The sequence below is a fragment of the Nuphar pumila genome, chromosome 15 (assembly GCF_984573655.1).
Source record: "Nuphar pumila chromosome 15, dmNupPumi1.hap1.1, whole genome shotgun sequence".
Classification (NCBI taxonomy): domain Eukaryota; kingdom Viridiplantae; phylum Streptophyta; class Magnoliopsida; order Nymphaeales; family Nymphaeaceae; genus Nuphar; species Nuphar pumila.
The window spans coordinates 28,683,836-28,755,924 of NC_143263.1; the positions used below are offsets into that span (position 1 = coordinate 28,683,836).

General features: G+C 36.8%; 3 protein-coding genes and 1 long non-coding RNA gene across 4 annotated transcripts in view; 3 read left to right on the plus strand and 1 right to left on the minus strand.

The window, feature by feature from the left end:
* The first annotated feature begins 989 nt into the window (after positions 1-989).
* Positions 990-11,618, plus strand: LOC149814954 (uncharacterized). The gene is made up of 10 exons (XM_089988700.1): positions 990-1,411; positions 2,242-2,304; positions 2,401-2,482; positions 2,643-2,717; positions 2,978-3,035; positions 3,233-3,290; positions 3,509-3,618; positions 3,867-3,936; positions 11,102-11,184; positions 11,291-11,618. The coding sequence occupies exons 1-10, from the start codon at positions 1,025-1,027 to the stop codon at positions 11,322-11,324; spliced, it is 1,020 nt and encodes a 339-aa protein (XP_089844826.1). The 5' UTR covers positions 990-1,024; the 3' UTR covers positions 11,325-11,618.
* A 2,861-nt stretch (positions 11,619-14,479) lies between these two features.
* SIGC (RNApolymerase sigma-subunit C) lies at positions 14,480-30,434 on the minus strand. The gene is made up of 7 exons (XM_089988699.1): positions 30,263-30,434; positions 17,464-17,627; positions 16,608-17,150; positions 16,045-16,275; positions 15,709-15,849; positions 15,405-15,605; positions 14,480-15,223 (listed from the first exon to the last, which is right to left on the minus strand). Exons 1-7 carry the CDS (start codon positions 30,357-30,359, stop codon positions 14,936-14,938), a joined length of 1,665 nt encoding a protein of 554 aa, XP_089844825.1. The 5' UTR covers positions 30,360-30,434; the 3' UTR covers positions 14,480-14,935.
* Positions 30,435-37,397: 6,963 nt separating this feature from the next.
* Positions 37,398-39,181, plus strand: LOC149814956 (uncharacterized). Its single transcript, XR_016427864.1, has 3 exons — positions 37,398-37,502; positions 38,080-38,985; positions 39,064-39,181. It is a non-coding gene; the product is annotated as an uncharacterized LOC149814956 (long non-coding RNA).
* Positions 39,182-68,488: 29,307 nt separating this feature from the next.
* LOC149814957 (putative inositol oxygenase) overlaps positions 68,489-72,089 on the plus strand; it is a 22,997-nt gene continuing 19,396 nt past the window's right edge. The window contains exon 1 of the mRNA XM_089988468.1: positions 68,489-68,728. Coding sequence (XP_089844594.1) covers positions 68,547-68,728 — 182 coding nt within the window. The 5' untranslated portion in view covers positions 68,489-68,546. The remainder of the gene's footprint in view (positions 68,729-72,089) is intronic.

Below are 72,089 nucleotides of genomic sequence, written 5' to 3' on the forward strand. Positions count from 1 at the left end.
CTATCCTCTTGTATGTCTCGCTGATACGCTCCTAGATTTGCTTATAGGCCTACTGCCGAGTCCATTTTATAATTTGGATAATCTTGGCTGCTTTGATCTAGATTACAATCTTGAGCCATATAATCAGTACATGTGGTGTCTTGAACTTGCCCTACATTACTTATAAAAACATAGTGTAATCCAATTAGTTGCTAGTTTGTTATGAAATCCACATAAACTTCACGCCTAATTAGACTTTTAAATTAAAGATTTCCAACGAATGTTAGTGTTGGTAGGTTGACAAAGGGGCTAGATCTATGAGAGAGAGAGAGTAGAAATTTGTGCACGAAAATGCAACTGCCATGCTTAAAAAGACGATGTAATTGTCACGAACCAATTTAGTAATTGAACATCCTTTCAATCACACGATTTAAATGTGCAAGATTTTTTCTTAAGAATATTAAGCAATTGTCAAGTTATCAACTTTATATTCTTTCGAAATTAATGTTGAACATTTTTTTTTTTGGATGAGAACAGGAGAAAACGACCATCGGAGTAAGAGACCTGACTGCACTGGTCAACCCTGCCAACCTACGGTCGCTTCTCCAGGGGTGTACCTCGAGGGAGTCGCCATGCTTTGGCAATATGCAAGGAAGGTGATGCCCATGAGAATGGAACTCTGACCACCCATCTGGTAGCCAAGGCCTGTGTAGTTGAATGGGTTTTAGACCGTTTGACGGGCAGTCTAAATTCAAATCCCATGAGCCTCACCTCCATGCGTAAGCCTAAGCTAACAACTTTCTGGGGTCGAGGGGTAAGCCCTTGTTTTTACACCGACTAAGTACGGAAGGCTGAACCACCGCGGCTGACTGAGAGGTTTGTCCGAGTAAAAAAAGAAATTATGTACTCCAATTCCCTAAACTCTAACCGGATCCCATGAGACCCGATCCTAGACGGTATCGGGTCAATCCGATACAATAACAGGTCTTGGAGAGTCGACGTTTAGGTAGCAGAGAGAGAGAGAGAGAGAGAGCTCCGTCCGGCGATGGATCCGAGCAGCGCACACGCGGTGGCGATGGCGGCGCTGGCGTCGCACCACCAGCTGAAGCCGTCTCCGGCGTTCCTCCACCCGAGCTCCCTGGGCCTGCCTCCCGTCGGGGGCCTCCCCCCTCCGGCGGTGGTGGATCCCATGTCGCCGGCGGTCCAGCAGGCGTGGCGTGGGCCCCTCGAGCAGCTCGACCCCCACCACCCTCACCACCTCGCCTACTACCCCAATCCCAACCCAAACGCTTACCCCTACCAGGACCCCATCAAGACCATCTTCATCTCTGGCCTCCCCGACGACGTCAAGCCCCGAGAGATCCACAACCTCTTCCGCCGCCGCTACGGCTTTGAGTCCTGCCAGCTCAAGTACACCGGACGCGGCGACCAGGTGCCCTTCCTCCTCCCCTCCCTTCCCCTTCCGCTGCTTCGTCGCTCTCCCCTGCCCGCGGCCGGAGATAGGGTTTATGCTTGCTTGGTTTGATTATGATTCTTAATAACATAATTTGGCTATCTTGATTTGGTGGTGTTCCAGAACTTTGATTAGGGTTTTTTCTGGGTTTAATTTCTGAGAGTAATTAGGGTCTCTTGGCATTATCGGAGCATGATTTGCTTGCACGTTTTCGTCGTTCGATTTGATGCTGGCTTTGTGAGGTTTTATAATTTAGATTATATTGTTCTTTTTAGGGATTTGCTTTTCGCATTTAATTTCCAAGTGAAATTAGGATTCCATAATGCTTTTGGAGTGCGATTTTGTACAAGCCCCCCCCCCCCCCCCCCCCCCCCCCTAGTTCAGTTAATGCTGAGTCGTCGTAGATTTGCGATATTAATGCCTCTCACAGATGTATTTAACTGTGAATTTTTTCCTGTTTAATTTATGAGTGAAATTAAGGTTTTGTGTTGTTGGTAAAAAATTTAAATATAATATGCCTATCTCAAGCACACAATGCAAATGCTTTCTCAAGTAATGAGGTACAGTGTTATTGTATCATGCTTCCTGAAGTAATGATCCCAATTTATCTGTATAAGTGGATGTATACAAAGACAACCCCGTGTATAGTAGTATGAATTCCTTTCTACTGTGGCATTTACTTTTAGTATGATGAAGTGAGACAACAAAAATTAAATATTTTCATACTTGTCTGAGTTCATTTGACAGAGGTCTATATTGTTCATGATCTCTCTTTTATTTTAAAAGTTAATGAATTTTGTTGTGCACAGATTGTTGCATTTGCGACTTTCTTTGACCACCAATCTGCAATGGCTGCAATGGAAGCACTGAATGTGAGAAGTTTGACAATTATATGTTCTTCTGCTAGTTTCATTTGTGTGAAACTGACCTAAGTGGGTAACCACAAACTATTGGTGGTCCTCTTCCAGGATACAACCTTCGATCCTCTGACTGGTGCAACATTACATATTGAGCTTGCAAGGTCAAATTCACGGACCAAACATCCAAGAGGTACTAGCTTGCAACCCATGCTTTTGAAGTTGCTGCAGCTTCATTCTGTTGGAAAAGGACTATCCAAGAGTCTGTTGTTGAGTGTGCATGCTGTGATTTGTGCTGGACATTGAGCTAATCATCAACAAAGTGATTGGAGGAGAATCTTGCTTATTTTCAGGTAGTGGTCCTTATACAGTAATTGATAAGAGAGCTAAGGAATCTAAGGATGGTCAGGAGAACTGGAGCAATGATGGTATGTGCTGGTCATGGGCTGTTTGAAATGTGCTGCTACAGTTTGATTGGTTCACTTTTTGTTGATGGGAATTTCATTAACGTGGTGAATTAACTTTTATGCTGGTTTATGGTCATACAATTTGTGCAGTAGCTTTCTGTGTCTATTGTTTTTATGCAGTTACTGGAAAATGCACTATCTAGACTTCACATAGAGAGACACTCACAACAACTTGCTACTATAGCTCACTTCACACATTTTTGGCACATTTTCACATTCAGGAGATGGCGGAACTGATGACCCATCGAGCAACAAGAGTGGTTTACCATCAGCACAGAGGTGTATTGCACTTTAAATCACACAAAGTTGTTTAGTTGCTTGAATTTTTTAATATCTAAAGTTGGTGGTTTTATGATCATTGTGCTGTGTAACTGTAATATATATATATATATATATATATATCTATACATATATCATGTTTTTTGCTTATAGTTACTGGTCTTCACTGATGTTAATTTCTTGCTGCTTATGTTCAGTGGAGAGGCAACTGGTGATCTCACTAGTTTTCAGGACAATAACTCAGCTACACTAATTGTAAGTGCTTTTTTCCTAGCATAGTAGTTCCATCATAATCCATAAAGGTGACAAAAGTATTGGTGTATGCATTTCATTGTCCTGAGTTCTGAAAATATTATCTGTTCAACACGTTCCTGTCTAAGTTTTTTTCTAAGCATGTGCATGTATGCATGTATCCATTCATTGCCTCGTATGCTCTCCACTAATGTTATCTTATATTTCTGGTGTATTTACAGGACCATCAGGAGAAGCCAGTATCAGGGGAAACTGCACCTTGTTCCACATTGTTTATTGCAAATCTTGGCCCAACTTGCACTGAGCAAGAACTTAATGCTGTTCTATCAAAGTAAGTTCTAGAAGTTTTTTCTCTTCTGGTATGTTTTCCTCGATACCGTACCTGCCTTATTTGGGCATTCCATTATCTCCAATGTATCTTGTCCCTTATATGCTAGTCCCCGGGGCTGTATCTAATATTCTATTGTATCTGGTGATATAGTTTGTAACCCTAATTTTCATTTCTGGCTATTACCAGCTACACTTTTCTTTTACTTTCCATCAGCTACTGAGTTGTGAGTATTGTTTTACTGCTGTAAGGTATCCGGGATTCCAGATGCTTAAGATGAGGACAAAAGGTGGAATGCCTGTGGCTTTTGCTGCTTTTCAGGTGCTGCTGTTGTTTATCTGAAAATGCGAAGTTTTGTTCTGTAGGCTTATTGTTTAAAGTATATGGATTTTTTTTAATTCATTGTGATCTTTTGCATTTGCTCTCTTTCTTTTTGTTGGCAATTGTCTTGGATGTGATTATAGGGTGGGTCTCGAGGGATTTTTAGGTAAAAGAATTGACGGTACCAAATATGGAACTTTTATTTTGGACTTAAAGAAAGCATGGAATTTTGAGTTGTTTGGTACACGTGCGAGTGTTAGGGAATCTGTATTTGGTCTAAAAGAAAGCATGGAATTTATGTTGATCACTTGCTAATGATATAAGGATAGAGCTAGAATTCAGTCTTGACATGTAACTGTGTGCATGCATGCTTGTCACATGGGGGTCATAGGTACCACCAGGATGTACCTGTCCATTCCTGTTCGGCCGATGGAAAAGGGGAAGATCTTACAATGGGATGTCTACTCATTGGTTTATTCTGAAACCATAGTGTATCTTCCATCTTCACTTGATTGTGTGCATGTTCATTAGCATGAATGTGCAGCAGTCTTTCTTTTTTCAAAATTTTAATTTTTCACAGTACTTGTTCATCATACTTTTTTTTAATGATTTTTCACCATAGTAATAATTGGTTGTGCTTTTCAATGCTTGTAAGAATTTGGTTTTTCCATTTCTTTGTAAAACCTTACTAGAATATTTTAAATCTTCATATGAATTGCTTGACATTAGGACATCAAGGGGCCAATAATTGTTCATACCTCATCTTTGTTTGCATTTTTTATTGAGCACAGCTTGTTCGCACTTACCTTTCAGTTTTTGTTTGTGTTGTTTGGTTAATTCTGGGGTCAGTTTAGATCTTTTATTCCACTGGCTGGAAAGAGGGCTAAGAAAGATGGTTAACTGGGTCAGATTGTTGATCATGTCAAAGATTTTGAAGAATTGTTGGATGCCGAGTAATTAGTAAATGACCTGATGTTCTTAATTCGGTCCAACAGGGAAGAACATTACATGGTTATTCTCATGATGTTAAGGCATGCAGAATTAGTTTCTGTCTAAATGGCACTTGTATGGGTGTTGGTGGTGCACACAGGTAGAAATGCCAAGCTTTGAAAAACTAGATATGCAGACACATCTACTGATATTTATCCAACGAAAGTAACTTTGGAATTTTATTTGTAAAAGTGGTTTAAACTGATCACACAATGCATAAGAGACTAGTACTTCGGAATTTTGGATAGCTTTACGGAATCTCCAACAAGCATATTGTGAAGGAAGTGATAAAACTGCTGATGAGTTGACGGGCTTTGTTGAAGAAATGAAGAAAGAGTAAGAAGAAAGAATAGAGCCTTCTTGGGAATCGGCAGTCTCTGTTTTTTTTTCTTAATGGCTGCGGTAATCCATCATTAGACTTATTAGGGTTACAATTCTTTTTACATGGATGAAAGTGCCCTGTATTAGTAATACATATTACGTTAGAATATAAAACATATAAAACACGTGAATGACTGTGGATGATATGGATCCTCTATTGGATCCATATCTGATCCATATTCTAATACCCTCCCTCAAGTTGTGCATGAGAGTGAGCCATGTGCAATTTGTTCTTCAGATACCAGAAACTGTTACTTGTGAGACCTTTTGTGAATATATCAACAACTTGGTCTTTTGAAGACACATAAACCGGTTCAATCTCTTTGTCTGCTATCTTTTGTCTGATGAAGTGTTGATCAATCTCAATATGCTTAGTCCGACTGTGATGAATAGGATTGAACACAATTTGTATAACACTTCTATTATCACACATAAGTGTCGAACTTGAGATATTCTCTCCCATCTCTGTAAGTAGATGCCTAACCTTCTGCTGTGGTAGCTGCCATAGATCTATTCTCTGCCTCTGTGCTAGATCTTGCCACAACCTTCTATTTTTTGTTACTCCATGAGACAAGATTTCTCCCAATAAAAAACAAGCTATATATAGAAAAAGCAAGTTTCAAATAAGTGAGTTCATATCAATATTCGATTTGAAAAAGCAAGTTTCAAATCAAGTCCAATAAAGTTAGGTAAAAACCTTGAAAAGATTTGTGCAATCATATGCACACAAGATATTAATTTATAATTTTTTATAAACCTTGTAAGTAAAGACAATTAAGGTTACATCAATAACAATGAAGAATGAGTATGGCCAATGTAAACAAGCTATATATAGAAAGAGTGGTCAATCTAGATTATAAGTCTATCATGAGATAACAATGGTATACAACATAAAAGGGGTCAAAACTTACAAAGGTTCTCAACGAACCATACACAAGACCAAGAGCATACCCAAGCACAATCAATCATGGATACTCTCAAATGATTAAAATTCATGCATATCCAATAATCTAATAACTTTAAGACCACATAAAATCTACTATAATATTCAACATTTTATAAATGACAAGAAACGTTAATCAAGAAAATTAGTGTTAATTAAAGATCCAAGTGGACAAGCACAAGTGTCCATTAGGGGCACACCAACAAATCCCATCAAGGGGCATCCGTAAAAGGCTCAGGATGACAATTTCATTTGTTCAACAAAAAGGAAGAGGCATAGAAAACATATAATTATAGTAAGCAGGGTCCTTAAGAAACCACATACTTAGAACATAATTTTTAATATATTATAGAAATATACACAAATAATCATAAAGACTTTAATATACCCAAAATATACTTTGAATTAATATGCAAGGAAATAAAAGTCTCCAAAGATGTTTACCAATGAAAGGAAACAAAGTCCTCCAAAAGATATTTACCACAACAACAGAGTGGACACTCAAAGAGTTCCACCAAAGTACCAAAAGAACATTCACAAGCCACCAAATGGGCTCACACTAAGTCACCAACAATGAACACTCAAAAGAGTTTCACTAAAATACCAAAAAGAATACTCAAAAAACCACAAAAAGATTCACTCACAAACACCCACTAAAGGGGTACACGAACAAGAACAAGAGATAAAAATATTGATTTTATTGATCATAACACATGCAAGAAGCATTAACTTATTTAAAAAAACTCTACATAGATTTCAAAGAACATGCCTTGACATATGCATGAAATTATCAATAATCATAAAAGTGTTCAAAATTTTTAAAAAATATATATACTTTGAGCGAACACGTACACAAATTTACTAATGGATATATACGAAAGCATAGAAAATATATATTTTTGTAGAAAAGTAAAAAATGGAGAATTTATCATAAAGAGCTCAACAATATACTACTTATGAGTTAATATCAAAAACAAACTCTAGTTCCAATTTAATTTTTAAAGAAAACACATTTTACATGATTAAAAAATAACCATAATATCTCAAACAGAATTTTCAAAAATATATAAACACCTTTTTAAAGATAGAAAACTAAAAATAGTCATATATATAAGGATTTTCGAATACATACCGAAGCCCACATCATATAGCTCTATTTAACTTGAAAGATTATAAGAGAGAGAGAGAAAGATGTAGACAACACAACCTCTTGGGCACCACAGGTACCACGATCACGTGATGATCACAATTCAAAGGTCCAAGAACACCCTCGCTTTGATACCATGTAATGAAACAAGGAGTCTTCACACACCTCGCTCAAGAGGCACATATCACACCCACAAATTGTTACAAACAACAACAACAACAACTACGCCTTCATCACAAAACAATTGGGGTCGGCGATATGAACCAACAAAGAAAATCATTCTGGGTCTTCCACATGAATCCTTCTCCTCCATTCCTTTCTATCCAATGCCATGTCCTCGGTGAGGTTCAAAGCATTCATATCCTTTCCTATCACCTCCATCCATGTCTTCCTAGGCCTACCCCGACCTCTTTTAACTAATATATTTTCCTATTTCTCCATCCTTCTAACTGGAGCATCATTAGGCCTTCGTCGAATATGTCCAAACCACCGTAAACGATTCTCTCTCATCTTATTTTCAATGGGTGCAACGCCTACCTTCTTACGTATCTCCTCGTTTCGAATCTTATCACACCCACAAATTGTTCAAAGCACAAAAACGACTATGGGCTTACGAAGAACGCAATCACAAAGTGCACATGCACAAGTCCGCTATGGGACAATCCAAAAAGCACTAAGGGTTACACAAGCACAAGAGTGCATACAATATTAAAAGAGAGACAACACTTAAAAATAATGAATTTATTCTTCAACGAGCTTCAAAGAAGCTTACAAATACAAGGGGGGCCTTAAGCCCTTATTTATAGATAAGAAGGGGCTAAGAGGGAGCCTCCAAATAGACGTTGGGAGGCTTCCAACGACTATAAGAAGGCATTTTACAAGAATGCCCTTACATAATGCGATAAAATACAAAAAATTAAAAGAAGAATAACGAAAAACTTATTTTCTAATATGTACAAAATGACCAAAATGCCCCTAATAAGCAACTTAAATTACATTATTAATTATAGTTATATATACATATATCGTGAATATATATAACTATTATGAAATTATACATATTAACTTAACATATGATACATAAGTCTCAACACTATTAAACCATTTTGAAGTGTTCAAAAACACTTTTGGGTGTCAGATGTGTGACTCGAAGTGTCCATGGTGTCCAACTATATAGAACACTTAGTGTTGAAAAATTGGAGCGCAAGCACCATTTCCTTACTGCTGAAGTGTTAGTGATTTTGTTTCTTCTCATCATGTGGGTTGAGTTTTACAATTTTTCATGTTGAGCTATCTTACCATTTCCTGGTCTGTATGATGGGTTGAAAGGCTTCTCTTGTTGGTTAGCTTCTTTGTTCCTTCAAGCAGGAAAAGTACCATAGATGGAAATGTAGAACCCCCTTTCTCTCTCTCTCTCTGGCTTGATCTGTCAACCTTTATCATTTACATAAATATTGTGTGTCATTAGTGCTGAACATTGTTTAACGTATAGACCTGCCAAACTGGATTAAATTTTTTTATGTTGATCAGGTTGACTTGAGTGAGTCTGTTATGGATCCGTTTCCTAAAACTGAATTCACAATGATTCCCCTAGTTGAAGGAAGGAGAGTGCCTCCAAGAATCAAGCTACCTAAGAACTTACACCCATAGACACAAGGTTATATCTCGGTGAGGCAAAATCTTGGGATGTTATAAGTTTTTCAATAAATCTTGGGAAAATCTTTGTATGTAAAAAATAAATGAAAAAATGGAAAAATAGGAGAAAAACAGAATTTTTGTACAAAACTCCCTTCTGTCTTCTCTTCTCCCTTCTTTACTTCCTCCTCCTTTCCTTCCTTCTTCTCTGTCTTTCCTTCCTTCTTTCCTTCTTTGCTTAGGGCTAGAAGAGGCAAGACCCCACCTATAATATTGTGATTTTATCACAAAATATATAAATTTTTGATATTTTCAAAATATCATGATATTTTCCCTTCAATAAAGGTTTTTTTATTTTACAGTGATAATATCGCAATATTTTGAAAATATCACCGATATTTGTGGCTATGCTTACACCACAAGCTATTATTGGACCCTTACAAAGAACCATATCCAACAACAATTTGGACTTGTTATGGACCCACTTATTTTCATACCACAGATCCAACCTGATACAAGTACAGCCTATAGAAATGCTCATGACCCTGCCAAAGTGAGGAGTGTAACATTCTCTATTCCTTCAAAACTTGCCTTGTCCCCATGGAGATAAACCTCAAAAGGCGTGTTTATACAATTTTTCATCATTCGGTTCATCATCCACATACTTAAGACTCTTCTTTCATCATTGTGCATCACATGTAGGCTGTCTCCGAAAAGGATGATTGCCAAACTTCATTTGGCACATTTTAGAATTTTTGGTGACGGAACAAGTGCTCAACCTTGGCCGCACCAACTGAAGTAAAGCAATGTCGTGTCTGCTAAAGAAAAATAGATGCCAATAACATGCAGATGGTAATTTGATGCTGGTTATTGGGCTTCGTATGACACCCTCTCCTAGCAATTTGGACAGTTTTAGAGTATTCTGTGATAGTGCATTCTGATTATAGTGTGCCATTAAACTGTCAACACCCATGAAACAATTATGTTTGAACCTGTCCATTCCCTAAGAACACAAGCACATATTTGCTTACCTGGCTTTTCCTTTTCAAAATAAGCACACGTTGACATGTCACTTCTAAGGGTGACTGCTTCATGCTGTAGGCCCAGATTTGTAAGAGTCAATGATAATGTTTGCATTGAAGGTTAAATTGGTAAAATCTAACACAACTGTTCCTTTTCAGATTGATTTGCCTTAGAGCCTGCTGGTAGAACTAATGCTGGACATGTTCATGAATCCACAAACTGTCAATTGTGATCTTATTATGCATGCTTTGTTAGGCATATATTCATCTGCATAACACATTTTCATAAGGAAATATTTTTCTTTGTGTTTATGAGTTTGTGATTTTAGGGCATCTATAGGTATGTTTTCCTGATATGCATACAACTGTAGGCACGGGCATGATTTTCAGATGGAAATCTGCTCGGACAATTCTTCTCTATCAATAACCTTAAGGCAGATATTTTTTCCTAAAGGAAAGTGTACATATTTGCTTTCTAGTAGCTCTGTCTATCCCTGTATTCTTTGTTATTGGAGCTTGCAAGTGCCTGGTAGCAAGCATCCTTGACAAATGCGTTCTTAGTTATCCTGTCTTTCTTAGCTTTGCTGTCATCATTCAACTTAATAATCATGCTTTATATGCAAATTCTGAAATGCCTCCAAAAAAATTTAGGAAACGCAAATCTTGCCTAGCACTAGTTGAGGCAGGACACTAACATAAGGAGTCTGCAAGTTTATATTAGTGGTTTCAGGGATTACAGAGATCTCAAGTCTGGTCTTTATATACTGCCTTGAGCTGAATAAATGCTGCTGAATAAATGCTTTTTCTTTCTGAGAAATCTGGTCTTGTATTTGAAAAACCAAGAGTCTAGTAAATTTTTATTTTATTAGTTAACCCATCTAGAACCCCTGGAGTTTTTAATGATTTTAACAACAAATCTTATCAATACAAGTCCCGTCATTTGATGTGTTTATCATGTACCGTGTGTCCAGGAGAAATTTCCAAATGCTTTTCAGCATGGTCCTTGTTTTTTTTTTTTGCTAACTGTTGGTATCTTGTGTGCTGCAGGATGTTGCGTGTTCCACTGAGGCCATAAGGTCTCTTCAAGGATGTCTGCTTGCCTCTTCGGATCGTGGTGGAATGCATTTGGAGTATCCTTCCTGCAACAATGGCTAACCTTTTTCTTAGTTGTGTATTTCATTCCTTTTTTTTTTCAGAAAGCATAAAACACTGTTATTTCTTAACCGAGTTCTCCAGATATGCCAAGTCAAAAATGAGGAAAACCAAATGAATAAGGGAAGCCATCCTAAGGAGATACGCCTGACTTTTACAAGAGCTGTTAGCGGCGAATTAAAGATTAGTTTCACCGACTTGTCGTATGAATGCAGCATTTGTCATCCCTGTTTATTTGACATGGATGAGTAGTGTATGAATAATGACTACTGCTGTTTCACTACTTTTAGCTGGTGAAGGAGGTGCGGTTTCATCGTAATTGTAGTTGCAATAGTCATGTCTACCAGTTATCCTAGCCAATCACTTGAATTATCTGTTGGTTTATGATCTGAGTTTTGGTTCTCATTGTTTATGATTTATATCTATAAGCTGTTATATGGTTGGCACAAATAATGCTCACGTCCAAAGTCAAACAATTGCCATTTTTTAGGGTATTCAATGAACCAAGTGAAGGAGATGAGGAAAAGTTTATCAAAATTTTACGTGGCATCAGAAAATTGTTCTGCCATTTTTCCAGCGTGAAATCTATAGTTTGAAGTTATTTTCAATGTGGGGGTGGGGGTGAGAAGATGATCAGGGATGTCAATGATTAAAAATTTATCCAATATCCCAGCAAATTCAATTTCATTTAGTTGCATTTGGTAAGCCAAAACCATATTCTATTATTACTGGATGTGGATATGGTTTTGATTTTCTGCTACAGAATCTGATAAATGTCTGAATTTAATGCTTATCTGAATCTGTTTGCATGTAAAAGATCAGATCTGGTATGTGCTTTTCATCATCTGAATCTGAATTCGAATCCGTTTAACCAACATCCGATTAGTCGAGTATGGTATTTGGCCACGACCGATCCGAATTGGAACCATTTCATCCTTAAAGATGATTCAGTTTGACTTGAGCTGACAAACATGCTCAAGTCTTACCCAGTGAGGGTGAGAGGTACTTGAAGACGACTCACTTTCCATATTGAGGTTTTGAGCTGAAAAAATTAGCCAAAGGTGATAGTTGCAGTAACACCCTGATCGATTTGCTGATATTCGGGTTTGTAAATGTGGTATTGTTGGCAAGGTTATAATCTTTATGTAAAAGCCTTGCAAGAGCCTGCTTGGTGATGGTGTTGGAGGGTGGTCCCTATTTGTGCAGGGCCATAGGCGGAGCTGTGTGTGTGTGTGTGTGTGGGGGGGGGGGGGGGGCAGAACTGGGCTGTAGCCCAGTCCTGCCTCCTGGTCCAGTTAATTTTTTTTTAAAAGCCCAGTCCTAGTCCAGCCCTGATTCCATATAAAATAGTTTTTTATCCATTTTTGTAGCCCAGCCCTGACTGCAGCAAATAGTTTGATTTGTCCATATGAAATAGATTTTTATTAATAATTGTAGCCATTTTTTATTTTATCTCAAATTTTTTTGGGGGGCGCTACCCCCAGACCCCCGATTATCACACCATTTTTTTTTGCTACATCCCCCCCTCACATGAATCCTAGCTACGCCACTGTGCAGGGCACCCTAGGATATCCTATAGTTTGTTCTATGTGCATTTAGGCTCTGTTTGGGAGTAGGGGATGAGAGGGGAACCTACCTGCAATGGGTGTGGGGAAACCCAAATTTGCAAGATGGGAATGCTGATGAGTGGAAAAAAATGTGGAGATGTGTCCTTTTCAAAAGATGCAGTTGACAATTATAGTCTCATCTCCTCTTCTCTACTCTCATTTCACCTCTCACCTTCCTCTCTAACGTCGGCTCCTAAACACAGCCTTAATACCCACATTGTTCAAATAGCAAAGGCTTGTCCTCTATCTCTTATAGGAGGTCATATTTTAGAATTTATAGTTCTACGTTGTCAGTTAACATGTTTCATCTTTAAATTAACTTCATGTTTTGATTTATTTTTTTATCTTATTAGATATTTGAAAGTCAAAATGAATTTATTATGTCGTTCAATTTCTATATCTCGAACATATGGACAGGTAGGGCTGGTAAACGAGCCTAACAAACTGAAAATGGCATGTTCGATTTCAGGTCTTTTACCAGTGGACTGAGCTTGTGATTCGGCTCTTGCTTGTGTTTAGCCGAGCTTAGCTCGAGCTCATCTAGTGCCTGAATGAGTCAAGCCCAATACGAGCTTGCATGTGTAAAATATTCCATGTTATTTATTACATAGAATATATATGTAATATTTATTTCGCCTCAAAATATATTCATAATGCTTATATGTTACACTTAAAATTATGCATATTTTATACATTACACTTAATAGTTCATATTATATATATTCCATGCATCTTTCTCATATATATATTCTATGCATTATTGTCTTTATATATTAACAATATATAACACAAAATATATACATATTTTATATGAGCTCATCCCAGCCAAGTTGAGTTGAACCCCACCCGACTCCTTTAAGCTAAACGAGCTGGGCTTGGCTCGGCTCACCAGTTATATGAATCGATAATGGAAGAGTTCATGACAAGTCAAACTGAGCCAAGCCAAGCCAAGCCACGAGCTGCTTAGTTCCTTTACCAGCTCCATATGCTCAGCTAAGTTTGCCTCATATAAGCTCAACCAGCTTTAACATACAGACTTTATTTTCTTTACAAAGGGCTTGTAAATCTATGAAATTTCATGTCGATTTTTTTTCCAGATAACACGGACACTTCTAAAAAGGAAACACACCCGTGTCACATCGGACGTGGATGTGAAACTTGAACACAGCTTCTGCAGTGTCAGGTGGGGTGAACTGCACCAGGATCCATTTTTGTCCAAAACTGGACTTGGTTAACCCAAACCAAGTCCAGTTTTATCTACATTATATACATAAATATGCATACACACGTTCAAGAAGAATCAACCATTTTTTTTAACCTGAACCAGGCATAGGCTTGACACGGTCAAAACGGACATAGGCTCGCATGGCCTGTGCCTTTCCTTTTCAAGACAGGATGGGTCTGCAGACGGCCTGTGGGCCAGGTCCATCTTGGAAGGATCTGGGGCCAGGGGGTTTTGGCCCCTAACCCAGCTTGTTTCGGTCTGACCTGTCTTAGAAACCGGCTTAGCCAATTTCCCACCCCTAAGGGAGCTGGCTTGGGACTTGGGTCTGTTCTGACTTGAATCTAAAAAGAAATGGCTAGTATGCTTAATTGCAGCTGGATTGGAACTTGGAACTGTCCTAACTTGAATTAAAAAATAAATAACACAAAAGGAAAAAAGAAATGGATGCTTAATAGATGTCTCTTATATTAGCATCATCTTACACCATCCATTTAGAAAAAATAAAAACCAAAAGAGAAAAAGGAACTTTGAAAAAACTAGCAAGCAAAAAATCTGGCAGAAAAAAAAAATTAACTATACAAATTGCAAACACATTATGAGCAAATTTACCTATGTCAGATCTTGTTATTCGCCAGGCACTTGTCGCTGTTATTTGTCTATGGTGTACCATAATAATCTCTTATTAGGAAAATCAAGGACATTCCTCTAGGGGCAACCGCGGCTTCCAGATGCACTGCAGATGATTCTCTGCCTCGTGGCTGCATGTTCTTCTCTCAAGCTATACGCATCACTAAGCCAAACAAAATTGTAAACTTTGTCGCAAATTCTGATGAAAAAATGAACCTGTTCTCTTGGTTGAGACATGATGCAAAAAAGCAATAGCAGAAATTCAATCCTTCAATGGTAAAATTCAACATAGTGGCTCAATCTATCTTGGATTTCCACCTTTTTCAGCTTTGTAAAAGCTGACTGTTCAATCCTTCTTATCCATTCTTTGGTTACGTTTAGAAGGCTTCCAATCTCCTGTAATGATTTGTACCTACCATCATTAAGACCAAATCTTAAGATAAGCACTTGTCTCTCTCTCTGATGCAGGGTGCCTAGAACTTCATGAATGTCTTCTATCATATGTTGCTTCGTGACCATCTCTTCTGGAGTCTTCACAAATGAATCAGCTGTAACTTCCTGAGAAAAAAGGTCAGGTACCAACTTTCGTGAACAGGTGGAGATATCCAATCCCTAAATAAATATATAAAAGAGAATCAACAGATCATATATATATAAACTGGTTGCTGAAGTGACTGGAATCATCTGTGTGTGTGTGTGTGTGTGTGTGTGTGAGAGAGAGAGAGAGAGAGAGAGAGACCATGAATTTTGCATGAAGATGTTCGCCAATTTTCTGATCTATGGAACCTGGAACTCTTGAACACTTTCTTGCCAGCATTACACTAGTTAATGGCATTCCAGTTAACTTTGCTATCTCACTATCACACGGATATCTCCCATGCTTGCGATTAAGAGTTCTTTGAGCTTTCTGTGTCTTTGTTATTAAAAGGTTCAGGGAAGCCTACACATGGACATACAAAGATAAGCATGAAGATGACGTATTGTCATACACCATCATACAGAAAAATAGAAACTCAACATGGTGCTGGAGGAAGACTACACACAGGCAGTTGGATCCCTCGTGAATTACGTGCTACAAATGTTGACAGGCACTTTCTAATCCAGTACTGTGCATAGGTTGAGAAGCGGTATCCTCTAGTCGGATCAAACCTCTCAGCACCTTGAAGGACACCAAACCTTCCGGCCTGCAGTGGAGAATAGAAACCGACTTGACCAAACAATGAAAGTTTCAATGATTATTAGAACCATGCAAGATGATGTTTTATCTATTAGTAATTCACTGGCACAAGCAGACATAAGAAACAACCGAGAAGGTTCCTGTGTGCAAGCAAGCAGCCTGTCATCATGCTTATGCCTATGGTATGGCTGTGTAAGTGTACCTGAACCAAGTCATCAAAGCTTATCCCTCTTCCTCGATATCCCCTAGCAAGGTATATCACCAGTGAACGAGTACTTCTCAGGAGCTTATCCCTACAATGCCAACCATAATGTAAACGCTGCTTCAAGGTTTTCTCATCGACCCCAACTGCTTCAGCCCAACCAGAAAAGCTTACTGCCCGTCGAAGTTTCTCTTCCAAATTCATCCGGACCTTTTCTAACTTAGACAACTCCTGTATTTCAAAAATCACACCACGTCAAACCTACCTTGAACAGAAATGTACAAATGAGACCAAAATAGGACTTGGTTACTCAATTTATGAGTAGGTAGTTTCACATGACACAGTCCAAGTCTGTGTTGAGCTGTGGGACTTGTAAATGCAGACCAACTCAGAGTGACAAGATCAATTCAGAAGATTTTCCTTCTTGCCCCCTGGGTTGGTTACCATTTGCTAACTATGATTTAGCTCTCACTCAGCCGAACCAAACTGGACTTGACTCTAGATTTGTATAAGTATAAAGACACTTAACCACATTAACACCATTGATGCAATTGTAAAGTTACCTGAACACCACTTGTCAAATCTGATTCATTCTTGGCAATCACCAGTCTTCTCTTCCATGATTTTAGTGAATCTGGTGACTTGGTAGAAAGAACAGATCTCCTAGTCTTGTCAATTCTTGTTGGTGACAACAATGAATTTGAAACGTCAGGTTTCACCATTCTTCTTCGCCTTTCTTTCCTCCCTTTCTTTTTACCCAAGTGAACAGCAACATAATCAATGTTGTGGCCTCTTACTTGTTCTGAGAAGTCTTCTGATTGAGAAATGGGTGTTGGGCCCATGTCTAGGGCATCTGTTGCAGAAATGGTCTTTGAAAGGCAAGCATGGAACAATTTCAGAGCTCCAAGTCTTTCTATTTGTACGAGAATCTCTTTTTCCAGCATAAGTGCATCAGAATCTACAAATAGGCCTTCTATTTTTTCAAGGTTTTCCATTAAGAACATAAAATTAGTTGTAGCGCCATTGAACTTATCCTCCACAATAGGTAGACCAATGTTGCTAATCATATGCCTCCTTGTCTGAGGTGCTTTTGTATCAATGTTCATCTGGTTAAACAGAAGGCATGAATACAGTTGAATATCACAACTGAAGATATTCTTCAACAATAAAACCACAAGTCTAGGAATTGGATCTAATGCATATAAACAACATTCAATAAACAAATTTTCAAATAACATGACTGGCTCAAACAATAAATTTGGAAGAACCCAGAATAACCTAATAAAAGCCCAAAAGTGCAGACAGTAGATTCTGTCTATTACCAAAAATCAGGTGACACTTTCATAGTAACAAATTTCCACAAAATCAATATTACAGCTAGAAAATAACATCTTGAACTAAGCAAAGGACAAAGCTAACCTTGGCCTCTTCAGTAAAAATAGAATCATTGTCAACACCTTGTACAGATCCAAGTGAACACGAATAAGCCTTTATAGCATCCCTGTGTAGAGTTGCACTCTCTTCTAATGCTATGTATATAGTCGAAAATCTAGTCAATTCAAATGAAGGTTTCCTGCTTTTCCCTGCATAGATTCCAATGAGAAGGTCACTATGCTAATTAATAGTAAGTCTAATAGCAAGACGCAAAATACTCCATAATTATAAGTTTTAGAATCTACAAAATAAATTTCATTTGAGTAAAGCATCATGGACCAACTAGTGAGACATAAAGTGATTAACAACTGTATGCACTGAGGGCATGTTTGGTTCGATCACATGAGAATCACTCTCTCATTTGAATGAGAGAGTTATTCTCATATGGCTCCAAATCTCATGCTCAACCAAACAAGATTTGGGGCTCACATGATTCAAAATCATGTCGATCCATGAGATGGGGTTGTGCCAAAAGAACAAAGGTGAACGTGGGGGTTCTCCCAACGTTCATCTCCCTCTTCTTCTCTCTCCTATATGAAGAAGAGCATGAAAGAGGGGGGGGGGGGGGGGGGGCAGAAGCAGCCAAGCTCGCCGGAGAAGGGGGAAGCTCACCGGAAAATTCAGGTAAGTTTTTTTTTTTTTGGCTGCTGAAGGGGGGTGGGGGGATCTCGCTGGAATTGATTACAATGAGCTTCCTTTTTCCACTTGGCTGCTGAGGGGGCGGAGGGGGAGGATCCCGCGGCGAGCTCCATTAGCCATTGAATAAGGGAAGGATGGCGTGGCAGCCTAGGGGGGGAGATCCAGCGAGCTCCATTAGCCACTTGTATTTTAGTTTATTTTTTTTGCTTTCAGTCCAAAGGAAGCACAGTGAAGGGAACATGGGCTCTTGGTCGCGAGGCCCCGTTTCAGTCTTGTTTTCTTTCAGTCCAAAAGAAGTACAGTGAAGGGGACAGCTCGCCGGAATCAATTTTGGTGAGCTCTGTTATATTATATATATATATATATATATATATATATATATATATATATATAAAAGAAATGGGTAGGTGGGAAATTGATACGTGCTAAATGGGTTTTTCTGCCCTTTCGGTGTTTTTTTTGTAGTTCTGACCCCATAAATGTGTTGGGCAAAGTTGATTTATGAGGAATCCACACCTGGATCACGTGTTTTCAATGAAAAAAAAGATATTTGGAGCCTCAAAAATTTTACAAAGATTTTGGACCGTTGAGTTTTTGAACCTTATAAAAACCCACCGACGTGTCGGAATGAAACACTTCAAGAGCTGATCCCTATAAAATCAAGTACATAGATCACATCTGTACGGTCAAAATTTAAAAATAAAATGAAAACCCCCTGAAAAACTCATTTAGCACCTATCTATTACTCTATACATATATAGTATATACATATAAATATATACATGATACATATGTTCATATCATTGCAATAGATAATACCCAATAGGGGTATTTTAGTCTTTTCACAGTATAGGTTGTGCCCATTAGGGGCACTAGTGTCTTTGTATAATTTTTATTTCCTTTATTTTTTTCTTTTCAGTTCTGTAAATTTCTGTTTTTGTAATGGGGCAATATTGTCATTGCCTGGCTCTCCTTTGTATATATATAGGGGTGCTTCCTCTTAGATGGGTATTGATTTCTCAAACACCCAATCTCTCAATAATATTCATTATTTTTACTTGTGATTCAAGCCCATAAGTGGCCATGTGTATGAGTTTTGTATAGACCCATAAGTGGTAATTGTTTTCTTGTAATCCCATAAGAGGCATTTATTTGTATTTTTTGCTCTTTCATTACAAGCTCCATCACCTTCCCTACAACTGAACATGGGCTCTTGTTCACGAGGCCTTGTTTCAGTCTTTTTTCTTTCCTCAAACCAACCAAACATGAGAAGTGGAATCTCATGAGAATTCATTTCACGTGATTTTGATTCTCATGAGATTTACTTTCATATTTATAAAGAACAACCAAACATAGCCTTAATGTACACTAATTTCTATTACATGGATAAAAGTTGAAGAAAACTTGAGAACACAATCCCCAAGATGCATAATTTCTGCTGTCAATGAAGTACTTAAATAGAAATTACAGTAATTATCTTCTTATCCAAATATGTGAGGAACATCCACCACAAATGGTAGAAAGAAGCATAAATAGAATAGGTTTAAACAAGATTGTACGTATCGCACGATACGGTACGATGCATATCGTTACTATACAAAAAATTGATATGATACACACTCGTATCACGATACGAGTGTGCATCGTATCTGTATCGTACGATACAAGCATGTATCATATGATACAGGATGTATCGTATGATACATACTAGACATACTTTAAAAAGGTCCGAATTATAATTTTTTAGTTTTGGGTTTTAAAGACATCTTGAGGGTCGACTCCCTCATTTGTGTAGAAGCCATTAGAGAGGTATCCACGCACCCTATAACTCATGAGAGTGATTTGAGGGTCGATCCGTGTGTAAGGGAGAGGACTTTTGCGGTTTGTTCAAGTAAGAGTGCATTTTCACCATTTTTTCATTCAAGAAAGTGGGTTAAGGTAAAAACAAATCTTATTTTTTGCTTCTTATTGAGCTTTTTGAGGGAAGATGACATCAAATGATTCGGCATGGCAATGCGACACTAGAGTAATTAGTGAAAATCGATTAAAAATCGAGTGCAAGTATTGTCATATTGTTATTTCAGGTGGTATCTCTCGGTTGAAACATCATTTAGTCAGGACACATCTAAATATTGTGGCTTGCATGTCAAGAAATTTGCTGAATGCCGTAAAATGACAATGCCAACAATTACTTACTAGTCTAAAAAAAAACAAGAAAGAGAGATGAGTAAGGTAAAAATGGAGTATTCGTAACACCTAAAGAACGAAGATGAGCTCCCTACTTATGATTCTACAATTCCTAGCATAATATCAGAACAGTGTTGTGAAAAGCGTTGAGGCGTAGCGAGGCGCACCACCAAAATCTGAGGTGAGGCGTAAAGCGTAAGCCTCAATTTTTTTTTGAAAACTTAAAAAAAACTATAAAAAATATCTAAAATTACAAATAAATAAAAAATGCTTTATTGATGAAGCAACAACCAACAAAAAATAAAAAATCTCAAATAAATACTGAAAAATATGAGATTAACATGTAAAAGTAACATTAATGCAACAATTCTATTTTCTACTATGTGACCTCAATACACAGATTTGAAATTCAATCTAATTCTGTTTTCTACTATATGACGTTAAAGCAATGGTCTTTGAGTAAAGAGGCATCAATACAATGGCTTGAAGATGAGTAACATTAAAGCCACAATTAAAATTATAAGAAAATAAGGTGTCAAGCATACTTAGCAAGATAAGAAAACAACAAAAATAATTTAGAAACAACATATAGTAAAAATCAACCACTAATGTTGTTCTTTACCAGTTTTAAGAATAAACATTATAACCAACATCAAGGCCAAACTAGCAACTCAGACATTCACAAATAATCATTATGTTATACCGAGTTTTTAACGCAATCAATAGCTGCCAATACAAACATGCACACACACACATAGACACACATACACATACATATAAATGCATATACAATGCATGTTGTACAACATAAATTCTATCTATTTCATGTTGTATACCAGCCCAAAATTTAACGCTAAAGGAGAGTACAACTCAATCGAACTGCAGACTGTTATTTCACATAAAAAAATAACAGAAAAGAAAAATATATACAAATTTCTTTCATATCTAAATGACAGAAAAATAACAGAAAAGAAATTTTGTAAATGAAGAGGGGAAGGAGCATTACCTAAATGAAGAAGCGTACGTGGCTGAGAGAGAGACCATGTGTGAGAGACGAGAGAGAGACTGCGTGTGTGTGTGTGTGTGTGTGTGTGAGAGAGAGAGAGAGAGAGAGAGAGAGAGAGAGAGAGAGAGACTTTGTGAGAAAAATATGAGAGATAGAGAGACTGCGTGAAAACAGATATAGGGTCGAGGGCCCTTTTTTAAACCCTAATTTTTGGTCAAATGAGGGGTCAACATTCGTACTGCTATGACTCCTCAACATTTAGTTGATCAGGCGAATGTTGCAATTCGAAGATGGTTCTATGATGCTTGCATTCCTTTCAATGCAACAAATTCTTTTCATTATCAAACTATGGCAAATGCCATAACCAGTATTGGGTCTGGATATGAAATGCCTTCATATAATGCTTTGAGAGGAAAAAATTTAGATACTAATGTGAATAAAGTGAAGGTTGTTAAATTGTATCCCATATATATATTTCATATATATGTATATATTATGTATCTATCTATTTATATATATACTTTTATTTTTGTAATACCCACTGGGTAAATCTGCCTTTTTCCTCTTCACACACCTTTCCTTTTGTAATTTCTTTTCTTTTTCTTTTCTTTCTTTTTTGTTATTTTTATTTTTTTTATTTTTTGTTCTTTTGGCTTTTAGCCATGGAGGGGGGGGGGGGGGGGGCTGTAATGAAAAAGGCGGAAACACCAATAGAGCAAGAGCACTCTTTAAGAGTGACCACAAGAGCCAAGAACACAAACACTAAAGGTGTACACACAAAACTCACAAAAGTAGAAAATGACTTAAAGTCATAAGTTGAATATTATTGAAGAAAGAAAGAGAAGGGTGAAAACCCCATACAATTACAAGTGAGAGCCTCCTCTATTTATAGAGGAGGAGAGCTAAAAAGGAGACCATAAAGGGGGGCTCCCTTCTAGTCGTTGGGAGCCCCAACGGTCATAAATATGATCGTTGGGGCCCCAACGACTAGATGGGTGGGGCCCCTTATGGTCTTACAAAAAGGAAAATAAGAATTAAAAAAGGAAAAGAAAAAAGGAAAAAAAGAAAGAAAAAGGAAAAATACAAAAAGTAAAAAATACATGGTAAATTACCAAAACACCCCTATCGGGTTTTTGGTTGTACAGAAAAAGAAAATAAATTATGTATATATACATATATGTATATATATACTTATATATATATATATATAAGTATATGTATATATATATATTAATATATACATAATTTAACACCCCCCCTCAAACTTTACGGGGAGAAGACCGAAAGTTTGCTAAGAAGAAACATAGAACGTGGAGTTGGGAGCGCCTTGGTGAAGAAGTCAGCCAGTTGATATTCTGAAGTAACATATGGCAATGTGATGGTTCCTTTGAGATATTCATCTCGAACATAATGGCAATGCATTTCGATATGCTTGGTCCGTTCATGAAAAGTATGATTGCTTGCAATGTATATCGCACTTTTGTTATTACAGCAGAGCTTGGTGGGAGTGAAAATGAGGACGCCCATGTCACCAAGGAGACTTCGGAGCCATACGATTTCCATAGTTGTCATTGTCATGGCCCGATATTCAGCTTTAGTGGATGATAGTGAGACCTTCTGCTGCTTCTTGCATCTCCACGAAATGAGAGATTCACCTAAAAAAATGCAAAGACCCGTAATTGAGATACAATCATTGGGATTTCCTCCCCAGTCAGCATCAGTAAAAGCAGTTAACTTAAGAGATGAGGAAGAGGATAAGAAGAGTCCCTTGGAGATGGTATTTTTGATGTATCGCACAATTCTCATTACGGCCGCCATATGAACCGAAGTAGGTGCATGCTGAAACTGGCTTGCTGCATGAACCGCATGAGCTATATCTGGAAGTGTGATGGATAGATAAGTGAGGGATCCAATTAATTGACGGAAGGGGGTTGGATCCTCAAGAAGAACACCATCCTCAAGTCTCAGTTTTGCATTGATAACTTCGGGAGTTTCAACTTTCTTTTCATCAGATATTCCTGATTTGGTACAAATTTCTGCAGCTAATTTCATTTGAGATAGGATGTATCATTGCGCGGAATAAGCCACTTCAATTCCTAAAAAATATCTCAAGTATCCAAGATCAGACATATCAAAAGTTTCTTTTAACATAGACTTTACATCATTTACCCCCTTTTTGTCATTCTCAGTGATGATCATATCATCAACATATAGCAGAAGCATAACAATGGAGTCACCTGTCTTCTTAACAAAAAGAGTAGTGTCAGTATAGCAAGAAGTAAATCCTAAATTGATTAATATACCAAGCTTTAGGAGCTTACTTAAGTCCATATAAGGCCTTTTTTAATTTTAAAAATTTTCCATTTAAATTCATACCTAAAGGAGGTTCCATATAAACTTCTTCATTTAAATTTTCATTCAAAAAGGCATTTTTGACATCAAGTTGAAAAATTGACCATTTTTTAACATAGGCTATAGCAATAAGAGCTCGAACACTAGTCATTCGAGCAACTGGGGCAAAAGTTTCATCATAATCTACCCCATACTCTTGGGCATATCCTTTGGCTACTAACCTAGCCTTATATCTTTCTAATGAACCATCACTCTTAGTTTTTACTTTAAAAACCCATCTACATCCAATGGGTTTCTTGCCATTGGGTGGATCAATGATTTCCCAAGTTTGTGCCCTTTTAAGAGCATTAAGTTCAAGTTCCATAGCTTCATTCCAATGAGCATATTGTTTAGCATCATTGTAATGAGATGGTTCATGAAAGGAGTGAAGAGCAAGTAGACATGCTCGAAAGTTTGGAGAAAAAGAATTATAAGATACAAATCTATTTGGTACTTTGGAAATACGACTTGATCTTCTTTGAGAGGTTTCTTCGATCGACTCCCTTTGAGAGAATTTTTCAAGGGCACAAGGTGGATTTTTTCATTCCTTCTAGAGTAGACTTGTATTTGTCTTGAAACATTTTCTTCTAAATTTTGATCATCATTTGGATGTTCAAAATGATCTTCAATGAGAGGTTCACTAGGATCAAAATGATCATCTATGATGTTTTCTTGAGGCAACAAGTCAAATAAAAAGGAATAATCAATATTTTCATTTGGTTGGTGCGAAAAACCATTTTCTTCTTCTAGGAATGTGACATCTTTTGAGATATAAAATTTGTTTTTGAGTATGTCAAAACACCGCTAACCTTTTTATTTTTCGCCATATCCTAAGAAAATACATTCAATAGCCCTAGGAGAAAGTTTATCATTTTTGTGAGTTAGAACAAAGCATTTACATCAAAAAATTCTTAGTCTTTTATAATCGGGAGACATATTGTAAAGTTTTTCAAATGGAGAAAGATTTTTCAAAGAAGATGAAGGGGTTCTGTTGATAAGGTACGTTGAGGTTAGAACCGCTTCGGCCCAAAAGGATTTTGGAATATTTTTTGAAATTAATAACGTTCTTGTGGTTTCTATTATGTGTCTACGCTTTCTTTCCGCAAGACCATTTTGTTGCAGAGTGTTGGGACAAGAACGTTGATGACAAATTCCATTTTCTTTTAAATAGCTTTGAAATTCATTGGACATGTATTCGCCTCCCGAATCGGACCTAAGAATTGATAGGTTTCCCAAAATTTGATTTTTAACCATCGCATGAAATTCTTTAAAGAAGGAGAAAACTTTGGATTTGCGACTTAGGAAGTAAATCCATGTAAATCGAGTGAAGTCATCAATAAATACCACATAGTACAAAAATCCTCCTTTAGACAAAATAGGGGAAGGTCCCCACACATCGGAATGAACCAGTTCAAAAGGCCGAGTGGTGAAATAACTTCTTTGAGGAAATGGAGTAACTTTAGATTTCCCAAAAATGCAATCTTTACAAGTCATGTGATTGTCTTTACAAGTATTGTTCAAAAAAGAAAAAAAGAGACATTTTTACAAAATTTGGATGACCAAGTCTCTCATGCCAAATTCCAATACTTTTGTCCTTTACAAGATTGCAAGATGACTTAGATGGAAGAGTCAAAAAATCCATAAAATAGAGATCACCCCTTCTATGGCTTTGCCCAATCAGCTTCCCTGACTGGAGATCCTGCACGGTGCAATCTTTAGGTGAGAAAGAGACTTGGCATCCATGATCGGTGATTTGGGAAACAGAAAAAAGACTTAGATTAATTTTTGGAACGATTCTTACTTTAGGAACGAAAAAGTTTTGAGAATTTTTAAAATCAAGTGTTCCAATACTTTCAATTTTTAAGGATGTTCCATCGGCCGTTGAAACATAAGAGGATATGGGTTCGGAAAAAACATTTGAAAGAGAGTTTTTGTGAGATGTCATATGAAAATAAGCACCGGAGTCTAGTATCCACATACCTGGAGGTGATGAAGAATAGGCGATGGCGGCTCCGGATGTTGAAGAAGAAGTCTTGAGAAGATGTTGGAGAACTTCGGAGATATGATTAAGAGTATCTTTGATATCTCCCTCTTTGACACTTTCTTCTTCCTTCTTTGGAAAATTTTCTCCAACTACGGCTACTTTTCCGTTAAGTTTGGGACAAACCGGTCTAATGTGACCCAGTTCATTACAATAATGGCATATCACTCCCTTTCTAGGCCCATTATTTTTGTTAAAGTGAGGAGGTCTATATGCTTTTACATTTGATCCGGGCCTAGTAACGACCAAAACTTCATCACTCTTAACGCTTAGGCTAAGTCGAGTTTCTTCTTGGCATATTTCAGCAAGGGTGTCTTCAATGGGTAAGCCTTTACTTCTATGGAGAAGGGATGCCCTAACTTGTTCGAATTCCGGTCGAAGACCATGAAGAAATTGGAAAAAGTGCTCATTTTCAATTTGTTTCCTTCTTAACTCAATATCTTCCGGAGCCACCCATTTAGGCTCAAGAAGAGCAAGTTCATCCCAAAGAGGGGTTAGAGAGCTAAAGTAGTCTCGGACACTCATATCCATTTGTTTGGTGGAACAGATTTTTTCTTGACAAAAAAAATGTCGAGCAAGATCCTTTTGGGTATACATACCCTTAAGGAAAAACCATGCCTCATTGGCCCTTCTAAATTTGGCAATATTAGCACAATTTTTAAGGTCAACATTGTTCATAAACCATGCCAAAATTTTGGCATGGTTACTCTCCCAATCCTCAACTTTGGATTGATGGTCATTGATAGCTTTGATGCGCTCATCGCCATCTAAAGCTTTTTCAACCTCATTTTTTATTTTAGTGAGAACAAGAGAGGGTTCGGGGGTAGTTCCCATAACAAAACCCCAAAGTTTCGTACCTCTTAGATGATTTTCCATAGCGGAGGCCCACATAAGATAGTTGGACCCATTGAGCTTAAAAGAAAGCTCAACTTTAGAATCACGCTCCATCGGCACCAAATATTCTTCCTTTCTTCAAAAGCTTGAGAGGCACACGTCCCAAGATAACAAAGAGAAGCCCAATCACCAACCGAGCGTACGCCTAAATATCAGATGGCCCGGACCCGAGTTCGACCCGGATCTGGGCCCGTATTCTCGAAAGATCGAGAACCTGTGTCTTTAAAAAGACACAGGCGCTTCGGGGCGAGGGAAAGCCCTCGCCCCTTCTCTCTCCACTCCGTCCCCTCTCGTCCCCCGCCACTGCTGTCGCCGGCCACCACTCGCCGCCGGCCACCACCCATCGCCGATCATCGCTTCTTCTTTCCTCTACTGAGAAGGCATCGGCGACCCGCCGCGCCAGCGACTCACAGCCACCGCCGTCCATTCCGGCGACCTCTGCATTTTCCGGTGACAGGTAAACGCAGTCCATTCTTTGCTTCTTCTTCTCAGTGATGGGTCGACCGACAGGGGGGCAGAGCCCCCCTGTCGCCCTCAATCTGCTTTTCTCTCTTGCCTCTCTTGGTCGACCGACAGGGGGCGGAGCCCCTGTCGTCGCCTTTGGTGGGTAAGAGCAGGCTTCCAATGTTTGATAGACTACAGCATTATGACATTCAACTGGCTAACCAGTGTCTGCTTTGTGGTTGTCATGAGGAGTCCAATCAGCATGTTTTTATTTTCTATCCAGTTAAAGAAGATTTGGAGGTTTATTTTGGACAGATTTGGCTGCAATAGTGATTTATCTCGTTTGTGATTCAAGAGTTGATCTGGTGGTTTGAAAAACCATTCAATGGGAAGCGTCTTCCCGTCATCAATCCTGCAACGGAGGAAACTATAGGTTGTTTTTTCACTTCTTTTTTGTCATTCAAGCCATTTGACCATATGCCCATTTGATTATTCTTCCTTTTTCTGTGATTTTATGCAATACCCAATTGCTGAATCAATGGTTTGGGAAAGTGGGTGTTCCCTGATTTTGCTTTTTATGGCGCCCACATATTGAAATTTTCCCGTGTTTGGTGGTTTTTGAGAGGTTTGCTTGGATTTAGTTCTTGTTGCTATGGTGGTAATTATGTTATGATAGGTGGGTGTTGTGGTGATATTCCATTTGGAGTTATGGTTTCTTGTTAATTTTCTCCTTTGTTGTATTTTTTGCTTATGGGAATTTGAACAAGGGAAGTCTTTGGTACTCATCCCTTTGTTTTCTGTGTCTGTGAATGGTCAGATGATGGTGAAACAGTAATGCGTTTTTTCTTCTTAGCACTTGAAGACTTTGAGAATGCTTACTGTTGTTCATTTGGTAGTTCCGTTTTTATGCAATTAGATATTTATATAGATCAAGTTGTTGCATTAATGTTACTTTTACATGTTAATATCATATTTTTTTTCGTATTTATTTGATATTTTTTATTTCGTGTTGGTTGGCGCTTCATCAATAAAGCATTTCTTATTTATTTATAATTTTAGATAATTTTTATAGTTTTTTTTAAGTTAATTTTTTTTTTGAGGCTTACGCTTTGCGCCTCGAGGCTTATGCCTCGCCTCAGATTTTGGTGGAGCGCCTCAACGCCTTTCACAACACTGGTGTAGTGCAAGTAGATGGGAGAAAAATTGGAGCGTCTTTGAGCAAATACATACAAAACGAAAAAATAGATTGGAGCACAAAAGACTCAATGACCTCGTTTACGTTTGCTACAACTTATGGATGAGGCAAAGGTATATAAATTTATAAAGTTTATTTTTCATTTTCATGTGTTTATTTAAATTTTTTTATATCATATAAAACCAAACTAATTTTAATTTTTCATGTCATCCTTTTAGGCAAATTAAAAAGTTTTCAACAATGAGGCACAACAAGCAATTTGTTCTCATTAGTTTGAAATTTTTTGATGTATTAGATACATGAGTTCAAGAAGAAGCAACTATTTTAAATGAAGAAGACATTCCGTGGATAAACGTGGAAGGAGCTCAAGACGTAGATGATGAAGAGCTCACGTACATTGAAGATGATGTGAACGTCGAAGGGGGAAAAGAAGAAGATAATGATGATGATATTTTTTTAAAAACTTGGTTATTGTTTTATGTGTTATTTTTTAAAAACTTGGTTATGATGTTTTATGCAGCTCATAGATACAAAAATGCTTTATAAGTGATTTTATGGTTGTATTTTATGCAATTCATCATTGTTTCATGTGTTATGATTTTTTTAGAATTTTTGCTAATATTTCCTATTTTTTTGGAATTTTTGGATTTTTTTTATTAAAAAATTATGATTGTTTACGATATGATATGATAGGTATCTTATTTTGGACCTGACCAATATGGGTAACGATATGATATGTACAACCTTGGGTTTAAATGTAAAAAACAAGAAAGATTTTCATCAAGGCAAAACTTGATCATACATGGGGTGACCTAATATCAATAAATATGTAGAAGCAACAATCAAATGATGGCAACCTCAAATAAAATATCTGCAGAATTAGACATCACGGGGGTTATGTTATGAAGAACAAGAGAATGAAAGACTGTTCTCCTCAAATAACCTTCTAGAGCTTTCAAAGTGGAATTGTAGACTCCTCTTTCATGCTGACCAATGTACCATTTTGTGCATCTAAGTTATTCATATGGAAAGTGGTTAACTCATCTACCAGAAACAGACAAAGGAACCTGATGAACAATTAATGCCAAGAAGGCTGGCTTGAACTGTTAGCATTGGCTGTGGCCTATAAATCTACGTCACATGGATAGTCTATTTTATACTAGTTATATTGGAAAACGTCATAGAAATGGCAGTATCTCTCTTAAGCCATATCAATATCACATAGCCATAAATAGGCTTTTAGTCTAGAACCGGTATCTTCAATGCATTATCCTCTAATGATGATCAGAAAGGACTGATAACAATGTTTCACAACTGTGGAGTCACATTTGAGTCATGCTTCACAGAATAAATGCCACAGTGGACTGCGGAAATCTCAGAGAACCCACAAACAGAAGTCACATCTAATTTCATGTAAACTCTCATCAACAGAACAAATGAGTTTTAATGAACATCTCATTCTACAATATCATATCAAAAGTGAAAGGAAAAAGAAAAGGAAACTAACCTATTTTTGTGGGCATCTTCTTAAACCAGTAATTGATCAAGAAGCAATTAGATCTCACTCGAAGAAGAAATAGATGCTTTTTTACGAAATGGTTTCAACACATCACTGTAGACTCCTTATGATGTCGTGTGGAAGATGAACTCAGAAACCAACAACAAAATTTATGATGTCCATGCCTAACAAATGATATAAATCACCAAAAACATACAGACCCATTTTTAGAACATTCAACAAAGAAAAAAAAATGCCAAGCAGATCTAGCCTCCCCATCATAATGAACCATCACAAGGCCACAATCATATCAAACATAGAAAATAAACAATAAAAAAATAAGATTATATGAAAACATGTAAATCACACAACTATGTAAGAACTGCAAACCAAAAAGAAACTACCAAAAGAAAATTGATTCAATTAAAGAAAAGAAAAAAGAAAAAACAACAATAAAAGGAAGGAAAAAGAGGAAGCTGTATAATTTACAGGGAAAGGAAGAATTATGTTTGGTTGGTGAGCCTCTGGAGAAGGAAGTTGCGTTTGGGAGAACCCATTTCCATTTCTGGAGGACACCAACACCCATCTCTTGTGCAAACCAAGATGGGTGGATAAATTTAGAGGCCTCGCCCACCCCCACCTCCACCACCAGTGCCCCATCTCTATTGTTGTCCCTCTCTCACTCCCCCTTCTTTTTCTTTAATCTGCCTTTCTTATTATTCAAAATATCTGGACAGGCACCGACAGGGGTGGGCATCGGCCCGGCCCGGACCGGCCCGGTCCATGCTCGTTTAGATCTCGGCCTGCCTGCCTTTTAAGTGCTGTCCGGCCTAATGGGTCGGGTTTTAACCCAGTTCGCTTGGGTTTGAAGAACACCCCGTGGCCCGGCTCAGTAGCCCAACGGGCCAATATGAACCGGGCAGGGTCTGAAAGAAATTCATTGATAAATAATAATAATTTGCAAGTTCCCAACTTCTCATACACCCAATTAATTATCTTTATAATTTTCATAAAATTAATTTAAGCTTCCACGTGACAACTAAGCTTCTAATTTTGTAACAACTATGCTTCCACGGCCCACCCTTAGGCACGGTTGAGTTCTTTTAATTTTGTGATAACTAAGCTTCCACGTCACAACTAGGGTCCATTTGTTGAGGTTCTTTTGGACCATGAGTAGGATAAGGTTTGATGTAGTTATGAATTATGATTAGTGGACCAAAAGGGAAACTTCAACAGTCCAGTCCTCACAATCACTTTGTGGACGGATTTATAAAAGTTTGGTGTTAACACAACAATGAATGCAGTTTCCCTTAAATAAAAGGAAAAACAAAGAATGCATTTCCCAAAATAAAATAAAAATGATGACTCATTTGTTGTCATCACTTGAGTCGTAGTGCACTTTTTAAGGATTCACCTCAACCTTTTGTCTAGGGCTGGTAAACTATTCAACTCGTCACGAAACTGGTTGATTATCGGTTCGTATAGCTGGCGAGCCAAGACACGAGCAGCACAATTTAGCTTAAATGAATCGAGCGCTCAGTCCGAGATCGTAGAGATAAAACATATATATTATATGTGTAATATATATTTTAAATATAATATAAAAAATAATGCATAAATGTATGCAAAAAAAGAAAGACGAATGAAAAATATATACATAAAATATGAAGTATTAAGTTATATACAAAAAATATACACGGGTAATTTGACCTGATTATCTAAAAACCCTACAATTTATGATATTCTCTTGATGTCCAAAATTGCAAATATCCGACAATGTTAAGACACTTTTACCCTTCACAAATGCGAATTTAAACATTTTGGTGATAAAATTATATCGCATGTCGAATATATCCAACACCCACTTAAATCCAAAATTGTAGGTTTTTTTATGCGGTTTTAGACCTCACAAACTCACATAAATTTATTTGCAAAATCTCAGTGAAACCGAAACCACCAAAATCGCAAATATCATACTCTTTCGTGTATACTTTAATATTTCACAAAAATATATTTGTGAAACACTTACAACTATTTTCGCAAATATCTTACTTTTCGCATATATTGAATGCTCTCGCATGAAGTTATTTGTGAATCTCCAGATATCATAAATATCATACTTAAATACTTATAAAATTGTGATAAATATGCAAAATTTCTTATTTTTTATGAATTTCTCAAATCATATATAAACTTGTGGATTTTTGAATATAACAATCCAAATAACAATAAATATAAGCAAATAAATATTCAAATAATTTAAACATTCAAATGATTTGAAAATATATAAACATATAAACAAATAAACATATGAACAATGATATTATATATAAATCATTTAACAGTGCTTTTAGTTTGAATATTCAAATCATTTAAAGTGCAAGAGCAATGATTTCAATTTAAATTCAACAATATTTGTTTCAGTTTTACATTCAAATCATTTAAACATTCAACCAATGATATTATATACAAATGAATGATAAATAAACAACTCTATATAAAAGTTCATTCATAAAAATATTCAAATAACATTATATACAAATCAAGGAGTTTTAATATTGATTTTTGAATATATATAAAAAAATAAAAAACAATCAAATGAATTTCTATGGTTGAGGATGTTTGATTGTCGCGATCGTAACTCCTCGATGGCCTTATTTGTGTTATCTAGAAGGCTACCATAAGTACACATCATATCCTCTTGAATACGTACCATATTTTTCAGCATGCAAATTTCTTCAAGTGCAAGAGCCAACTCTCCCTCTGATCCACTTACCATCTTTCTGTGCTTCTCTCCAACTTTCTTCTCCTCTTGAATTGCCCTATTTGCCATTAAAGGAGTACAAAATCATCATTAGTGGCACATTTTATGGACGACAAGCTGATGTTTTTGCCAACCTCTCACCAATCTTGAAGTTCATAGAGGAATATCGTGGGGTAATCCTTCATTCGATTCTTTGTATCATGTAATAAAAATTTGCTAACTGTGTGAGGGCAAATGGTTGGTTGCTGAACAAATCCAAATGGCCGAACGACTTGACTAGCTATTTGGTGCTCAACTTCATTCATGTTGTGTATCCAAATGTTCTCCTTAGCAATGTCCTTCGCCCCCACAATCACATCAACATTCTCCTCCTCCTCCAATGTGCCTTCATAAAGGCACCAATTTACCTATATTTTCTTTATGGTTAGGCCTATATACATGCATTTATTAAAAAAATATACAAAATATCAATAACAATACCTACGCTTGCCCTAGTTAGCCTGTGAAGCGATGCCGCGTAGTCGGCATGTGATGTGCGAAAACCCACAAATCTTCAATCATGGTCTTCTTCATTGCATGATCGACTCCACATTGCGGTACATAAAAATTCATGGACAACGTCACACATCTAGGGCTTTTCAACGGATATGTGCTCCTATATCCAAACTTGTATACAATGATTAATAAGAATTAATACATAATATGTATCAAAATATAATATATAAGTATAAGAATAACTATAAATAAAAAAGTTTAGGTATAATGAAAGAATAAATACCTCCAATAGCACCAACATCTTGACATAGTTTTTTCTTCTGCTCTTCATGCTACTTAAACTTGTATACAGGTGTGCAAGTGCGACTGCTCCCCATGCGTATTGATCGACGTGATCTTAGTCTTCCAATAGTTTGATGTATGATGCATGAACCGACTTTCTACCAGTGTTAATGAATAAGCATAGGCCAAAGAAGTATAACAAAAATACTCTCACTATCTTGTCCACCATACTTCCACCCTTCTTGCCAACACACAATAGTTTCATCTTCATCCTCCTCACCTTACTAAGGTCATAATTTCTCTTAAGCCATAAAAACTTGATCTTATCGGCTTTGAACACATCATCATCTGCTTGCAAATAAATATCACATAATTGCTTAAATTTTTTCCACCATTGTTCACTAACTGACTCCCTATGGCACTTCAGTTTGATTATTCGTGCAACGTCCTCCAACGTGATGGTCATCTCAAGAACTTCAAACTGAAATATGTCGGTTGTCGGATTTCAAAACTGCAAAATAACATCTAAGAAGGGGTGACTGATGTTCCATAATATGATCTCCAAGAATTTATGAAAATGCATTCGATCTAACAATTACTTCACTTCCTCTATTAGTGTTAAAAATTATTGGTGTGTTTGATTCTAGTAGAACTGATGCATGCAGGATGTTGGCTCTTCTGATTCAATTGGCTGAGAATCCTGTAATCCAAATTAATTTTACTCAAATTGGTTAATTTCAATGAATATATATATCTTAATTTAATTAATGAAATCAGTCAATTATAATAAATTTTTACATTTTACACACATATATGACAAACTAATCAATTGCATTAATATATAACAGTAATATATATATATATATAGATAGATATATATATATAAATTTAGTCTATAAAATTAGTCAATTGCAATAATTTTTTACATTTTGCACACATACATGACAAACTAATCAATTGAATTAATGCATAGTAGCAATATATATATCTTAATTTAATCAATAAAATCAGTCAATTGCAATAAATTTTTACCTGTCCACGAGCGTCAGACCTTCTTCCCCGTTGCGACTTCTTTGTCGAAGCATGCACTTTCTCCTGTGCATAGAAAGCAACATCAGACTCTTAAGCGGTGTTCACATCTGACCTAACCACATGATCCTCACTTATATCCACTTTTTGAGGAGGGTCCACATTAACCTTAGCCCCTTGGTCAGGTACTTCCTTTGCCCTCTCACTACTATCACTACATGTGGCTGCATCTCCAACTTTATTTATCTAGGCAATGAGGTTAGCAACAACCTCATATCCAACCAATAAGTCACCCTCTCACTCCATGGATGCTTTTGAGATGGGAGACAAGATTGTGCCTACAAATTGCTTAACTTTTTCTGCACATTCTCCTTTAGATACATCACTTTGAAATTTGTAGCTCACTTCTTGAACGCAATTGTATGTGATTATCGATGGTGCGTTTTTTATGGAAAACGTCATACACCAACAGTTTTTGGCAATGGATGTGGCTCCCTTTCTACACACTTATACACATTAAGATGTGCTTCCAAATTATCTGGATGACCCAATTCTTACTTCTTCGTTGACTTTTATTGTAGTGCTTGAGAAATTTTAGATAATGTAGGTGTGGTCCCCTTCGACATAGTCTTCTTCTTATTGGTCACATTGTATTAATAAACAAATTCAAAATTTTCTACAATAACAACACATAGAATATTGAACAAGCAATGCAAAAAAAAAACATATTTGGGTTTAAAAAGTATTTTAAAAAAAGTGAACATTATTTCATTCATTGGGCCGTTAAACAAAATGGAACAATATTTGTCTCAACCGTTAAACAAAATGAAAACAATGTTTGATTCAGTTGTTAAACAAAATGGAACATTGTTTGACTCAACCGTTAAACAACATGAAAACAATATTTGATTCAACTGTTAAACAAAATGGAACAATATGTGATTCAACCGTCAAACAAAAGGGCACATTGTGCTTACTGAAAAACACACCATTGATGGTTCAACAACGATGAAATGCCTCCAATGAATAGTTGCCAAAAATAGTTGCCGGAAGAGAAGCAAGTTGGGGGACCACTGGCTGGGAATAAAAGACAAAAAAACCCTAGATTATGCAAAAATAATTAAATTGGGGACTACAATGAGTTTATATATAATTCAAGAAAATATTTTGCAACAAATAAGCAATATCGCATGTGTCATGATTTTGTAAATAATTAAGTACAACATTTGCGATATAAGGCGATTCACAAATTATGTTAAGTGAGAACATGTAGTATATGAAAATAAGTAAGATATTTGTGAATTTAGTGGGGTTTTGCAAAATAAAATAATGTTATAAATTTATGCAAAATCATGTCATATATGTGAATAAGATATTTGTGAATTTGGTGATAAGTACAATTTCATACATAAATTTATGTGATTTCTCGAAGTATATGTGAAAAAGTATAATATTTGCGAATTTAGAGTTTCATGTATATATTTTTGTGATTTCATGAAATCTATATGAAAGAGTATGATATTTGCAATTTTGGTGGTTTCAGTTTCATCGAGATTTCACAGATAAATTTATGCGAGTTCATGAGGTCTAAATTCACATAAAAAAACCCGCGATTCTGGATTTAAGTGGGTGTTGGATATATTCGACGAGCAATATAATTTTATCGCAAAAATGCCTAAATTTGTAGTTGCAAAGGTTAAAAGTTTTCTAACGATGTCAAATATTTGTGATTTTAGACACCGGAAGAATAATGAAAATTATATGGTTTTAAGGGAATCGAGTCAAATTACCCATCATTTTCCAAACATATATCTTCTATACATAAACAACATAGAATGTTTTTACATAAGCCAGCTCGTCTCATTTAGGGATGAGCCGAGCTCTTGTTTAGCTTGGCTAAACGTGAACATGAGCCAAGCCACAAGCTCAATCTATCGGTAAATGAGCCGAGCCCAAACACGCCTTGTTTGGTTAGTTTGGCTTGTTTACCAGCCCTACTTTTGTCAATGATTTGACTGCTCGTTAACCTTGCACAAATAGTTCAGTCACGACAATGGCTGATAAATAAGCCCAACAAATCGAGCTTGAAGTGTTCAATCTTGACTCATTCTTGTTCTAGGAGAAAGGAGTTGAAGCTTATAAGTTAGAATAAGCTTAAGATAAATGAGCTAAGCTTAGCTGACTTGCTTAAAAAAGAAAAATAAATAAATGTTCTTTTAGATTTCAAAGTAATAAATTACCAACAAATACATTGTTTTAGAGCTAGAAGCAAAGATACTTGATCTCTATAAACCTATTGCTTGCAATACTTCCATCATTTGCACCACATTATATGATGTAAAACAAATCCAAAATATTTCTAGTTCTACTCAATGATCCTATATGAGCTAAACCAAGTCAAACAACTACCTTTCATGTTCAACTTATCGAGCTTATTTATGAGTTCAAAAGATTTCTCCATGAGCCAAACACAATTTGAGCTTTAAGCAGCTCATCTCTCTCTCTCTCTCTCTCACACACACACACACAATCATGATTTGTATTGATCAATGTATCAATAATGAGAGAGAAAAGCTAAAAATATTTGGTTAAGAGCCCCTTATACTACTAGGACTTATTTTAATAGAGACCTAAGAACCTTTTGTTTAGAAGGTTTTGAATGCTATTAACAGATTCTGTAATTGTTCTTGATCTATCTTTCTGCATTTGTCTTTGCCAGAAATGGTTTGTAGCATCCATGAAACTGAATTTTGTATTGCAGTTTGGGTGAAGCTTAAGAGTATGTTTGATGGCTTGTCCCGTACATCGCACGGGATGAAAAAGACCTCGAGAACCTGATAGTTAACAAACATTGGACACGGCGAAAGGCGTTCCGCGAGTCCGCTACGTTCATTAACCAGTGTAATTTTAGATTCCACCTCCCCCTTTTACAAAATGAACAGGAACGGAGTGGACGAAAGATGTGTCTCTCTCTCCAACCCTATGCGGCTCTCTCTCTCCACCACTCTTCCACCGGGCCAACTTCTTTGGGGACAACATCACACGATTATTGGAGACGATCACTGTCAGGAAGGGCAACGTCGGCGTGGGCGTCCGTGGCACCGACACCATCGTCCTCGGTGTCGAAAAAAATTCCACCGCCAAGCTCCAGGACTCTCGGTACCCCTCTTCTTCCACAGAATCTCGTGATGCACTCTCTATGTTTTTGTTGATTTACTCATCATCTCTCCTAGGGTTTATGGTTAGAGTCTCAACTCCCAATCAAATTTTATGACTTTATCTCTTATCTCCCCCCCTCCCTTTTTTTTTGTGATTTATGGATGATTTATAGCATTAAGTTAATAGATTAATGATGGAGTGCTCGGATGGTGTAATGGTGGAACTAGGATTTGGAGGGAGTCAGTGTGGCCGTTTTAGATTCAGTGTTTCATTTGAGCATGTTATCTGCAAACCTCATGCAATGTTTTTTTTTGCCTTCTGATTTTCTTGTGAGTTGAATGCTCCCTTGGGAGCATTTGGGATTGATTTTTATGCTGGAAGCATTTCATTCATGCCCTGTTTGGTGGTCTAATAGACATACTAAATGCTGGTTTCTTTTGTTTCTCAGATATCTGCTTTGTGGGATTTCTTTAGCTTTAATGTCAGTGGGGTAACTGTAGAACAATGTCGTGGAGCACTGTCTGTCCTATGCATGGTTGCAAAATCATAAAAAAAGATCCTTGGCTTTCACTTGCAGGAAATCATAGATATTGGCTTTGGATGCTAGGCAAAGGAGGATCCTTTGCTTGCAAGAACTGCGTGCATTGCACTGCAAAGACTGTCTAAAGAGGATAAATAAAAAACAATGTCTAGTGGTGGTAGGGTCTTTGGGGTTTTGCAGAATACAGTAAAAGATAAGATTCAGAACAAGGTATGTAAGAAGGTAGGCGTTGCAGCCATTGAAAATAAGATGAGAGAGAATCGTTTACGGTGGTTTGGACATATTCGGCGAAGGCCTAATGATGCTCCAGTTAGAAGGATTGAGAAATGGGAAAATATATTAGTTAAAAGAGATCAGGGTAGGCCTAGGAAGACATGGATGGAGATGATAGGAAAGAATATGAATGCTTTGAACCTCATCGAGGACATGGCATTGGATAAAAATGATTGGAGGAGAAGGATTCATGTGGAAGACCCAGAATGGTTTTCTTTTTTGATTCATATCGCCGACCCCAATTGTTTTGGGATGAAGGTGGTGTTGTTGTTGTTGTTAGTTAATGGTTTTGGGCTACCAGAACACATATGGTATGCAGCTGAAGAAAAAACCATCACTGCTATATATTCCATTCATTCGAGACCTGAGATTTTAGCTGCTGCAATTGTTAAAAGGGCTCATAATTCTGTTTTTGGCTGCAATGGAGGTGATAATGGAAATCATGCTGAAAGCATGAGTTTAAATGACAATAATTCAATATATGCTGTACAAGTTACAAAACTTAGCAGATTCTTTTTTGTTGTAAGTCATGTGGCATTGAATCAGTTGGTTTACATTGACTCTTGTGTTAGAAAAGTCCAGAAGCAGAAAAAGAAGAAAGAGGTGTCCACGTCTGAATCACAGACTGACCTGAATGGACATGCAAAACCTTCTGCCATGCCTCATAAGGTAAGGCCATATCTGTGATTTGTTGCATTCACTTTATTTCCAAGTAGGTTTTTTACATGGGAGTTTCATCTTTGTCAGCTATTCTTAGTTTGGTGCTTCCCCGCTATTCTTTACAAGGTAAGGCCATATCTGTGATTTGTTGCATTCACTTTATTTCCAAGTAGGTTTTTTACATGGGAGTTTCATCTTTGTCAGCTATTCTTAGTTTGGTGCTTCCCCGCTATTCTTTACAAGGTAAGGCCATATCTGTGATTTGTTGCATTCACTTTATCTGTAGGATATTTATCAAAAAAATATGTGAATCCAAATCAAATTGGCAAAATGACCGCACTCCACAGTAATGCAGTTTCTTCCATGCATACAAGCAGTTGGTTTAGGAAAGCATGTTACATTGTGTCATTTGTTCTTCATTTATTGCAGTGCAGTAGCACAAGCTATTTTCAAGATCAAAATAATTCATAGAGGAGTCAAGGGACTCGTATTTGAGTCAAATGGTATAGAGATGTTCACACTGTACAGTCACATGAAGATTCTAGATTAGTCTATGTGGGGTTTGTATGCATCAGGAAGGGATATTCTGCATATACACATCTTTGGATTTATTTACAGTACATGGATGCACAAGCTTTGACAGAAAATATTTATGTTGCTGGCACATGAAGGGATATTCTTATTTTTGACATTTATCTGATCATGAAAACTATCATAGTCAGGTACTTTGTGTTTGGACCAGGTTGTTGCAGGAAAATTTTAGCCGCTTTGCAACTCGTTTGGGTGATTTCTGACAAACTGTCCAGGAACATAACATAGTTATATTTTTTGGCATACTTTGCATGTATGCAGATAAGGATTGGATCGTGCATTTTGGCTAATTTTTGGTTAGTGTGATTTCTTTAGTACAAACTCAGTGTGTACAAATTTGTGTCAAGAGATTCCTTTTTTTTTATGTACTTTTGCTATGTCAAAGTAGGGTTCAGAACAGAGTTACCGGAAGCGCCTAGCTAAAAGGGGAAGCACGCTTCGGAAGCGCGAAACATCGCGCTTCCGAAGCGTGGGGGGAAGCGTCCCCCTTTTTTGGGAAGCGCGCTTCCCTTTAATGGGGGACGCGTTTCCCTTTAATGGGGGACGCGCTTCCCTTCACGCTTCCCATCACGCTTCCCCCTCGCTTCCCCTGTTTTTTTTCAAATTTTTTTTATTTTTTATTTTTTATTTTTATTTTTTTCGCTTCCCCCTCGCTTCCGAGACGCTTCTTAGGTCGCTTCAGAGACGCTTCCTAGGTCGCTTCCGAGACGCTTCCCGAATCGCTCCTAAGTGGTCCCACGCTTCCCCGCTTCCTAAAATTTTGAAAGTGCCTCGCTTCCCGCTCCTGCTTCCCGTATCGCTTCCCGCTCCCGCTTCCTCAACTGGCAACTATGGTTCAGAATAAGTATGTGTCCTGTATTTTCTATTTGTTGCTAAGTTTGTAAAGTTTTTGAGTTGGTAATTGTATTGTAAATTGGCCAAGTGTGGCCTATTGTGATCTAAGGGTCTGTAATTTATTAAGTACAATTGGTTTGTTTTGATTACTTCTTGAACTAAATCGGTAGGGTTTCTTCATTTCTGGAGTACAATTGGTTTGTTTTTCAAATTGAGTAGCAAGTGATTTGCAATGATTATGTTCCCCATGTAGGTGTTCTTCATCATGAATTTCTATTGGTTGGGTCTGCAGGTTGGGGAAGATTTTCATTTTTCTTTTTTCACCATGATAATCAAAGAGCCTCATGTTTGAATCCCATGGGGGTTAAAAAACTGACATTATCTCTTGTTAATATATATATATATATATATATATATATATATATATATATATATATATATAAAATCTATGTTGTTTTAGTTCTTCTACACAGTATTGACCGACTCGGGCGGGGTCTCGCTTGGATCTGAGTCATTCTCTCTCGGATCATGACCCAAAAGAGGAAGAAGGCAGAAACCTTAAGTTTTTGGGGGCAAAAATCCATATTCGGGGTAAAAAATTAATTTGATATATATATTCGGAGCAAAAATCCAATTTGAGAACCATATTCGGAGCAAAAATCCATATTCATGGCAAAAATCCATATTGAAGGAAAAAAATTTACATTTTGGGCAAAAATTCAATTTCAAATCCATATTCAAGGCAAAAAATTCATGATTTTAGACATAATTTCGTAATTGGATCCATGTCTGGGCAAAAAACCATAATAAACTTGTTAAAACATGTAAAATGGTGGAGAGATCGAGTCATATGATCCAACACGAAGTAATTTGACCCATTGTCTTCACATCGTTGTCAAATAATGGACATTTGGAACATAGCATTAGCATCTGAGTACATTCCAAACAAATGTTGGACTTAGAACAGTTGTTATGGAACAAATAGAACCAATATTCTGTGCTGTCTTTTTTGTTCATTTTGTCCAATCCTGAAAAAGCCGTCAAACATACCCTAAAAGATGGCCTGGTTGTATCCTAAAGACAATATTGCCAGAGACACGGCAGGCTGAGTGAGGAGGGTTTGACTCACAAGTTAGATTTTTTTTTTGAAAAATAGGACATGAGGACATGAAATTTTTTAATTTTTAATCAATAAAAAACTATTTTATGATATCTTACTGTTAAAAATGTATTTTTATTAAAATAAAAGCATTTAAAAATTAAAAATAATAAAATAATAATTGTTATCTGTATGTGTCAGTGTTCGTATCCACCAGTCTGTGTAAGATTCTTCTCCTACCGAACTTATTACAAACAAACTTCTAAACACCCAGGGCACCATGACAAGTAAAAAATAAATGATTTGGGTTTTCCTCCTTGCAACACGATACATTTATTCAAAAAAAAAAGAACCCAAATTTGTGCAATCTGTTCTGGGTTAGTAATCTTTCATAGCACGCAAGGTACATAACCCAACATGCTCTAGGAGTAACACCCTTCGCCCAAACCAGTTTAAACCAATATCGTTGAGAAGCATTCACTATAATTGAATTCCAGGTATCACTTTTGGAAACCGCATTCGCAATGCAGGAACCTTTCCACACAAGCTGATCTTTACTTTGAGAGATAAAGAATGAATAAAACGGTTGCCAGACGCCTTGTAAAAAAGGAAAAGGAGGGTAAGAGCACGAGCAAAAAATAACAAGGCCACCCATGACACAAGTACTTCTAAAATTTAAAATGCTTTTCTTCTCCCTCTCTTCAATAAGTGGTGGTCCATTCGAAGGACCAGTCTAAAACTTCCAATCCTTGCCACCAAACACCTTGCAAGACATAAAATCTTGAATGCTATTTAATAATCATAATTAATTAGAAACTATGTTTAATTAACCTTAAGTGGCTAATTACTTTTGAATTATTCCCTAAACTATAATTTTAAATTAAAAAAAATCTATTAAAGTGTTAATGTAAAGTTTGAACCTAATTTGGATTTGAACTGGTTGGATCCAACTAAAAGATCCAAAGTAAAAAAAGTCATGTAATGAAATTTCCAAAAACTAAAGTAAAGATTAATATGAAATTTTCATAAATTAAGGTTTCTAAAAGTAACACCAACAAATAGTGAAACTAATAAATAATAAAATATGACAAAAAGGTAACTAGGTAGTTAAAGTTAGTTGAAATGAAGCAAACTAGAGTCTAACCAAGGAGGGGGCAGTTTTGGTCTAATCATTGTCTTGGGATTTGTAGCCAATAGAATTCTACCAAGATCCCAAGAGGAATCTCAACAAATCATACGGAAATCCAAAGAGGAAAGAGGCCATAATCCTTAGTATTTGTATAGGTTCCCAAATTGGTGAAAGTTTTCACATGTTTATGAAAGTCAATAGTCATATATGGAAGATTTTTTTTGAGAAGAGGGTTGAACTAATCTCAACCCTCCATTTTCTTACAAATGATCTAAACCACACATCTCATTGTAATCATTACTTCTTGTCTATAAATACCAAAGGAAGAGAGGCATCCAAGAGGCACCATAGAGAAACTCTATCCTACATCACTTGTGAGTTGAAGATCAAAGAGTGAAGTGGTTCAAGCTAGTTGCAACAACAAGATAATGTAAGCAAATTTATATTTTACGCATTTTTATGTTTATTCAAACTCTTTTCTCTCTCCTCAACCATACAAACATGTATTTCATAATATATGTGGGCATGGAGAAGGAATTCTCATGGTATGAACCATGCTTATTTTCTTATGTATACACTTTCTTGACCCACACACGATTTTGGCAAAAACCATAGTTAAAATGGATGTGCACCAACTCTAATGGTGTTTCATAATTTCAAAATCATAATCAATCATGAATAGTGATTTATGTTTTTATGAAGTTATCATTCTTAAAATTTATAAGCATCTCACGAATTTTGCTTCTCTCTAACAAAGTCATACTTATGAGATTATCATACTTAATACATGAAGTTTTTCATTTATGAGGTAGTCTTGAAAATTCATGTGGATGTGATAGAATTCACAAAATAGAAAATGATTTCTTGTTTATGATAGAAAATCCAAAATAACTTATGAGAAAAAAATTAATAGATAGCTATTATTTTTATTCATGACATAGTCAAATTATTTAAGCCTTTTTATGAAAGAGAGTGGTCTCAAATAATAATGGTAGTTTTGTTTCAAAAAGGTGAAAAAAACAATATATATTATAATATTTCTCACATTGCTTGAGATTTTACTCTTGAACTTGAAACAACAAATGTATTTCAAGCACCTCGTCATACATATTTTTGAAACACTCAATATATATATATATATATATATATATATATATATATATATATATATATATATATATATATATGAAATGTTGGCTGTTTGGACAGACCCAGTTCGGACCCTAGTCGTGGTCCAGACCAAGTCTGAACCACGCCAAGACCAGACAGGTCTGAACCAGCAGTTGGTTCAGATCTAGATCCAATTGGGTCAGCACAGACCAACCCAAAACCAAGCAGACCAGTTCAAGCGTCTGCACCATGCCTGTTCAAACCGGCTCGACCGAATGGTTTGGTCCAGCTAAGGTATGAACCAGATTGGGTTGTCTGATCCAGAACCAGTCCAATACTGGTTGGACAAACCAGCAACCGACAACTTCTTAGCTGCGAAAACACAAAAAAAAAATGAAAAAACAAAGAAAGGAAAAAAAGAAAGAATTTGAAAAAAAATGAAGAGGTTGCGATTCAAGGATAGGTTTTCTAAATGGAAAGAGTAAGGTTTATAAACCTGTTTTGGCCTAAATATATTACGCAAAATCTGAAGCAAACTATATTGCGAAACTCTCCTCATAAGCATACTTGAAAAGTCTATGCGTGAGTCTAAGTTTTTCATACATAAAAACATCATCATATCAAGTGCATAATGGATTAGATGCTCATGCACTTTCAAAATTAAGAGTTTAATTTCATTGTGAGCAATGCAATATGATTCTCTTAAAGAAAGAATTTGTTTTGCAGTATGACCAAAGCAATGTAATATGGCACATAGAATCAATACATGTTGCATATGATTCCAATGGATGCAATATGATATTGCACATTGAAAGATTATACTTGACTATACACATACTTGAGATAGATGCAATATGAAAAGAGTATATTTTTACATATGCTTATGATAAAAGCAAGGTGACATTGCTTAAAGAACAATCACACTTGTCTATGCTCATGAAATTAGAAATATGACATTGCTCATGTAAATCGTGTTTACCTATGTTCATGTTTGTAATAAGTACACTTTGACATAGTAAATGAAATACTTATGCTATGCTTGACACAAATACATTATGTCATAATGTCTGCCCCAACCAAGTGCCATATGAGAATACTTGTTGATATTATGCTAAATGCGAATTGCCTATAAAATATTAAGGCAATGCAAAAAATGAAAGATGCATATGACATGAGGTTATACTTGATTCAAAGAATTTTCATAAGTAGCATATGATGCATAGAAGCATGTGATCATGCTGTTCATATTTTTAACATAGATTATTGCCTCTTGAATTGGCTATGACGCCTACGCAGAATGATATACATAGCATGTTGTATAAATACATATATTTGCATTTGAATATTATATTTTATTATGCTATGACATGATACATTGAGGCTTGTATGAACATCACTGGACTTGTGTGTGGTTATAAACTAACTGTTGAAATGCATTGCTAGATTAATGCTCTAAGGAGATTCTCGGTGGATTGTGACCAAATATTGTGAGAGAAAGTCTCACTTTGCATGCAAACACCAACACATTCAAGATCCTTGTTGTTGCCTTCATCGGCGATGTGCTCACATGGGCTAAAGGCGTCAGAGCACATGAATTGGGTTGGGCAAAACCATGTCATGGCATATATACTACACTGAGGGGAGTATGAAAGCTATTGAGCCTAAATTGCCTTGTGAAGCGAAGGCATGGAATACTAACTACCCTAATAAAAATGAAATTGCCTATGCAACCCATTCACACCATGGCCTATCTTAGAGAGGGCAAACGAAACAACCTTGAGTGACAATGTCGCATGTAGGTTTAAGCTATATGTCATACCGACTTGAATTAAAGAGCAAAGACATCATTGGACCTTCGATCACTCTGAGTTAAGGAGGTCAAGGTTGTCCAAAAGTGGTATATCTCAGCTGCTGCAGTAGCAGGGGATTGCAATCCGGTTTGCCCTTGTATCGAAAATCTCTCGGTTATGGACCACAGACTTGGATTTGTTTATCTGGTCACTAAGATGCTATGGCAAATATACAATTTGCATAATGAACACCGTAGTTTACTCTAGTTGGCATGATGACAATTACCTCTGCATATCCAGAGAAGGTAAGCCTATCGAAACTAAAATTACTAACACTGCTAACTGACTAACATAGTTATGATCATATTATTCATATTGCTTACTTGAGATTCCAAGTTATAATCATGTTATTCATATTTACTTGAGATTCTATGATAAGATATTGAAGTTACATGTTGAATTATCTGCAATTATATGACTGTCCTGAAGCATGTTATAATAAATTTTTGATTAATTATCACGATGCATGTTATGTAAATTTGCTTACCAGCTCACAAGAGTTTTGATCCCATTTCATGGGGTGAAGGTGATGAATGATGATGCGGTGCGAGAGTGCGGAATGCGGCGAGGCCATGAACCATCCTTTCCTAATTAACTTGACGATCTTGGAATAAGCTTTTGGGTGTCTCATTATAAGTGAGATGTTTTATTTGGGAATGTGTAATATTTCAAACTATATGAGACTTATGGAATGAAAATAATTTCTTCCAGTTTGTAAGATGAGGATGAATCTATATTTCAAGCACATATTTCATTTCTATAACCCACTAGGATTGTTTAACTTTTTAAAACCCAAATTATATTCATTGTGCTATTTAAAAAAAAATTTCTAGTTAAAATTCTACATTTTTAAAGTTAAAAATTTTGGGGCATTACATTGTACGTATGTCGTAAAAAAAAGTGAGTTTGATGTCATATGCCACAATGGCTCAAAAAATATAGAAACATGAATAATATTCAAAGATTAGGAAAATCTACAATTATAAATAAATGAAATAAATAAATTTAACATAAAAGAAGAATCAAATCTCACCTCATATATAGGTAGCCCTATCTTACAACGTGATGAGCACAGTGGAACTTAAACAACACTTTGGCTAGTCGTGGTCTCTGAAGGTGGGTGAGATAGCGGATATGGGCTCTATGCTAAGCTGAGAGATTATGATAAGGTACATTTAACTTATTTCAACTATAATGTTCTATCTAAATATTCTTTTGAAGTGATTTTTGATGAGTTGAAAATCTAGCATCCTCCACTTTAATTTACCTTCAAAGTGAAAAACCAAATTCAATCATTTTGGTAGTAAAAATTGTGTTTAAAGTAAGCCTTACTTAAAAAACAGGATTTTAATTGAATAAGTCACATTCTTTTGATCATAACTTTTGACTGTGATATTGTATTGACTTGATTTTTAGTTTGTTTGAAAGATAAGATCTTTTAGTTTAATTGATATTTTAAACAAAAAGCTTGATCATATAATTTTAGAGGACAAAAATAAAATTGAAGTTACCATAACTTTGAAATTGGCCAAAAACACTGGATTTTGGCATGACTCTTGACGTGGAATGACTCAGTCAAAATTGAGATGTCAACATATCCTCAATTCTTTGTAACCCTACACCACCTTTTAATCTAGGTTTATAAAGCACATCCCATGACACAAGGTGCATGTCTTCCTACTTCTCCATCCTACTATAAGAAGTTGTGAAACAACCCTTCAAGCATATTAACAATCTTCCTAGGAACTCTAAAAAAAAGTAGCCAAACACCAGGATGCTACTCAACATATTATGAATCAATAGGATTCAGCCTGTATACAATAACAATTTTGAATTCCAAGCCTCAACACGTTTCTGAACCTTAACAACAACCTGCTGACATAAATCTTAATCGAACTTACCAACACAAAGGAAGAGCCCAAGATATATTATAGGTAGCTCTTTCACTTTGGCTAATTGGTTGCAGCATGAAAATCTTACTTTTTCAGATTAGTAAGTTCTTATTAAAACTTTTGTATTAAGTATCACTCTTTGGGTTGCTCAGGTGGTTAGGGCGGTTCTTTGGAAAAAGGGTGAAATTATGTCATGCCCACACAAAATAGCAGATCCAAATGATAAAAAAGATTCCTCTTGGGATCATATTGGTGGCTTACCTAGTGGGCGTCCTTTGATGTCGAGGAACTCACCTAGAGTTTACTATATAGTAGGGGGCATTTAGTTATTTCCAATCATAAGTAGGATCCTTGTTATAAAAAAATAACAAAAAATGATCGTATTATACAAAAAAATAACACGTTTTAAAAAATGCCTCGCAATTAATTATCAAATCAGTCGAATGACCAATATCATAGGTTCTCAAAATTTTTTGAAGCTTTTACCTTTTGCAAGTGTAAATTTCTAATTTTCGCATGTCATGATGCTAAAATAATATATCCACATAACTCATCAACAAAATCACATATGAGGTTGCAAAATTCCAAACAATTTATGAAACACATGATGAGTTTCGTGCGATCTCTTGCAAAAACTATAAAAATTGAGAAAATCTGATAATTGAGAAATTGTGAAATTGCAGGCGAGTATCACATGAAATATTGCAAAATTCTACATGAACATAGTATAAAAGCAAAGCTAAGGTTTCACAGAAACTAAGTTTTTTGCAGTCTACAACTAGTGAGAAATTATAACCATTTTTTCAAGGACAAGCATCAGTGGTGAGAAAATCGACAATGTTTCATCGACAAAAAATCATTGACGGTGAGGTTTTTTGGTAAGGGCATCTTATGGTATGGGTGGCATTGAAATTAAAATCCATAACCCATTCTCATCATAGAGAATGGGAACAATGATGGGGGGCCTTCACTCTGCAAAACTGTGATAGCTGAATAGATGTGTTTTCTCTCCATCAATATAAAGTTGATGTATCTCACAATCAACGTTCAATTATATGGTATGGGTGAAATATGAAAAATAATGAGAGTAACACAGAGTGTAGTGTTTTCTCTCCATCAAAGATGTGGTGATATAGAATATTTTTGAGGCCTAAGAGATGGAGGTACCTTTGTACAAACTCTGTTTTTCCCCATCAAATATGGGGTAAGAAGCAACATTATTGTAAAAGAATAAAATAAATCAAATGTATGAGCAACTTCATTTTATGAAAGAATGGCGATTCATTTCTAATCCCTTTTTTTTTCATTTAGATGCCCTATTTTCACAAACCTCAAATTTCAGTGCCCAATTTTTTGACGAATCTCCTGCAAATAGTGACGAGACATTTCACAAGAAAAATGAATTTTGCAATACCGGTGCAATGCGAAGAAGAAATTCGGCATTATCAGACTTTCACAAATTTTTGCATCTGATTTAAAAAGAATCATAAAAAATTCACATGCACCTTGCAAAACCCTTTTCTGATTTAAAAAGAATAAACTGAAATTCACATGTACCTTGCAAAATTCTTTCCTAATGCGAAAAGTCATCAGTTTCTAAATTTGTAATGCACCAACATTTTATTAAAAATTTTCAAGGATTTTTTTTGACATCTATATTTGCAAACACCGTGAAATAGTTATTTTGAAACCAATTCAACTTTGAGAGAGTTATAATAACCTCAAAACACACACAATTGGATTTAATGAACTTAATTAATGAGATTAATTCAAATTAGTACTCAAATAAATTCATAGTTTATAAGTCTAAAAATATCTAACTTAATATAAAAATATCCAAAATAAAGTTGTATCCCACAGAAAAGAGAACAATGATGATCTGTCTGACGCCCTTAAGCATCCCGTCATCATGCTAGCTCATGCATTATCTATAAAATTTTAAAGTAGGCATCATTAAATTATGACCCCTGTAGGATACACCAAATGACATAAACATAGATAGAAACCAAACACATGAGATAAACGTAGGTCTATGTACAAATAAGTAATCAAATCATGCAACATGATGTATAGACAAGAACCATTTCACAAATTTACAACCAAGTCATGCTTACAAATAATATACATGATAAGTATCCTACTATGCAATTTTTCAGGGGTAAACAAACAATTCATAATAAACCCTGCATGCATGTACAAATTGAATTAATGCCAGTGAGTCTATATTTTAGTATTTTGTTTCTCTTTCCTCACCCTGAAGGGTATATCAATTCAACTAAAACAATAGGGTGTATGTTATGCCATGTGACTTATTATCCCTATTGATTAGAAAAACCTACAAACTCTCCTCAGAGTTTCTCACTAGAGTGATTCGTGACTGAGATATCTCTCAGTGGTACATACAATTTTGATTCCTACTCTACAGAGATTTGAGACATACCACCTGAACCACACAATAGTCCAACCCCTTTGATGGATGACTGAAGACCGGTGGAGACACCTAGCTCTCAAAAATAGCAAATGGTCAACCGGTGGAGTGTACCTCCACCCTCTCCAAGGTGGTCCTTGGGTTTGAATGAGTTACTAGGTGTTATTTAAAATTATGCTCATAAATTAAATTCAAGTGCCCTCACCACATGGATTCCATAGCCCAAGTTTAACTCCGGGACATTTTTATAACACAAGGCCCTTTACTGATCCATTCAAACAACTTGCAGTACATACCCCACCTCTGGGTAACTTTGAGCTTTGCCTCCTTAAGGCAAATATGTTAATATACATGTTTTAATATATATATTTTTGTTTCACTTAGTGCCTAACAAGCACTAGTGGGTTTCATTGAACCCAGACCCACTCACGAGCCATGGACATGCCACATAACACATAGTTTATACATGACGAGTGAAACTATAATATGAACCATAAAGCAAATCACCACACATGCATCTTAACATTTCATTAGGCTAATTTGCAAGCTACACTTTGCACCATTTCTATTTTCATCATGTATTCATTCACGCATAGTTTCACAAGCATGCAAATATCATGATATACATTAAATTAATATGTCACAACCATTTTGTAATAGGCCTTAACCATCAATCAACATAATAGAAATCATGGAAAAATGTTAGGCCTTGAAGCAAGGACTTAAAGAAATTCATCTCCCTGCTGTTTCATAAAAGTTTCCTGATTTTGAAGAATCTATAAAAAACTATAGAGAATATATTTGACAATCAATTTTTTATTAGAGTTGCCCAAACATGTCAGGAATCAAACCCCAAAAATACACGCCCAACACTACAAGAAAAATGCTAGTTAGCGATGGATGCTATCCGTCGCTAACTCCGTCGCTATTATGTTTAGCGACGGATAGCGTCCGTCGCATAATCCTAATTGCTAAATTGTGACAGAATTTATCTGTCGCCAATCCGTCGCTAATTAACGATGGCTTAGCAACAACTTATGTCCGTCGCTAATTAGTGATGGCGTAGCGACAGAATATATCTGAATATAATACATCGCTAACTTTTGGTCGGCAAGTTAGCGACGAATTAAAGTCCATCACAAACCATCGCCTGATTGAAATTGGTGACAGCTTAGCGACGGATATAATTCGTTGCTAAGCCGTCGCCAATTTTAAAAAAAGATAATTTTTTTTTTTGAAATATGAAACTCGAGAAAAATTTCTCGTTATACAATTCATATAACCTGCTTATAAAAAATAAAGTATTTTGCAGAATGATGCACATTCTGCAAATTACTCACTAAGGTTCTAGATTAACAGAATTGTGAGTCTGGATGCACATACTGTAAATTACTCAATAAGGTGTTAGATTAACAGACAATGGGAAGTACCTGGAAAATTTTGTGAACCCATGTAGTCACAGGCTCTTTTTGGATGCCATTTGCTTGAACATTGCGATGCCCATTTGCAGTCTTTTCTGATGGAGATAAATTCTCTGAAGAATCATTTGCAGCATTTGATTCTTTCTCAAGTATATCAACAAACTCATTTAATAAGAAATTCAAGAATTCATGTGCATCCTACACCCCAAAAAAGGAAAAAAAAAACTTAGTTACCTTCCAAAAAGAGATGAGCAAAGTTTGTAGAGACATCTAAGATGGCCACCATTCATAACTATCTCCACATACACAACAAAAACCGTCCCCCCAATCACCGGGACAATCTCATGATCTTGCCCGATATAATCATAATCATCTGTCACATGTTTTTGCAAAATAAACAAGAGCACAAACCATTAACCCAAGCATCAAACCATAGATCGAGACTATTAAGCAACAATTTCACAACTTGATGCTTTACCGCTCAAGCCTACAACCGGTATACCTTGTCTCCCAGTGCCTACTCCAAGTATTCAACGGATCTCCACAAATACAAGGACATCGTGAATGCACAAGCCTATCCAATATCCTTCCATCTTTTGCTCTATAATCATATATATTGTGATCATCAATCATGATCTTAAACCACCGTAGTCTCCATAGCATTAAGAAAACACCACTTTCCACAACTAGCTAGATGCAGGAGACAGAGAAAAACATAAGGGAAAGTAAATAATAGAACCTAAAATACACCCTTGTAATTACAAAAGCACGATTCAATCAGAACCAAAAAACATCTATCTCCATCTTGAGAACTAAGCCTCACAAGCACAAACCATGAGGAGGAGGGGTCTCGCGGCTAAACGAAGCTTCAGTGGTAAATATCGCCAGCATCTCTCCAAACACCAAGCTTGCTTCTCTGAGAAACCCAACTATCGGAGAAAAGAAGAAAGCCTAGCATGGGACCCCCATTTTCTTCACCATCACATGAAGAGATGGAGGAGAGATTCACAAGGAGAAATCAACAACTCTAAAAGAGCAAGTTTTAATCCCACGCGAATAGCAGCTGATCATCATTTCTAGACCACAAGTCAGGATAAGAGAGCAACGAAGATCTACAAACTGCAGACTCAACCCACAAGCCCTTCCATCCCCAACTCCCTCGAATTCCCATCCTTGGACCAAACAGACTGCATCCGGGAATAAACAAAACCCTAACTCTCTGAAACAACTCAGAAGCGGAGACCCTTCAACTAGATCAACACTCTCCTAGCCGTGAATTCCGACGAAAACCCGCTAAAGACGAAGATCTCAAAGAAAACCCTAGCAAAAACACATAACAACTCAGGATGTGAGACGCAGTACCTTCGCCAGAAACCGCTTCTGAGGCAATGTCACTGATGCCCAAGACGTTGTCGTCCTTGACCTTCTCCTCTGAGTTTGTTTCCCCACCGGAACCCTAAGTGTTGGCCCCAACGACCACAAAGAAGAAGAAGAAGAATAAGTGGGTGATGCGATGGTAGAAGAGAGGGAGGGAGGGAGGGGGCGGTCGACGGAGAGCGGGAGGGGGGCGATCGCTAGAGAGCGGGAGGGAGGGGGCGGTAGCTGGAGAGAGGGAGGTGGCGGTCGACGGAGAGCGGTGTGTGTGTGTGTGTGTGTGTGTGTGAGAGAGAGAGAGAGAGAGAGAGAGAGAGAGAGAGAGAGAGAGAGAGAGAGAGAGAGAGAGAGGTGTGCAAATGAGTGCAAAAAAAAAGATCGATTTCGTGCCCTAAGGCATTTTACATCGACATTTAGCGATGGATGGGCGACGAAAACATTTCGTAGCTACTCTATCGCTAACTAGCGAGCGTTTTACATTAGCATTTAGCGACAAAATATTCCTGTCGCAAACGCCATCACTAACTAGCGATGGAAAATATTCCGTCGCTACATCCGTCACTAAGTGCAATGGATTTTGTGACATAAAAATTCCATTATGAATCTGTCGCTACTTAGCGATGGAATTTTTTCTGTCTCTACTTTCATAAATATTTCAAATGTTAGCGACAAATGGTTTTCTCTTGCTAATCTGTCACAACTTTGCGATGGAAAAATTTTGTCGCAAAGTTCCATCGCTAATTAGCCTTTTTCTTGTAGTGCAAAATCATTCATAAAATTTTTGCAACCAACCACTATTCTGAAAAAAATATAGGATGAATTTTAGCAATAATTAACATGATTACAGAAGCTTAAGCACATTTAATAACACACTATAAACATATATTTGGCCTTTAATATGCTAGCAATAATTAACATAACCATACACATACTCCAAAAAATAAAAATTTTCTTGTGTTTTTTCAAAAACTAAGATTTGTTCAAATGCATTAAGAAAACCCTTAAGGCATTAACACACATATATTATCATGCTAATTGACACAACTAACATGAAATTAAGTAACTAACATGCTAATACCAATCTGGTCTAACATGATACATAAACCCCCACAATTTTGCCAAAATCCCTCTACAATTTTTTGCATGATTGTAAACTTATAATTCATGCTTGCAATATATAACCCATCATTTACACATTAAATATTCTTGAAATAATTGAGATCTAACACTTAATCATACATCTAATCCTCCCCAAAACCAATTTTTGCTTTAAGGCTTCAAATCTTGTTTTTTGTCAGACCAGTTTTCAAAAATCCAATATGGTGACATGGATTCACAAAAACCAAAATTTAAAAGCCAAAACAAAATCAAGTTTTGGTTGTTTCAAAGTCTAATCTACCCTTGGTTCAGATCTTAGAATAACCCCTATCCCTAATCCATGTGTTTAGACCGACCCACGCTTATGCGTTGGATATACCTACCTCGTATGGTGCTCAGGTTCGTGATCCTTCATCTCCCAGCTGCACGTAGTAGCTGGTTACCTTTAAGGTACAACTATAATGGATGCTGGACCAGCCTCTTGTTGGTGAAGGAAGAAGACAAGAAGAAGAAGACAAGAAGAAGAAGGTTTGAGAGAGAAGGCAACAAGGGTGGGACATCCCTCTTGGGCTCCCTCTCTTATGGAATTTGGGTCCAGCTAAGGCAAGACCTAGGACTTGCCTTAGCCGCCCATACTCTAAAAAAATACGGTGGGTCGACCCCTCTTCTTGGGCTTTCCTCTTTTCCAAAATCCCAACCCAATCTCAAAACTTGCCAATTTTTTTTCTTTACTTTTTTTTTAATTTCTTTATTTAATGTATCTAGGTAGGTAGGGATGTCCCATATGGAGTCCCATGCTTTCCTTAATTACAAAAATAAAACCAATTTGGACCCAAGTCTTCCTTACCAAAGCCTTGATTCGAATTTGGGTAAGTTTTGACTTTTTTTCTACTTGAGATTTCAAGTGGATTCATAGTTTTAGGAAGTAAATTTTCAGCCAAGAGGTGTGGGCCCATCTAGGGGGATGTCACACCCTCCTGGATTGACTTTCTACATTAAAATAATTAGTATATTTTATTAATTTTGATTAATTCCAAAATTTTTAATTTGGATCTTATGTCCATTTTAGGTTTTGGATTTCATACATAATCCAAACCCAACTAGTTTTCAAACCTAATTTGGATCCAAACCCACATAACAAATTCAAATTTAATTGAAATTAAATTCAAACCCAAATTCATGTTAAATTCTATTTAAATTCCAATTTGCATGAAATTAACCATGCTTGTCAGTAGGAATCTCACATCCGACACATGATGAGCACTATGCTCACTTTGTTGCAATCAGTCATACAACCAAGTGCAATCACTACAGCTTTTGATCTTGATCTCCTTGTGCAAACTCTGTGCAGTCTGTATGTGCTTGTGTTAGGCCATCACACTGCATCTGCGTAGCATCCTGCCAAAGGATTGTCGAAGAGTTAGACTGCGAGCTGAATGCACTATACCTTTAGACCAAGTGCATCGTACTGTAGAGCGCCTGCGCACGCTGCACATACTTGTGCATTCTTGCTTGCTGCACGTTTATGTGTGCACCTATTAATGCACACCTGTGTGCACACTTGCACTGCGCCTACGTGCGCCCGAACCAATAGCCGCGCCTGTGTGCACATCACACGCGGTCGTACTTGCGTGTTCCACATAACCCACCATGCATGCATGCACGTCTATCACCTAGAGCTTGCATGCACATATCTGAACAACACCTGTGAGTGCAGTGAAGGCGCTACACCTGTGACTGTCTAATTGAGTAGCCGCACCTGTGTGCGTGTCACAACACGATCAACTTCATACTCTGTATGCATTGACAGAAAAGTGTGGCATGAGATCCTTGGGAGTTGTAAGGCCAGACTGCAACAAGTGGTATCAAAGTAGTCATGCTGCCCAAAGCTACCCCGAAGAAGGATGTAATGCTGGAACAGTTGCAGCAACAGGTGAATGATCGTATTGGAGACACGTCCTTTCGGGTCAATGCGATCAAAGGTAAAATATCTGGTGTAGATGATCGGTTGAATGGAATTGAATCGCAGCTGTTCACGCTGCAACATCAACTGGCACAGATGATGACCAAGATGCAACTGCACTTTCGAGCAGAGGGCAAGCAACTTGAGTCGCATGATCAGGAGCCAGACTTGCAGGCACACGGTGGGCACACACCTGGTGCTCACGCATACAAGACACACTCGTTCATCGCTCATACGTGTGAGGTGCATTTCCCTAGTGCTCTAATGTGCGATGCACATGCGTTCGGTGCTCACACACACGACGAGCATGCATCTGGCGCATATGCGCATGACGTGTAAGACTATGGCGAGCAAGGCCACATCGCACATTTTTTTGACGTGCAAATGTGTGACCCGTATCCGATGGGTGCCCATGCATGCTGCATGCATGTATTCAGCTCACCAATGCGTGACACACAACCCACAACTGCCTATGTGCATGAAGAGTTGATGAATGACCTCAGGGGCATAGGCTGCATGTCAGGCCATTTTTTGAGCCCTACAATCAGGAATGTGAACAATATGCAGCAGGCCCAAGCAAACTGCACACTCCCTTTGGACATGAGCACACACCTGAAAACATATATGCATACCCAAAAGTTGAGATTTACGGGGAGGACATTGCACTCGCATTGCCTTGCTCCATTAAGTTTCCCTTTCCTACATTCTCGGGCAATGATCCTCTAGATTGGGTGTACAAAGCATGCCAATTCTTATTTAGCCACAACATGAACCAAAATCACAAAGTGAGATGCACCGTGATGAATTTTTAAGGCGAAGCACTTAGATGGTTCTAGTGGTACGACCAATGACACAGTCAACCCACATGGGATTTACTTGAACGTGAATTGCTAAAAAGATTTGGGCTAACTCCATATACGAATTATGGGTTTAATTCAAAAATTTTACATGGGATTTAATTTTGAATTAATGTACACAATCAGTTCTAACTCACATGCATATTTAAATAAATAAAAATTCCTATTTAAGACATAAAATCTATCTTTATTTATTTAAATAATTGCCAAAAGTTTTATAGGTATTATAAAATTTGCATGTACAACTGATTCTCATAAACATATCAATCACCTATTATATAAACAACACATATAAAAAAAAATAAGATCAGCCAACTTCATTCCATATTATATACACAATTCATTATCATAAACAAATCAATCACATGTTACATACATAATATATAAATCAATCAATTGCCTATTATATAATAATATATTCTACTCAAAAAATAAGAATTAAACAACTTCATTCCCTGTTATATACATAATTCATTCTCCTAAAAAAAAGAATCAAACAACTTTGTTCCCTGTTATATACACAATTCATTCATAAACAAATGCATATACATGATAAGACTCTTTATCAACTTTTATTGTCGCAATCATAATGATCATCTTCATAAGCTTTCATCCATAAGCGCAAGTGCATCCTCCAGCTTAGAATCTTCATAAGCTTTTATGGCCGTAAGTTCAACCCTCATTTTCTGGTTCGCCTAATCCCAACTATGGAATATACAAAAGAACATATATTCCACAATCATACCTGTAACATTTATATGCCAAGTGAACAAACATGTACAAAATGAGTTAACAAATATGTACAACATTAATTACCAGTTTGATTGCTTAGGAATGTCTTGCACAACAGTGAGCGACCATACTGCAACACAATAATAAATTGAATGAGTACTTGAACAAAAAAACCACAATATTGAACAAATATTATGTAAACTACAAAGAAGCATCTCATAGACTACTTTTAAAATGCAACAAATACTCACACATTACTTTCTAATTGTGTATCTGCCTATTGTGGCCAAGCATGTGACATACACACTTGTATGACATTACCTCATTGTGTTCCATTCTCCATCTCTTCACTTTAGGTTGCCCTGCTATTTTGATTGGCATTGGTGATAAGATGAAAATAAAGGTCAGAAGAGCGACGTGTGGGACATTATCGGCTATCAGATGAAATTGATAAATATCATATGTAGTTCAATACGATTCATCTGTATAGAACTTTTGATAGTAATCATTTAGAAGATTGCCTTCCTAAAAAAGGCATGCGATGACATGCTTGAAAGGAATTTCGCTAACTTGTCACTCTTCACAAGAACATTTCATACTTTCAAGATCAACACATTAGCTGTGTTTTCAGTCACGCACATATAAAAGCCAATCATGCCTATTTGAGATAACTGTCAACTGTTATTTAACCATGAGCTTATCACTATCGTAGATATCTATTTAGTTCTTCACATGCCCCCAAAACCATTTTCATGACTTCTTCGATTTCTTATCCACCACTCTAAATACTACATGAAACATATCATCAAAAGCATTAATAGTGTGGACAAACAATAAAATACCCATATAATTTTCTTTTAGAAAGGTGTCATCTACCATAAAAGGTGGAGGCCATCCTTTGACAAACCCATTGATGCATGGCCAAAAGGATAAAAACATGTACTTAAATCTACTGTCCATATCGATCTCAATGAACGCTACCGATCTAGTGTTAGCCATCATCAAATAATGATAATAAGTGAGAAGCATCCTGAATGACTCCTCGAATGAACCATATAACATCAACCTAGAAAATTCACATCTACACCATGCTTCTTTGTAAAAAAATATCCACACCTATATTACGACTGAGATCATTCATGATTTTTCTTAGAGTCATCTTCGGGTTATCGTGCAAGCGTTCATGAATAACACATGGAATCCATTTTGAAGACTCTTTTTCTGTAAAAAGGTTGCCTACTGATCCACCACATATATGCTCGCTTTGATACCTCTTCACTTCTTTAAAGAACATTGCTCTGCGTATCTTTGTGCAATGGATCTTCCAAGGACAATCTACCATAGTCTGTGTTCTTTCTCATACATACGAGAGTGACTCTATTATTATAGCTCTTCACAAATTTTGTTTTAAAGTTATTCCTAACTACATGATCTCTCAAAAACTCATGACACTACTCAAGATCAGTAAACCTTTTGCCAAAAGTAATTTCTTGATCGTTTGACTCTGTTGATAGGCATTAAAACTGTTTGCATTCATTAAATTTTTTGTTGCGCAACTCATCATACAACTGAGAAGCCTCTGCATCAATTATTTTCAATTGCTCTTCATTGAATGAGAATTTGTTAATTGAAAACCAAGGGTTTGACTTCCCCAATGTCATTAGCGCATCACTCTTATCCACCAATACTTGTTCTAAATCATCACTAATTTAGTCCTCCCTTATTGTTTATGAGTCTGACCCAGACAACATGGTATACTTCAATCATCGCTATCATTTGATTCTGCATTATGCCCATCATCGCTGCTAGCACAAATGACTGATCGATTGTATAAAATAAATCAAAACTCGACATATCTATGACTTTCTTTACTTAAAAAAATGCAATATTTCTGCATTCTCAACTTTCAAGATTGACAAAAAAAAAACAATACCTCCATTTCAAACATAAATTAAAAAAGACTGCTAACCTTTACCTAGATTTGTTATCTACATTAAAAGGTTGGGTGTCATAGAACATCATGCGATAAAGATCATCGACATTGGTTTGTCCAAGTGGTTCCACATCGTTTACAATTATCCTCTTATCATTAACTGTTGAGAACAATGAGATGTTCGCTAGAGGAGTGAACTCAATAGTTGGTGGTTGAGATAAGTGCACATTATCCACACGATTTTCATCATTCTATTCTTGTATATCACTTTCGACCACATCTTGTACATCACTTCATACTGTCACTTGATGTTTAACTATGCATCCTATAACTTCTTGTTTAAGTTTGCAAATATTGTCAATTTGTGTAGCTTTACTAGCAGCTAAGTAAATGTTGCTCCTATATAACATTGAGTGCACATCATCGTCGTCCAAGAGATGTATCCATATATTTTCACCATTTAATTTTGAAGTACACTTATACTGAAGGACAATTAATTCTTCCATATACGGGGTTTTATGAGACATTAATGCTACAAATTCCTTATAGTTACTATTTTTAGAAACATTATAGATCTTCAAAGGGGTTGCTCACTGTTACAGTAATTTACAAATTCCATTTCAACAACCATGATAATTGTCTACACCAAACACACAACGTATCACTTAGTAAACAACTCTGAAAACTAATAATCCACAATAAACCACAATACCCCCACAACCAACCCTTATTCAATGCTTGCGCATAGTCAACCCCAACCAATCAAACAAAGATAAATATTAACATAACCATCAAATATTGATAAGCAATAAAAAATAAGTAACTATATGAAAAAATTCTTAAAGATCATAAAACTTAAATGGTAAATGAGAAAAAGAAAAAGAAAAAGAAAAAGAAAAAGAAAAAGATACTGCAACCTTAATAGCTAATTGAAGAAGTAGAGGAGAAGGATACCACAACCTTGCACGAGGTGGATTGAACAACTTTCGCGAGAATCACCGGAAGGGCTGGGGTTTTAGAGGGAGGAGGATTGAGGTTACCACTCTTTCTAGATACAAACGACAAACAGAAAAAAAAACATAAACACACATTTATATTAGATGAAATTTCACAAGAAAAAAGAATTTTGCAATACAGGTGCAATGCGAACAAAAAATTTTTGCAATATCAAACTTTTGCAAGAAAAAGGAATTTCACAATACTTTATGTGATACTTGTATGCAATTTTCACAACGATCAGACTTCTGCAAATTTTATGATTTTCGTAGGTGATCGCATAAAACTCATCACGAGTTTCACAAATTATTTAAAACTTTGCAATCTTTTTTGAAAAATTGCAAACTCAAATGCGATTTTGTTGAGGAGTTTTATAGTATATTATTTTAGTGCCGTGACTTAGAAAAAATCAGAACTTTGTACCTATGAGGGTTAAAAATGTTAAGAAAAAATTGGAAACCTACAATATTGTCAATTCAACATATTTGGTAAAATTGCAGGGTATTTTTTAAAACACATCATTTTTCGTACAGAATGATCATTTTCCAAAAAAATAATCATTTGTGCTTTGCATGTTCCGCTCGCGCCCTCCCACAGAACAATGGCGGACGGACACTCAGACAAAACAAAGTTTTTTTTGGGGAAGCGTGGACACTCACATCCCGGCACGTCCACGATTCAATCGCACCCTAAAGGATGCACCTTCATAAAAGAAAAGTGCACAATTTTCACGTGCTAAGTGAAAAGGTGATAAGCCAAATTGGACCTGCACAGCCAGATAGGTCATATTTGGGCCCAAGTAGGGGTACAAACAGATCAGATACAATACGATATCTAATCCGAATCCAACATCTTATTTTTGGATTCAGGTAAGATCTGAATTAGATCGTTAATTTGGATTCTTTTCAGATACGGATAAAATATTGTAAATTGGATCAAATTTTAATTCGGATTAAAATCTAAATTGTTTGCATTTTCTACATGTAAACAACTTTCATTTTAATTTTTTTTACCAGATCCAGTATTATCACATGTAGCTCGAATGAGGATTCAGCCTTACTCATCGGATCCGATTTAGAGCCTGATATACTGTTTTCACATATCAGATTTTGATTCGGATCCAACCTGAACCCGATCTGTTTGCACCCCTAGGCCCAAGTTACATAGTAGATTTAAATATCATGATATTTTTCACTACTTTCAGAAATGTTAAAGCCAGTGATTAAGTCGCGGTACACGGAGTGTTCATGATTTATTCTTTTCTTCTTTGAGACAATAAAGCTAGGGGTGGCAAGTTCTGACACGACCCCGCCAACCCGACTCTTAGGTGGGTTCGGGTTGGGCTTAAGCCAACCCGTTTAATAAACGGGTCGACCCGTGTAACCCGTTTATTAAACAGGTCGGGTTCGGGTTGGGGGTATGCAAACCTGCCAACCCGGCTGACCCGTTTAATAAACGGGTTAGGCGGGTGGGTCAACCCGCCAACCCGCCAACCCGTCTGCCGACCCGCCAACCCGACCCCTCAACCCGCCAACCCGACCCGCGAACCTGAAAACCCGTTTACCCGAGCCAACCCATTTATTAAATGGGTTGTCGGGTCGTGTCGGGTTACCCGTTTATTAAACGGGTCGGGTTCGTGTTTGCCACAGCCGAACCGTTTAATAAACGGGTCGGGTTCGGGTTGAGGTATGCTGACACGCCAACCCGACCCGATTGCCACCCCTAAATAAAGCTAGTGAATCGACGTCCCCTCCCTAAATCAGTTGATCTTAAGCATCATGTCCAGAAATTCTTTAATTTATTTTTTTCATTATAAGAACGAGAAAACCACCCCTTGACCCCAGGGAGCCACCAGCTTTGGGCGCCCATGAAAATTGAACCTCAACTGCCCATCTAACAGCCGAGGCCTGTTCCAACTACGCTGCCCCCTCAGGTCCGGCAATTCTTTAATTAAAACAAGAATAAATAATGGCATTTATGTTTTCATTAGCTATTTCTAAAAAAAACTTTATTTTATTTTATTTTAGTATCTTAGCAATTTTTCTTAATTTATTTGGACAAAGATGAAAAGCTGATGCAGGAGCTGAGCGATTCATATCCGGGTCTAAAGGTTCATTAGATTTTTTGAGATACATATTTTCTTAGTTTGAATATTTTCTTATTTTAGGTCAGGTCAACTAGATTGAATCCAACCTCTCATTTTTGCTCAAATCCAACCTGGTTCAAACCTTACCTATCTCATCCTATGATATTTTCTATCCAAATCCAACTCAAACACATTTAAAACCACTGGCCCAAACCCTTCACTCAATACCTCTAACCTAGTTTTGAACTCAAGTTGACCCCAAAATCGCTCTAATCCAAACAAGTTTAACCCAAACCTTTACCCAAAACCCTTATTAGAACTCTTTATCTTTGTCTCAAACTCAACTTTGATCCAAAATTGTCGAAAGTCTGCCAATTTGAACCTAAATACCATCATAAATCCCTCATCCACACCCAACCACTACTTAAAAAACCCATGAAGTACCAGTTTGACTCAAGTGGAACAAACTTGAGCTTGATCAGTTATAATTGGATCCAAGAGCACAATTGGATCTTTCTATCTTGGTTCATATTATGCAAGCGAATCCATTTGAAGTTGTTTTACACCAGCCACCAAGGAGCGATAGGGTGTAGATGTTCTCTCTATTTGGATCGCCAACAAAACAGATCTTGTCATTGGCTGCTTCTCTCGATCAGTGTTTAATAGATCCATACTCATTGGAAATTGTCACTTTTGTGGTTCTTAGAAGTCAAATGAGATTGGAAGAAATACAAGCCAGATCCAGACTTGAGAGCAAGTCTTTTCTAAATCTGGGAGAATGATGCAGAAGCATAGCAACACATATCCAGGTTCACACGATTCATTGGATTTTTTGAGATACATATTTTGTCAGTTTGGGCATTTTTTTTTATTTTGGATCATTGTAATAGATATTGGATCATAATAGTTATTTTGTGTTCCATTTTATCTGTTTAGTAGAATTATGATTTATTTTCTTAATTAGGTGCTTATCTAGATAAAAAAACCTGACTCATTGGGGATTGTAATATTTCATATAGATGAGACGGAAAGACATTGAATGGGGAGTTGAGTTGAAATTCAATATTATAGTTTTCAGTTATTTCAATTCATTTCTTGTTTTAGTTAATTTTCAGCAATTTAATGTTAATTTCCTGTAATTTTTGTTAAATTTCATATTTTTCCTTAGATAAACTTGTAGTTTTGGTAGATTTTCCTGTAAATCGAATAACCAGATGTAACATCATAAACTCGTTTGCTTGAGCTGAATAAGGCCTCTCAATTAGGGGTGGCAATTTCTGACAAGACCCGCCAACCCGCCTCTTAGGCGGGTTCGGGTTGGGCTTAAACCAACCCGTTTAATAAACGGGTCGACCCGTGTAACCCATTTATTAAACAGGTCGGGTTCCGGTTGGGGGTATGCCAACCCGCCAACCCGGCTGACCCGTTTAATAAACGGGTTAGGCGGGTGGGTCAACCCGCCAACCTGTCTGCCCGACCCGTCAACCCGCCAACCCGACCCGTCAACCCGTCAACCTGCCAACCCGATCCGTCAACCCGCCAACCTGACCCGCGAACCTGAAAACCCGTTTACCCGACCCAACCCATTTATTAAATGGGTTGGTGGGTCGTGTTGGGTTACCCGTTTATTAAACGGGTCGGGTTCGTGTTTGCCACAGCCGACCCATTTAGTAAACGGGTCGGGTTCGGGTTGAGGTATGCTGACCCGCCAACCCGCCAACCCGCCAACCCGACCCGCCAACCCGACCCGATTGCCACCCCTACTCTCAATATCTTGATATTTACATCCATGAGTAGCAATGACTGCATATCCTATATATATATTTTTAACCATAAGTAGCTAAGGAAGGTCCCCCAACTTTATTAAAATATCAACAGCAAAGAAAGGTTTACAAAATTACAAGAAGGAATTGGCTTAAACAATTACTGGAACCTGAAAGTATTCCAATTTGGAGGCTTATTCCTCCACAAGTTCCAAACACCCAAAGATGTATTATTGAAAAGGAGGCCTGCAATATGAGCGAGGGATTCAAATCAAGGAAGCTGGTCTTGGGGAGCATGTTCAGATTATTAGGGGGCCTACCCCGCCCCAAGGCCAAAACCCTTCCACCACTTCTTACTCCTCCGGGAAGAGCAACAAAGGGTTATAAACCCTTCTCCAGTCTCCACTCTTTCCAAGATAATGTCAGGGAACTCCACTTTTTTTTTCCAGAAAGGCAAGCTGGAGATAGGCATACCCCTTACTAGTTATACAACTATACCATTGGGTTTTGAACCTGCAATGTCCCAAACACAAGGTGACGTGCACTGGCCGCTCCTACCAAACAAGCAGAGCCCCTTTGGTAAGGAACTCCACTTTTGGACACCTGATCCTATCTGAGTTATACCTGATCCCATTTGCTTAATACCAGCCAAGAGGTACTTGCCACTCTTATCTCTCACACCAAAGGCGACTCTCAGAGACTGATAAACTCGATGGGTTACTATTTGGACATCAATATCCAGCATGCCCTCAGGTGGCCAGCTGCCTGGAATTAACCCAAATTTGGACCACACTTTAAAAGATGCACTCCTCCTCCTTGGACCAGGGTAGCTTTAAGAAATTGAGTTCAGGCCACTCAGATTTCTTGAAATTCTGAGTGCGGTTTGGGGAAAGGAGACTTTGCCAGTTCATCGAGCAAGGTCTAGAGCTTGCCAAAAGCTGAGTACTCTCTCTCTCTCTCTCTCTCTCTCACACACAGTTCAACGAGTGTGTTTGTGCTTGTGGGACTCAACGCTTTATTGAGTTTCACTTTTCAGTAATGTTGATCGCTTTTCGTCTCTGTCTCTGTCACACACACACAGTTCAACACGTGTTTGTGCTTGTGGGACCTCAACGCTTTATTGAGTTTCACTTTTAAGTAATGTTGATCGCTTTTCGTCTCTTCTCTCTCTCTATATATATATATATATATATATATATATATATATATATATATATATATATATATATATATATAACTTTTCAACCTTTTCAAATGAGAATTTTTGAAAAGATTTTTTTTTTAAAGTCTGATTTTTGATAGAAAAAAATGAAGAAATTTTTTCTATCAAAAATTCTTTTTAAATTAAGGCAACTATTCACTCACAACCCATCTCATTCCACGGACTGCCACAAGAAGAACTTCCTCCATCTTCATCTTCCTCCCACCCATCAACATTTTCATCTCTCTCTCTCTCTCTCATTTTTTTTCACATTTTCACTCTGTTTTTTCTCATGCTATACAAAAAGGCCAAGATTTTTCATTTGAAAAAATTATCAAATCAGAACTTGTCATTAGCAAAATTTTCTTTTTCTATGAAAATGTTAGTTGCAAATGTCTTCTTAAGTTTTTCACAAGGCTTGCAATCATAAGAGGCGTTTTTCATGGCAACTAACTGTTCTTTTTCATTGGCACTGTATTTCTACTAATTAATAGTATAAATGACTTACCACCGAGGTGGTATCCCATGTGGTAATCAGGGTCCTGTGTCAAGCTGAAGGCCCATGATCGAATCCCTCAGACACATGGATTTGGCTGTTGTTCTGGTAGGGGATGGCCTAACCCCAGCTTGCCTTTAATATATATATATAGACTTCATATTCTCATCTAGACAGTTTTATGGGACAAATACATTCAAAAGTTAATTTGCTAAGGTAATCAAAAGGCTTCTTCCGATCGGTTAAACATGCACATTTGAACTTGGAAAAACAATTGACTCATACAATAAACGAGCCAAATCACATGTTAAATAATGAGTAATTAGCAGACAAGTTTTGAATCTGGATCTAACTCGCACAACAGATCAGTTCGTGGTCTCCAACAAAAAAAGCTGGGTCAAAATCAGGTCTGGCTCCGGTTCAACTGAACGTAGTCTGCCACGTACGATCCACGTCAATTGATTCCGACTTCGCTTTTATCGTACGTGTAAATACAAAAGATACGGACAATGACAACTGGATTTTCATCGGGTTTCCAATTTCAGGGCCCTTGGGATCTGTCCAAGATTCTTTTGTTCAATCTCTCAAATTACATTTTTGACCATTTTCATGAAGATTACTTTAATACCAGTAAAGTTAGTGCTACTGCTACCTAGGGTGTCAACGGGTCGGGTTTGGTTCGGACCCAGGTGAAACCAGACTTGACCCCTATTTTCGGTTATGTTATTAGGTCCAGACCTGGGTCTAATCTGTTTTACAATAAGAAAACTATACCTAAACTCGATAAAAACAACATGAACCAGACCCAGGCCATACCCGGTAAAACCATAATTTTTTTATTATCAATTTTTACATTGAAAAATTGCAGGTCTTAATCAGCACTCAGGTCGGGTCTGGGTCTGGTATAAAATTTCACAAACTATACCCAGTCCATGTATTAATCTGATCTTCAGGTATTAATTGAGTCTTTTTATTTATTACCATAACTGAACCTTATAGAGTTTGGTTTGGGTCGGGTCAAAGTAAACCCGACCCATTGACATCCCTACTGCTAGGGGTGGCAAAATCTGACACGACCTGCCAACCCGACCCACCAACCCGCTTCTTAGCCGGGTTCCAGTTTGGCTTAAATGGGTTTGTAGTCGTAAATGGGTCGACATGCCTAACCCGTTTATTAAACGAGTCGGGTTCATGTTAGGGGTATGCCAACCCGTCAACCCGTTTAATAAACAGGTGAGGCGAGCGAGTCAACCCATTTACCCGAACCCGACCCTCCAACCCGTTTATTAAACTCTGACATCTGCTCGAGAAAACCCTTAGTTCGAGGGATGCTCTGCGATGGGAGATCGAAAAACAGAAGATCCACGCAGAGTTGATTGCGGCGGACGTTGAGAGAAGGCGCCGGATCGAGGAGGAGGTTCGCAGGGAGATCGCACTCGAGTGGGAGCTTGTGCTCCGACAGGAGAGCCGGATGCTCGATGCGATGGCTTCTTCGGTCTCAGAAATTAGGGGGGAGAATTGCTTCTCGCTCGCTCTGCAACTGTTGCCGGAGTTGAGGTCGGTGATCGATCGGTTTCAGCCCGAGGTAGGAGCTTTCATGCCGAAGGCAGGGGATTTCAGCCGGTGGTTTCTGGAGCCGAGGGCTGTGGAGAGAATGCCAGCGGCCCCGCCTCCTATGAGTCTTGTTCAAGAAAGACTCTGTTTCTTTCCTTTTTTTCGTCAGGAATTAGTTGCATTGATTTCATAGGTTGCTTCTAGAGACATAGCTCGTTCGAACTTAGGGTTTTCTCGAGTAGATGTAGCAACCCGCCCGCCAACCCGTTTACCCAAACCCGACCCACCAACCCGTTTATCCGACCCAACCCATTTATTAAACGGGTTAACCGTGTCGTGTCAGGTTGCCCGTTTAATAAATGGGTCGGGTTTGTGTTTGCCACAGCCGACCCATTTAATAAACGGGTTAGGTTCGTGTTGAGGTATGCTGACCCACCAACCTGCCGACACTACCCGATTGCCACCCCTACCTACTGCTACCCTTTGAAGTTTGAACGATACATAGTGTCGACAACAGTTGCGTTGTGTTATAATTGTAAAGGTGAAGATAATTTTTTAAGAAAAAATTAAGGAGGTTAAATTAAGGTTTGATATGATGTTGATGGCAGTCTGGTAAAAGTTTCCCATCATTAATTAGATGCATTTGGGAATCTCAATTGATGAGCGAGGCACGCGGGAAGGCTATAAAAGGCCCGTCACGAACCGCCCCTCCCCTCCCCACACCCCGGCCTTTCCACATTCCCGGATTTGTTTGGTAATTCATTTCCTTTATTATTATTATTATTATTATTATTATTATTTTCATTATTATTATTATTATTATCCCATTTCATTCCTCGATCGAGACCAGAAAAACAAAAACAAAAAACAAACAAGACGGTAATGGGTGATTCTTGAATGGCTGACATGTCTTTTTTTTTTCTTTTTCTTGTAGTGTTCTCATGTGTTAAGTAATTTCTCTGTGTTTATTTGGTAGGCTTTTGTTTGGTTTTGTCAAAATGACGGTTATCGTTCGAGGTATATCTGCACTTTATGATATTCTTATTTTTTCATTATAAAATTTGGTGGGTATCTTGATTAATTGTTTTGTTGCTTGTCTGGTAGGAGCAGCTAGTGCACATCGCCTTGAGTTGGGACTTTGCAAGTTCAAATCCCAACGTTGTATGACTGGTAACCCCAGCTTGCCTTTCAAAAATAAAATTTGTTTTGTTGGTCGTGTTAAAGAACCTGTTCTTGGGGTGGAGGAAGAGAAGAAGGTGAGCAAGGATGAGACTTCACAGTTGACACCGAATCTCGACGGAGGTTTCGTGGTGCCTGAGAGCAACTCCTTCGGAAATTCCTTCAGGTAATTTCATTAACATTAATGGCAAAAATATGTTAATTACTATTGTACTTTACTTTATATTACATTATTATGATTTGTGATTGTTATTAGTATGATTTTGTAATTATTTTTGGAGCAAAGTTGGTGTTATCGTTATCTTGTTCAACAATGGAAAACGGTTTTCTTGGTGTACACGTTGGTCATTTTGATAAAATGTGGGTTTTATCTACGTCTTCCTCAAATGTTATGGGATTTAGATTTTGTAAGAAGGCCCACATGTGATTTCTATTTTTCCAAAATTTCCTTTCTCTCTCTTGTTTTTTTTTTACCCAAAGAAACCACTTTAGGCACATAGACCTAGCTGCGCTGCCGTATTTAGGTCTCCGTCCATGTCAGCGTAAAACTCTTAGGGCTTGCCCCTGGACCCTAGGAAGTCACCAAGCTTCGGCTTACCCAGAAGGGTGACACCCATGGGATTTGAACCTAGACTGCCGGTCAAACAGTCTGGGCCCCATCCCACTATGCCAAAACCCCTTGGGTCTCTCTGTAAAACTTAAGTTTTTTCTTTGACAATTGAATTGAATAAATAATTAATTTTTGTATATTTATGACTTGAGTGTAAATTCATAAATTTTCAAAAATTCTTGAATTTCTTAATTTTTTATTTTGACTAATTATGAAATTCATGAAGAACATTACAAGAATAATTGTAAAAATTTAAATATATAGACTAAACAAAAAAATAAATGATTTTAGATTATAGATATTGAATTTGGATCTAAATCCTATCATTTGGATCCAATATGTAATTGAAGTAATAACTTGGATTTGATCAAATTCAAAATGTTAATTGAATCCAATACCAAAGGATTGAACCCTCATATGGGATGATTTATGTGGACCCTATTTGGATCCAAGAGTCCTTGTAGTTTATCTTAGTTGATTCTAATTGAAAAATTAATTTGGACTTTATTTGAAAAATTAGATTTTTCTAAAATTAATTAATTAGTTAATTAGGAGATCAAAGAGAGTGGGATGTCCTACACCTCTTAGATCAATTAGATAATTTAGATGATTTGTTAGTAGTAAGCATGTGAAAAAGTCAAATAAGTAGAGTCCTAACTAACTAGAGTTTTAAAAAAGTTGATAAATTAATAAGGAAAGGAAATTCAAGAGAGTTGGAAGTTCATATAGGCTAGTACTCTTCCCCTTTCATATGTTTTTAGTGGGAAGAGTTCTAACCAAGTTAGAACTTTGGGTAGGTGAGAGAGGGTTATATAAACTACTCCCACACACTCCTCTCTCCTCTCATTCACAAGTGTTAAAAAAAATAATTTTCTCCCTCTTTCCTTTTTTTTTCATCTTTTCTTCTTGCTTTCTCTTCTTCCTCCTTTCCTATTCACACCTAGGAGATTTGGAGTGTGTGGCTTGAGCAACCATTAAACCTGCATATTTCAAGGTGATGGTATTGGTGAGACTATCAGATCACCTGATTTTCTTTCAGTTTAATGATCTATTGATTCTTTCAGGTAAGATTTACGTAGTTTATGCTTTGTATATACACCAAGCATGCATATGTGTACAATATATTATCTCAGAGATATATTTATATTATTATATCAGTCATACACATTTTCTTTTGTGAATATATTGCTTATTTGGATTTGCAAAACACGAATCATGGGTTTTCCATAAAAATATTTTTAAAAGACATATCTAAATATGGTTTAATTGTTGAATCAATTTAGCCATAACAATTTTCTTTTTGGTGATATATATAAGTTAGTCCTTTTGAAATCGGGTTGAATCCAAAATACTGAAGTTTCAAAGGTTTATGGGTTCAGAATAGTTTTTAGCAAAAACGATTTATGAGAAACTCTTGTTTGAGATGATTGTTATATTTTTCTAATAAGTTTAAAAAATAATTGTGTATCTTCAAGAATATTAGTCTAAAAAATTAAAATAAAAATACTGAGGTAATCTACACATCTAGGGCTGATTTTTAGCTTCTTGTTTTTATCCAATTTGGATCAGTTTTGTGGAAGAAACATCCATCCTAACATAGCTCCAGTTTTAGGTATTGGTTACAGGACTCTTTCAACCTGTCTTCTTGAAAGGTATAGAAGACTATGCAAAACCACTTCGAATAAATTATGAAAAATTTGTGTGAAGTCTAACATATAATAAAAGACTGTGTAAAAAGGGTTTTGCCAAAATTATTTTCATAAATCTCAGAAAATCCTTTAATATGTCATTTTTTTTGCAGTTGACAGAATTTGGTTTATAACTCTGTCATAGTAGGGTTCAATAGAATAATTTTTATTATTTTTATACTCATAATTTTAAAGATCAGTTTATTCGATTGTGTTTATGACAAGTAAAAGCATCTTTAGTAAAAATATAATGGTTACATATGCGATCTACAATTTTTGGAGGATTTTATAAAGACAAGTTATTAGGGATCTGAATTTCCCTGATGACTTGTTTATGTATTTAGATAATAATGTGTATGGATGTTGTTTCACTTTTTTTTTCCTTTTATGTCTTGTGTATTATCAGCATTAAGACATCTTACTGAATCATGAACATAAACCCAAACACTGGGGAAGATCCGAATCCAAATTTATGCAGGGTGTGTTTGGAAAATACTGTAAAAGTTTGACTATTTTGGTTAATTCCAAAGAATTATATTTTCATATATATGATTGCGCTCATCATGTATAGCCTGTTAAATAACTAAAATCATGCTTGGTTGGAAGGAAATCAAATGGTTTGTATTGAGAGAATCAAAACCTTGATTTTTTAGAAATCAATTTAGGGTTTTGGGCTCCTTTCTTAGAGTTCAATTCCTATAAATTCATATGGTGTTGGGGCTTGATCTTTTTAAGTTATTTGCAGTATGAACTGAATTAAATTATGTGAATTTACCTTGGATAAGCGTGGCTACAACTGAAAATAATTAAAAACATATGAGTCTTTCGATTTGGGCTTATGGGAGCCTTGATAAAAAAACTGGCTTGTGTGTTTTTTGTTATGGGTTAGTTATAATAAAATCATTGATTCAATCTGTTATTATTAATGTTTTAATTAGGTCTGATATAATTTGAGGTACTAAAAATTAATACATTAATCAAAGTTATATAGATTTGCTCGATAAGGATTTATGGAAGCTCTTATTGAGAAAGTTAAGTTTCGTGACTCTAATTATATTTTGATGTTTTCTTTAAAATTTTCATAAATTTAGTTTTAAATTATATTAGATGTAATGTAAATATTTATAATTGAGATGAAGATGAGTTAAATCATGATTGGTAAGTTATGATTTTGGTGTATGGATGCCTTGTTTTAGAGAAATAGGCTCCTATGCAAATTATGATTGATG

What these genes read in the sequence shown, in the direction of transcription:
- SIGC (XM_089988699.1), bottom strand. Translation starts at nt 30,359, where the DNA reads ATGGGTGTTGGTGTCCTCCAGAAATGGAAATGGGTTCTCCCAAACGCA. An exon ending in ACATAATTCTTCCTTTCCCT is followed by an intron (nt 17,628 to 30,262) that starts GTAAATTATACA and finishes GAATCTATGCAG; the next exon opens with GGAAAAGCAGGAAACCTTCA. An exon ending in GCTTTGATGACTTGGTTCAG is followed by an intron (nt 15,850 to 16,044) that starts GTACACTTACAC and finishes TCTCCACTGCAG; the next exon opens with GCCGGAAGGTTTGGTGTCCT.
- LOC149814954 (XM_089988700.1), top strand. Translation starts at nt 1,025, where the DNA reads ATGGATCCGAGCAGCGCACACGCGGTGGCGATGGCGGCGCTGGCGTCG. An exon ending in CTTAATGCTGTTCTATCAAA is followed by an intron (nt 3,619 to 3,866) that starts GTAAGTTCTAGA and finishes TACTGCTGTAAG; the next exon opens with GTATCCGGGATTCCAGATGC. An exon ending in CGTGGTGGAATGCATTTGGA is followed by an intron (nt 11,185 to 11,290) that starts GTATCCTTCCTG and finishes CGAGTTCTCCAG; the next exon opens with ATATGCCAAGTCAAAAATGA.